This window comes from Betta splendens, chromosome 13 (genome assembly GCF_900634795.4).
Source record: "Betta splendens chromosome 13, fBetSpl5.4, whole genome shotgun sequence".
In the NCBI taxonomy this organism is placed as follows: Eukaryota; Metazoa; Chordata; class Actinopteri; order Anabantiformes; family Osphronemidae; genus Betta; species Betta splendens.
The window spans coordinates 1-71,378 of record NC_040893.2 but is presented as its reverse complement, the minus strand read 5'-3'; the positions used below and the strand labels follow the sequence as shown (position 1 = coordinate 71,378).

Below are 71,378 nucleotides of genomic sequence, written 5' to 3'. Positions count from 1 at the left end.
TAGGCTTTTTAAGGAGCTGTTAGGACATCCTATGAGTAAGGAGTTACAGTAGTCCAGCCTAGAGGTAACAAATGCATGGATCAGTTTCTCTGCATCGCTCTGAGAGAGGATGCTTCTGATTTTAACTATATTTCTAAGGTGGAAGTAGGCGGTTCTGGAGATTTGTTTAATGTATGATGTAAAAGAGAGATCCTGGTCAAACATGACACCAAGGTTCCTCACAGTAGAATCTGAAGCTAATGTTATGCCATCCAGGGTGGCTATCTGACTCAATAGTGTCTCTCTCAGGCTTTTTGGCCCAACAATAAGAATCTCGGTTTTATCTGAGTTTAGTTGAAGGAAGTTTTGGGACATCCAGGATTTGATGTCTTTTAAACAACCCTGAATTTTGACTAGTTGATCTGTTTCATTTGGTCCCAAGGACATATATAGCTGAGTATCATCTGCGTAAAAATGAAAATTAATAGAATGCTTTCTAATAATCTCACCTAGAGGAGACATGTATAGGCTAAACAGAATTGGACTCAGCACAGAACCCTGTGGAACTCCATAGCTAATCCTTGTTCGTGTGGAGAATTTATCATTAACATGAACAAACTGGAATCTGTTCAACAAATAGGATTTAAACCATCCCAATGCTGTTCCATTAATCCCGATTCTATGTTCTAGTGTCTGTAATAGAATGTTATGATCAATTGTATCAAATGCAGCACTAAGATCTAACAGGACAAGGACAGAAACTAGACCATTGTCCGAAGCTAATAGAAGATCATTAGTGACTCTAACCAGAGCTGTTTCTGTGCTATGATGTTTTCTAAATCCTGACTGAAAATCTTCATACAGGTTATTCCCACTAAGGTGGTCAGATAATTGTTTAGCCACGAGTTTTTCCAGAATCTTGGAAATAAAGGGTAAATTTGAAATGGGCCTATAGTTGGCTAGTTGTCCAGGGTCCAGGGTAGGTTTTTTCAATAGAGGTTTGACCACAGCCACCTTAAAAGCCTGTGGTACATAGCCTAGTTGTAAAGATTGGTTGATTTGATTTAATATGGATGAGCTGATTAAAGGTAGAACTTCTTTGAGCAATCTGGTTGGGATTGGATCTAAAAGACAAGTGGACGACTTGGAAGAGTTAATTATTGAGGTTAACTCCATATGAGTTATGGGGGAGAAGCTGTCTAGGTAAGACAGAGGATTTAATAAATTTAAAGTTGATGGATCTAGACAGTGCTTTCTGTCATTTGGAAGAAGTCCCCGCTGAATGTTTTTTCTAATGATGATAATTTTATTAGTAAAGTAGTTCATAAAGTCATTGCTGCTGAGATTTAAGGGGATAGTAGACTCAACACAGCTATGACTCTTAGTCAGCCTGGCTACAGTGCTGAAAAGAAACCTGGGGTTGTTTTTGTTTTCCTCAATTAGGGAGGAATAATTTGTTTTTCTAGCAGCACAAAGTGCTTTTTTATATTTCATTAGACTGTCCTTCCATGCAATGCAGTTTACATTTATTTTGTTGGAACGCCACTGTCTTTCTAGTTGTCTAGTCCTTTGCTTTAGGCTGCGGATCTCTGAGTTATACCACGGAGCTAACCTCCTCTGATTCACTGTCTTCTTCTTCAGAGGAGCCACTGTGTCTAACAATGTACGTAGAGAAGCTGCAGCATCATCTACAAGACAGTCAACCTGTTCATAAGGATTAAGGTGACTGTTCTCTGTGTATCTACAAGACATTGAGGCAAAAGATGATGGAATCATCTTGAATCTGGCAACAGCATTGTCAGATAAACATCTGCTATAGTAACATTTCTTTCCAGCTGTTATAGGGTCAGTTGTGCTAAATTCAAAAGTTAATAAGAAATGGTCAGATAACAGAGGGTTTTGGGGAAGAACTAATAAATTATCAATTTCAACCCCATATGTCAGGACAAGATCTAGGGTGTGGTTAAAACGATGAGTGGGTTCATTTACCTGCTGTGTAAAACCAATAGTGTCTATTAAGGAGTTAAAAGCAGTGCTGAGACAGTTGCTGTCAACATCTATATGAATGTTAAAGTCTCCCACTACAATGACTTTATCTGTGCTAAGAACTAAGTCAGATAAGAATTCAGAGAATTCAGTTAAGAACTCTGAATATGGAGCAGGAGGACGGTAAACAATACAAAACACAATTGGTTTCTGAGTTTTAGAGTCTGGGTGAGAAAGGCTCAGAGTGAGGCTCTCAAATGAGTTATAACTATGTTTAGGTGTAGGAGTAATTAATAAATCTGATTTATATTTATTTCATTTAAAGTAACATATTCATCCTGCTGCAGCCAGGTTTCAGTGAGACAGAACAGATCTATGTGATGGTCACTTATCAAGTCATTTATTAAAAAGGATTTAGATGAGAGAGATCTGATATTTAATAAACCACACTTTATTAGCTTACTGTTACTTTGTTCTGTAAGAGGAGCTGTTTTGATGTTTATTAAATTCTGGTAAGTGTCAGGAACTCGGGCGGGCGGCGGACCCACATGCACAGCACGGAGACGATATTATAATTAACAAAAGATTTATTCCTTAAGACACGGTCAGGCGGTCCAGGTCAACACAAAAAGGCTCGGCAAGAGTACAGGCAGGGAACAGGCAAAAACTCACGGTAAGTAGGTAATCCGGGGTCGGGCAGGATACACGATGCGAACAGGAACAAAACACGAGAAGCACGAACATTCAGGAAACACAGGAAACAAGGATACACTCATGGGACTCGAAACGACAATCTGGCAAGTGACTACGGGAACAGGAGGTGACTAAATACACGGGTGAGTGATTACTGATGCAGCGCAGGTGAGGATAACGACCGGGTGAAACAAGAACAGCTGTGACGTGACATGACTCGGGAGTGAAGCTAGAACACAAAACAGAGACCGGGGGACTACCAAAATAAAACAGGAAACGGAACCTGGAACCAAAATAAGACAAGGAATCAGCTAGAACAAAAACACAGATCATGACAAGAACAAAAACACAGATCATGACAGTACCCCCCCCCCCTATGGCGCCTTCCACGGCGCCTACGGAAGCCCCCCCCCCAAACCAGGGCGGGCGGAGGGTGGTCCCAGGCGGAGGGACCGAATCCCTACCCCTCAAGGTACATGAGCAGGGTGGGTGGAGGGAGGACCGGGGGAGGGCCAAAACAAGAGTCCACAACAAAGTCCGCGACCAGGGAAGACATGAAGTTCAGAGATTCCGTCACGGAGGGTGACGGCGTGGCGAGACCCTGCTCAGCAGCCGCTGAGCCAGGGTGGCACTCTTAGTGCCCTTGGGCTGGACCGATGTCCCCGGGAGCCACCCCGAATGGCAACGTCCTCCAGGCGGACGCTGATCCAATGGGCTGAGGAGTCGAGGCGGACGTCGCCGCAGGAGGCAGCGCCATCCGGGCAGCAGGAGGCGCCGAGGGCAAGACCACCAGTCCGGCGGCCGAGACGAGGACGAGGCAGGGACCAGCGGCGTCCTCCTTGGCCCACCGCGACGAGAGGCAGGAACCGATGCAGGCGCAGCCGGAACCGGGCCGCCAGGAACCGATGCCGGTGCGGCCGGAGCCGGGACGGGAGCGACCCCCTCCTGGAGGTCGGCAGGAACTACGACGGGAGCGACCCCCTCCTGGAGGTCGGCAGGAACTACGACGAGAGCGACCCCCTCCTGGAGGTCGGCAGGAACTACGACGGGAGCGACCCCCTCCTGGGGGTCCGCAGGAACTACGACGGGAGCGACCCCCTCCTGGAGGTCGGCAGGAACTACGACGGGAGCGACCCCCTCCTGGAGGTCGGCAGGAACTACGACGGGAGCGACCCCCTCCTGGAGGTCGGCAGGAACTACGACGGGAGCGACCCCCTCCTGGAGGTCGGCAGGAACTACGACGGGAGCGACCCCCTCCTGGAGGTCGGCAGGAACTACGACGGGAGCGACCCCCTCCTGGAGGTCGGCAGGAACTACGACGGGAGCGACCCCCTCCTGGAGGTCGGCAGGAACTACGGCGGGAGCGACCCCCTCCTGGAGGTCGGCAGGAACTACGGCGGGAGCGACCCCCTCCTGGAGGTCGGCAGGAACTACGACGGGAGCGACCCCCTCCTGGAGGTCGGCAGGAACTACGACGGGAGCGACCCCCTCCTGGAGGTCGGCAGGAACTACGACGGGAGCGACCCCCTCCTGGAGGTCGGCAGGAACTACGACGGGAGCGACCCCCTCCTGGAGGTCGGCAGGAACTACGACGGGAGCGACCCCCTCCTGGGGTTCGGCAGGAACTGCGACGGGCGCGACCCCCTCCTGGGGGTCCGCCGGGACTGCGACGGGCGCGACCCCCTCCTGGGGATCCGCCGGGACTGCGGCTGACGCGACCCCCTCCTGGGGATCCGCCGGGACTGCGGCTGGCGCGGCCTCCTCCTGGAGGCGCGCAGGAACTGCGGCTGGCGCGGCCTCCTCCTGGAGGCGCGCAGGAACTGCGGCTGGCGCGACCTCCTCCTGGAGGCGCGCAGGAGCTGCGGCTGGCGCGACCTCCTCCTGGAGGCGCGCAGGAACTGCGGCTGGCGCGACCTCCTCCTGGAGGCGCGCAGGAACTGCGGCTGGCGCGACCTCCTCCTGGAGGCGCGCAGGAACTGCGACTGGCGCGACCTCCTCCTGGAGGCGCGCAGGAACTGCGGCTGGCGCGGCCTCCTCCTGGAGGCGCGCAGGAACTGCGGCTGGCGCGGCCTCCTCCTGGAGGCGCGCAGGAACTGCGGCTGGCGCGACCTCCTCCTGGAGGCGCGCAGGAACTGCGGCTGGCGCGACCTCCTCCTGGAGGCGCGCAGGAGCTGCGGCTGGCGCGACCTCCTCCTGGAGGCGCGCAGGAACTGCGGCTGGCGCGACCTCCTCCTGGAGGCGCGCAGGAACTGCGGCTGGCGCGACCTCCTCCTGGAGGCGCGCAGGAACTGCGGCTGGCGCGACCTCCTCCTGGAGGCGCGCAGGAACTGCGGCTGGCGCGACCTCCTCCTGGAGGTGCGCAGGGGCTGTAGCTGGCGCGACCTCCTCCTGGAGGTGCGCAGGAACTGCGACTAGCGCGACCTCCTCCTGGGGGCCGGCGGGCGCTACGGCTCCACGGGTGACGGGGACTGGAACGACCGCTACAGGGCCGACAGGAACGGGGACTGGAACGACCGCTACAGGGCCGACAGGAACGGGGACTGGAACGACCGCTACAGGGTCGACAGGAACGGGGACTGGAACGACCGCTACAGGGTCGACAGGAACGGGGACTGGAACGACCGCTACAGGGTCGACAGGAACGGGGACTGGAACGACCGCTACAGGGCTGGCAGGAACGGGGACTGGAACGACCGCTACAGGGTCGGCAGGAACGGGGTCAGAGACAGGGGTGACCTCTACTTGGCCTACGGGAACGCCCTCTACTTGGCCTACGGGAACGCCCTCAACTTGGCCTACGGGAACGCCCTCAACTTGGCCTACGGGAACGCCCTCAACTTGGCCTACGGGAACGCCCTCAACTTGGCCTACGGGAACGCTCTCAACTTGGCCGACGGGAACGCTCTCAACTTGGCCGACAGGAACAGGAACTGGAACGACCTCAATTTGGTCGACAGGGACAGGAACTGGAACGACCTCGACATGGCCGACAGGGACAGGAACTGGAACGACCTCGACATGGCCGACAGGGACAGGAACTGGAACGACCTCAATTTGGTCGACAGGGACAGGAACGACCTCAACATGGCCGACAGGAACAGGAACTGGAACGACCTCAACATGGCCGACAGGAACTGGAACGACCTCAACATGGCCGACAGGAACTGGAACGACCTCAGCATGGCCGACAGGAACTGGAACGACCTCAACATGGCCGACAGGAACTGGAACGACCTCAACATGGCCGACAGGAACTAGAACGGCGTCCTCCTCTGAGGAGCCGACAGGAACTGGAACTAGAACGGCCTCAATATGGCCGACGGGAACAGGAACGGCGTCCTCCTCTGAGGAGCCGACAGGAACTAGAACGGCGTCCTCCTCTGAGGAGCCGACAGGAACTAGAACGGCCGCAACATGGCCGACAGGAGCTGGAACGGCCGCAACATGGCCGACAGGGACTGGAACGGCGTCAACTCCGGAGCTGGCATGACAGCTTACAGCTGCCGAGCTCGACGGGGAAGACGTCGGGCCTGATTGGGTGGGGTTAACAATCGTCAGACGGGCGGTGCCCTCTGACGGGGACAAGGACGGAACTGGGGTCTGGGCAACACACGACTGATCTGGGGTCTGGGCGACACACGGCTGATCTGGGGTCTGGGCGACACACGGCTGATCTGGGGTCTGGGCGACACACGGCTGATCTGGGGTCTGGGCGACACACGGCTGATCTGGGGTCTGGGCGACACACGGCTGATCTGGGGTCTGGGTGACACACGGCTGATCTGGGGTCTGGGCAACACACGGCTGATCTGGGGTCTGGACTAGGTTCGACTGGGCTGGGGCCTGGAGGCGACAGGGCTGCACCAGGGCATGAGCATGGCGAGGCTGACCTGACTGAGAGGTGGGACATGAAGCGGCCGCTGGCTGCAGGCCCGGGAGTTGCAGGGCCTCACGCAGGACAGGCTCCCTCAGGACGAGAGCGGCTGCTTCCTGGAACAGTTGTTCTCTCGCGCCCTGGTCTGCTGCCGAATCGGCGGTGTTCATGAGGTGGGCGAAGAGAAACGCCACCGGAGGAGAGCAGAGGAGGTGGACCCGTCGGGCGACGCTGTCTGGGATGCCCGCTATCAGAGAGACACAGTCAGTTAGAGAATCAAGGGGCTCCTCTGTCGGAGAAGGAGACTGCTCGGTCCCCATGACCGAGACCGCGGGACCCGGAATCCTGGAACCGCGCCGCCGCCGGCGCCGTCCGGAGCAGCTGCGACTGTCCGTCGTTTGGGGCGCTGGGAGCGGTGTGGACCGGACCTCTGTACCGGGACCCGCATGGTGAACCGGGACCGCGGCGTCTGGAGCTTGGGCTGGAGACTGGGGAAAACACGACTGAACTGGAGATTGAACCGCGCGCGGCTGAACTGGGGACTGAGCAGCGCGCGGCTGAACTGGAGACTGAGCAGCGCGCGGCTGACTTGGAGACTGAGCAGCGCGCGGCTGAACTGGAGACTGAGCAGCGCGCGGCTGACTTGGAGACTGAGCAGCGCGCGGCTGAACTGGCGACTGAGCAGCGCGCGGCTGAACTGGAGACTGAGGACCGCGTGAGAGCAGGAAATCCTCCCAGGGAAATAACCATGGAGCTGGGCAGGTTGGTGCAGGCACAACGATCCGACGAGGCGGAGAGGGGGAAACCGAAACCATACTTCCGCGGGAGAGTTATATTTGCCGAAAAAAAAAAAACAAGGGAAAAACAGTCACTGACCTGACCGGAGGCTAAGTGCTGGCTGGGTCCAAGAGTGGCCAGATTGTTCTGTCAGGAACTCGGGCGGGCGGCGGACCCACATGCACAGCACGGAGACGATATTATAATTAACAAAAGATTTATTCCTTAAGACACGGTCAGGCGGTCCAGGTCAACACAAAAAGGCTCGGCAAGAGTACAGGCAGGGAACAGGCAAAAACTCACGGTAAGTAGGTAATCCGGGGTCGGGCAGGATACACGATGCGAACAGGAACAAAACACGAGAAGCACGAACATTCAGGAAACACAGGAAACAAGGATACACTCATGGGACTCGAAACGACAATCTGGCAAGTGACTACGGGAACAGGAGGTGACTAAATACACGGGTGAGTGATTACTGATGCAGCGCAGGTGAGGATAACGACCGGGTGAAACAAGAACAGCTGTGACGTGACATGACTCGGGAGTGAAGCTAGAACACAAAACAGAGACCGGGGGACTACCAAAATAAAACAGGAAACGGAACCTGGAACCAAAATAAGACAAGGAATCAGCTAGAACAAAAACACAGATCATGACAAGAACAAAAACACAGATCATGACAGTAAGTCACTCCTCTTTGATTTGTGTGTGACTTGTATAGTTTAGGTGGTCGAGAAGCAGACACAGTCTCTATGCGATAACTAAGACGAAGAGTGGGTGGCGGCTGTAGAGAACATGCAGAGAGGCGTGTAAGACTGCGACTCTGCGTCCTGGGCTCCACTCTGAGTTGTCAAGCTGTGGGGGGACTAAGCAACATGGCCATGTTACTAGAGAGCAGAGAGGCTCCGTTCAACGTGGGATGGACGCCGTCTCTTCTAATCAGCCCAGGTTTTCCCCAAAAAGTGCTCCAATAAGCCACAAAGCCCACACCGTTTGCAGGACACCACCTAAACAACCAGCGGTGGAGCAATGACAGCTGGCTATACATGTCATCGCTGGTCACATTGGCAGTAGTGGAAAGGTATATGGGAGAGGGAGGCATCACACAACAGCGATGCACAGTGGCTGGTGGATCTGAGGGAATACCACAGCAACCTCCCTGAACAGAACCCAGTGACTATCACAGTGGCAGACATCCAACAAAGAGTCTCAGGTATGAAAAACTGGACAGCACCCGGCCCTGACATGATCCATGCCTACTGGCTAAAGAAGCTCACTGCAATCCATGAGCGCCTGGCAGCACAAATGAACCAGCTGCTAAGAGATGGGACCCTGAATGGCTAACCGAAGGGCGTATGATCCTCATAATGAAGGATCCCTCATAGGGTACAGTCCCATCCAACTACCGGCCAATAACCTGCTTCTCCACAACATGGAAGCTCATGTCAGGCATCATCGCAGCTAAGATAAGTGGGCACATGGGTCAATACATGAGTGAAGCACACAAGACCATTGGTATGGATACCAGAGGAGCCAAACACCAACTCCTGGTAGACAGAACAGTCGCCCAAGACTGCAGAGTGCGACACACCAACCTGTGCACAGCCTGGATCGACTACAAGAAAGCCTATGACTCAATGCCACACACATGGATCACTGAATGCTTGGAGCTGTATAACATCAATAGAACTCTACAGTCCTTCATTGCAAACTCGATGAGGTTGTGGAGAACCACCCGTGAAGCCAATGGGAAGCCACTTGCCCAAGTATCCATCAAATGTGGCATATACCAAGGAGATGCACTGTCCCCACTGGTGTTCTGCATAGGTCTGAACCCCCTCAGCCAAATAATAAACAAGACTGGCTACGGATAACGACTCCGGAATGAGGCCACCATAAGTCACAGGATGACAACAAGCAGTACGCCAAGAGTAAGCGAGACATCGACTCGCTGATCCACACCACCAGGATCTACAGCTCGGACAGTGGGACGTCATTCGGGCTCGAGAGATGTGGGAGGATGGTGACAAAGAGAGGCAAGATAATCCACATAGAAGGGGTCTCACTTCCAGAAGGAACAATAGCAGACATTGAGGACAGTTACAAGTACCTTGGAATACCACAGGCGAACGGCAACCTTGAACCGGCAACAAGGAAAGCGGCAACAGCCAAATACCTCCAACAAGTAAGGCAAGTCCTAAGAAGCCAGCTCAACGGCAAAAACAAATCCCGGGCAATAAACAGCTAAGCCCTGCCAGCTCAACGGCAAGAACAAATCCCGGGCAATAAACAGCTAAGCCCTGCCAATGTTTAGATACCCTGTGGGAATAATACGGTGGCCAAAGGAAGATATACTGTACAGACCATAGATGTTAAGACACGACAGATGACGTGCTGAGTGAATATCTCAGGCAGTGGAGAACAGAGGATAAGATGCTAGAAGAGTGACCATCATGGGAGGACAAGCCCTTGCACGGGATGTACCACCGGAACATAACTGAAGTGGCTGATCTCAACAAATCCTACCAATGGCTTGAAAGGGCTGGGCTGAAGGACAGCACAGAGGCACTCATCCTGGCTGCACAGGAGCAGGCCCTGAGCACCAGAGACATAGAAGCCCAGATTTACCACACCAGACAAGACCCAAGGTGTAGACTGTGCAAAGAGGCCCCTGAGACGGTCCAGCACATAACCGCAGGATGTAAGATGCTGGCAAGGAAAGCATACATGGTGCACCATAACCAAGTGGCTGGCATAATATCCAGGAACTTCTGCAAGGGAAACACCTCCCAAGGTGGTAGAGAACGAGCGAGCCAAGATCCTGTGGGACAGAATGGTAATGGCGAACCAACCAGACATTGTGGTGGTGGACAAAGAACAGAGAAAAGCCGTAGTGGTGGATGTGGCAATACCAAGCGATGGCAACATAAGGAGAAAGGATCATGAGAAACTAGAGAAATACCAGTGGCTTAGAGAAGAACTGAAGAAGGCTTGGAAAGTGAAGGCCACAGTGGTGCCTGTGGTGATTGGAGCACTGGGGGCAGTGACCCCCAAACTGGAGGAGTGGCTACGACAGATCCCTGGGAAAAACATCTGACATTTCAGTCCAGAAAAGTGCAGTCCTAGGAACAGCAAGGATACTGCGCAGAACCCTCAAGCTTCCTGGCCTCTAGTGGAGGACCCGAGCTTGGAAGGCGGATGAGACGACCCGCGTAGGGTGAGAAGGGAGTTTTTTTATATATAGTACACAAACCTCATGCACTTCCAGTCTACCTGTGGGCCTGGATTACACATCACTGTTCCAGCACCAAGCACCAATTTAAATATTCAGCTTTAATAGCACAGTTTTTGCTTTAAAATGGTTAATCATGACTACCTAAAAAAATCTTAGTACTTAGTAATTTAGTAATATCAAAAACCTTTACTGTATAGTTTTGGAGAAATCCATTAATCAAGTATCATACTGTGCATTGAATGGACATCAATATCTGAACTTTGACCTTCAATAACTCCTGTTCCTCAAATTGGTACATCACCGTTCCTTCACAGTTCTTCTTAGTCCTTCACCAACTACTATTACAGCAAATATCAAATACTTTTACTGTATAGTTTTGGAGAAATCAATCAATAAAATATCATACAGTAATTTCAATTGACATGAATAGCTGAACCTGAAACTATATAGTCATGTCATTAGAAGTCATGTTATTCAAATCCAAGTTTTAGAATAGAGGCCAATTCCGTTTTTATATCTTCCATCAGTTAATACTTTTTTTTGTAAATTCCACAATTTCTTAAATTTGTTTCGTCTTCTTACGACATTAATCCTAATATCAACTCAGTTGCTCATAAGAGTGTGTCTCCGCTCGTCTCGGTGATCTCAACACGTTTACCGTAAGTATCGCACGAATTGCGCACCTCAAATATAGCGACGGCTCATTTGACCGCGGGAAAGCAAACAGCGGCTCATTTGACCGTTTAATACGCGTCTGGCATCGTCCCGGCAGCAGATCAGCTCTCCGAAATAATTTTTCTGAGAAATTGCTTTTTCTAGTAACCTAAAATAACTGTTTGGGAAAATGTACGTTTTAGTGATGAGGACAAAAGTGAAGCTACATATACATAAGTTTGTAAAAATGAGGCGCGTCCGCTGAACACGCGGTCAGTTCATTTTGCAGAGGACCGTGAATGCCTCAAGTGACAACCTGTGATGTCTCTTGTTACTGCAAAAACAAGCAACGGAGACTTTTGTAGTGGATGAGATTAACCACCTTCAACCTTTAGTCTTTTCAAGGCGGAACAGTGTTCAAGGATTTGTCTAAAAGTCTGCGACGTGTCTGAGCTATTGGTGGAAAGACTAAAACTAAACTTGTTTGTTAGGCTGAAATCGCGAGGACTATGATCGATGCATTTACCCGAAGCGAGGTGAGTGGCGGAAGTAAGAACAAGCAACTTCACAATAAAGCAACTACACGTCTTTTCGGGGCGGCCGAGGAGAAAGTAGTCTCAGATGCGTTGCTTTGTCGCTTATCCAGATGCTTTTGTGTCGCCGATTCACAGACATGACAGTGACCGTGACCTAGAAATACAAGGCGCATTCAATATTTCCAAGACATTCTGCGTGTATGTAACATTTGATTAAGGCCGCAACTTATGTTGAAGGCGGAGGAATCGGCGTCCGTCGCTGCAGCCAGCTTGACCCTGCTCTCCTACACTCCCATCAGCTTCTCTGAAGAAGACTTCCGGTGGTGTGTCATGGCGGTGGCATGGTGACTCCTACAGAGAGGAAAAAATACTCGCCTTTGTGGTCGTCTCCCATCTGCTCAGGGCAGATTTTCATGCAGAAATAAGCGTGTCGGCTCCGGTCTCACCCCCAGGATTAACCAGCACATCGCTGCGGTGTCCCTCCGCCCCGCCATGGCGGCTCATAAACCCGTGGAGTGGGTCCAGGCCGTGATTACTAGATTTGATGAGCAGGTAAGATGGACTGATTAAGGGTTGGGTGTAGCGAGCTGTGCTGGTCTTTCCGGCCAGTAGCTGACGATATGCGTCTTAGGTCCGATTTGGAAATGCACCATGTCGGAAAGGAGTGTTTTCCTATCTGCAGCGGTTCTTGCGTTAAATGTCTGCACTGTTTGTCCCAGCTCTGGAGCATCGCGGACGGCTCCGCGGCTAGCACGTCTCCAGCCCAAACTACCACATCTGTCCCACATCTGTCCTGAGCATAAAACAGAAGGAGACGCACAACTGTAAAATTAGATTAAGAGAAGCATGCCACGGGCGTTCGGACGCGCGCTCAAGCGTCTGTCCAGCAGTCGATGTGTCGCTAGCTAGTGATAGCCAGCTAACGTTAGCAGGCCTAGCCGTCTAATGTAAACAAATAAAATGTGACAGGGTTAGCGGCGTGCTCGGTTCGTCTCCGACCCCCTAACCACAGCCTCTGCATAAAGTGGGGCTAATTTTGAGTTACATTCTCAAAACTTCGAACAAAGACAACAAGCGATCACTAAAATGACATGAATGGAGCAGAAACGACGCGTCCTGGAGTCTTGTCTGTGTGACTGCCGGCTTGTCACTAGTGGTATCGGCCTCTCCTTTGGAAAAATATTCAAAACACTAATAGTAGTGGAGACCTATGTTTCCTTCTAAGTAAAGGTTTAGAAAGTCTTTGATGTCAGTCTGTTTTAACATAATGATTGTCTTCCTAAAAATTAAGTCCCACAACCAGTTTATGTTGAGAGAAACAAAGCTGTTTACACTTAAAGTAACTTGGCTTTGTTCACTAAGTACTTGCTCTTTTAGATCAGGCCTTGTAGTCAGGGTTTAGCTGCTTAGTGTGGATTACTGCAGCCAGATCCAAGTGGATTTAGGTGCTACTCGTTTGTGCCCTAAGTTTCTCTCCTGCTTACCTTGTATAAATGGCACCAGTCATGCCTTTCTTAACAAACTGAACATCATTTCATGTTATTAATACACGAAGGCATGTGGGCTTCACCTATAACATAGCTTGTACAAAGTTCCATTGTCCTTAGGTGTGGGATCACTGACTGGTTATTTGATAGGTCTGCCATGGTCCTATGTCCGGCCGTTGTGGTTTGTTGTGTCTTTGCTTATAAGTCGTACTGTTGGATGAAATTTAGATGGGACTCCCATTTATAATAATAATTTTCCATCTTGAGCTTTCTTTGTGGCCTCAAGTGTGAAACCATAAGATTCAGTAAATTCTTCCCAGAGTATGTAAAATATTTCCAATATTTCACTTGGGTTCAGCTTTTAATTTTGCATATCAGACCATTTATTGCAGATAAATAGAGATATCCTACAGTATGTGACTGATTCTTGCTTTATGTCACAATGCCTTTATCTTGACACACCTTTTTACTTTATTAAAAGATAAAGATTAAAATAAACCACTAACATGTTTATATTTGTGTTTGCTGTGCAGACAGAAATATTATGCTTCAATCCAAATTAATTTAGTGTAGTTAACATTAATAAGTGTTATTAAACCATTTCCATCTAGTGCAGGGTGAGTTGCACAGGTCAAAGCAAAAATCTGACACAATGGGCAGGGCTCATATGGTTCCATAGCAGCCTCTAGGAACTTAGCCAGTCAAGCCACTAGGAATGTTCGTGAGATGTGATTAAATAGGTCACGAGCATCATAGATCTCAGTCAAATCCCGTAAAAGCAACTGTCTTTCTATATTATGAGCTTATTATAAGGCAGTAAATGTGGCAAGTCATTTGAGAGACAGTCATGTCTTATTTTTATCTAATCCACCAGATGGAGGCTCTAGCGTCAGCCTCATTAATTTATGTGATCTAACGCAACCAGAGACATTCAGGGAACAGCTCCACCACCAGTAACCGACTTCTCAAGGAAAAAAATGGAGCCATAGACTGAGCTAGTTGTGATGGATATGAAGGTTTAAAGGTTTTGGATGTTCCATTTTGAGGTGAAATGACTCTTCAGACCAGCACTTTAGTTCACATCGTTGTTCAGGCTGTTTTGATGAAACCTGGGACTTGTACCTCACTTCTGACTCTGGGTTATGGTACTCACAGCATTGGTGACCTCTGTGGTGCCCTGAACTCATGCACTGTATCAGTTACAGATTGCCAGCTGACTGCTCCTTTGTATATGCCTATGTATCGTCTACAACAGTCATGGTTATTTGTTTAACACTTACACTGGACTAAATAAATTCTGTTTGGGGATTCCTCGACCAGTGATAACCCTTAGGGGCTGATTCTAGACTGGGACAGTCACTTTGCTGGTCTTAAACCAAGAACATTGGTTTGAGGTTTTTGAGGTTCTGTCGTTTTCTTGTACACTGGAGGTAGGTCAGTCAAGCATTGTTACTGTAATGTTCTCCTTCTGTGTGGGCTGTGTTTTATGCATTTAACATGATGAGATGCTTCAGATCATACATACCCATCATTCTGCATCCACTAGAAATACTGCAAGACAATTTTGAAACTTTTCATTGTCACTTGAAGTCAGTGAATATAGTCAACATGCTGGGCATGGCCATGTTCTCACAACAACCACTGGTGTAACAGCAGACGGTGGAGTTTCATAAAGTGCTCAGGACTGTCGCACTATTTTTGTTTTTGACTCAGAGCATTAGGTGGTTGAACAATCATCCCGCTACATGATGAATGATAACATGAATAGAACATGATCCTGGTGGCCTCATTTATGTTCTTTACCTGTCAGGAATCACATCTATGTTCTCTACCTGGGTGTTCTCCCTCAGCTTGAGTGTAGCTGCTGCAGATCTTACAACTGAACAAAACATTATTGTTCAGAACCTGGACAAACATTTGTTTTATTTAAGGTCTAAAGAGTCAAAATGAAATATGGTTCAACTCAGTATGTGACTTTTGCCTTTTTAAAGTACACTAAACCGTTTGTAATTGATTCTGGGTTTTATACAGAAAAGACAAACATTAGAATAGAATAATTGAAAAAACAGTGTTCCGTTTCATTGATTCCCAACGTAATGGTTGTTATTGTGATCCCTTGATCAGTGGTTTGATTCCTGGCTCCTGGTCATGTGTCCTTGGGCAGGACACTGAAGCCTACTTTGCCCTTGGTGTGTGAATGTGTGTGTGTTTCAGTCCCAGCGAATAACAGCAGCTTAATAAACAAGAGGCTTTTCATTTGATTATCTGCATAATATATGTACAAACTATGGACATTAGCAATGAATGAGGCTGTCTCTGGTTTTAGTGATGTGAATATAGTGAAGTAACAGTTCTGTGGCCATGAGGTTGGTGTTGACTTCATCCTGCTCCTCTGATCCCTCAGCTTCCCATCAAGGTTGGACACCAGAACACCCACACCAAAGTCAGCACAGAGCACAACAAGGAATGTCTGATCAACATCTCCAAATATAAGTTCTCCCTGGTCATCAGTGGCCTCACCAACATATTGAAAAATGTCAACAACATGGTGAGTGGGCTCCATTGTGCTCTGGGAGTAAAGTGGTGGTCTTCTCAGTTCTAGTAGTCGTGTAAACGCCACAGACAACTACCAACACATAATGAGTAAATGCTATGTTTGACTCTTGTTTGCAGCGGATATTTGGAGAAGCTTCTGAGAAGAACCTCTACCTCTCCCAGCTCATCATCCTGGACACACTGGAGAAGTGCCTCGCGGGGGTGATTCACATTCTCATCACATGGCTGTGATAGACTTGTGTTAGGGTTGTGATGTAAACCATTTTAAAAGCAACGATCCTTTCTATCACGCATCTCCTTCTTTTGTACTAGGAAATCGGAGCAATCCTTTCTTATCTCAGAGAATCAAGTCTTTGCTATAGTTCTTCGTTCCATCGATTACTGTAGTAGTTTCTGGGAGTTGATGTGTGAAGCATAGGCCTGAATTACATGTACAGGGGTGCCCTGGCTTCAGCAGCTGCTCTCTGCTTCCTAGGTTTGGTCAATACAGTGTTACCTGTGAGATCAGAGCAGCTGCCTTTGTGGGTTTTAATTGGCTGTATTTCATGTTGGGCTAAGAACTAATGGTCCTGTCGCCTTCCACCTTTTTCTAGCTTGTCCACCGTTTTCTGAAGATAAAATCTGTCTGTACTTTGTATAAAAGTACAGGCAGCTTAATTTGTAGGATATGACAACTAAAAAGCCTGGATGTCTGTCTGTGCAGAGGAGCACTGGCCAGGTTCCCTTCCTCATAGCTTTCCTTGACTGTCCTACTTGTCTGTGCTCTCCACAGCAATCGAAGGACTGCTTGCGTCTAGATGAGACCATGCTTGTTAAACAGTTGCTGCCGGAGATCTGCCACTTTATCCATACATATCGCGAGGGCCACCAGCATGCTGCAGATCTCCGGGCCTCAGCTTCAGCTGTTCTCTTCTCCCTGAGCTGCAACAACTTTAACGCAGTCTTCAGCCGCATCTCCACCAGGTGTGTACCCGCTAACAGGACGTAGTTCTTTCTGTCTTATTAGTTTATACACTACACTGAAACCTTTGATTCAACAAGGTCCTGATGTGGCAGTTGATTATCATTATTAATAGGATTACTGCAGTCAGGTTGCAGTTATAAAAGCATCTTTATACCAGTTTCAAATTTCAATTCCATTTATTTCCTGATTAGCTCACACAAATTCTATGATACGATGATAATGAAATAACACTTTTTTTTTATCTATTTTTATTTGAACCAGGGAGAAATGGAAATTAACTATTATCAATTACTTTAAGCACAAATTGTTTATTGAGATGAGGATGACTTTTTAGAACACCGTGCTCATGTATGTAGTAAAATACTTTCCTACATAGAAGTCGTCATTCGCAATTTACCACAACTTTCATGTGACTTCTTCACATGCAGCTAAACTCTAAGCTCATGTTTTGAAGCTGTTTGCGTGTCTTCAGGCTTCAGGAACTGACCGTATGCTCTGAGGATAACGTGGATGTTCACGACATAGAACTGATGCAGTACATCAGTGTGGATTGTTCCAAGCTGAAAAGGCTGTTACAAGGTTGGTTTCTTTTACATGAACAAAGGCCCCATAATGGTCGTGGTGTCAGTCATACAGGACAATATTCTAATGAAAGCTGCCAGACCTTCTTGTCTTAGCTTACGATCAGTGCTGTGTAAACTTATCCATACCTGGCATGTTTGTGCATTATTTATGTTTGCCTTTCTTACAGAAACTGTCCTGAAGTTTAGAGCCCTTAAAAAGCCTGCCCAGCTGGCCGTCATAAACAGTTTAGAGAAGGTACTAGTTGCTGCCATTTTGACGGCTCCTACATATAAACAGTAGTGTCATGATAGTTTGATTTGCACATGGTTTTGTTACACTTCTACTGTTCTTGTTTGCAGGCTTTTTGGAACTGGGTGGAGAATTACCCAGATGAGTTTACCATGCTTTACCAGCGACCACAGGCAGATATGGCAGGTATAAAGCCAGTCATTGAAACAATAGGCAGTAGATGCATGGTCTGCGCCTGCTTTCCTTCCTGAAGCTCTTGAATATCTTCAATTGAATCACTGATCCTTGGATTGGTGGGCGACTGGTCTACCTCTTGAGACACTGCTGCCCCCAGATAGATATGACATCTAGTGCAAAGCACAGCTTTTGTTACATAACATTTCTGACTAAACCTGCAAAAATGGATAATTTATTATTGGATTTTAGGGTTTTAGCACCTAAATAAAATTCTGCATTGCAAGAAGTCAGAAATACTCCTCCATAACCAAAAAGTAGCTCAGACGCTCACACCATGACTCCACCACTCTCTGTGACGTAAGTAATAAAATATGTAGTATTATTATTGGTTTGGCTGCAACAAACACTAAAAAACATAAACTTGTTATAATTCAGTGGTTGGAGAAATGATTTATCTGACTTCATGTGATTGTACAAGTAGGTGTAATAACATGTTTGGTGGTCAAGCCATAGAACATAGTTGTGAGCTTCTTTCCCTCAGACTATTATCTGCTTTACCTACTTGATAGTCATTTTGCTACATGGACATTAAAGACCAGTTGTTTTTGACTGCTGTAGTATATGTGTGTTGTGGTGCAATCAGAAGCAGCAGAGAAGCTGTTTGACCTGGTGGACAGCTTTGCAGAGAGTGCCAAAAGGAAGGCAGCTGTGTGGCCGCTGCAGATCATCCTCCTCATCCTGTGTCCAGAAATTCTACATACTATCTCCAAAGACACTGTAGAAGAAAGCAAGGCCAACAAGGTGGGAGAGAGGAGCATGCCACCCCACACATACACTTAACTCATGCTTGTTCTCACACATGCATTCTTTCCTGTCTGTATCTGTAGAAACTGTTTTTGGACAACTTACGCAAAGCCTTAGCCGGCCAGGGTGGCAGCAAGCAGCTGATGGAGAGTGCTGCCATAGCCTGCGTCAAATTGTGTAAAGCCTCCACCTACATTAACTGGGAGGACCACTCCACCATCTTCCTCCTGGTCCAGTCTATTGTTATGGATCTCAAGGTTTGACTTCTTGTATTATGATTTGCATACAAGCAGCGTTCAAAAAGTAGGGTTAAGCTGTTCTGCTTAAACAAATGTCAATTTTAGGAGAGAGCAAATGATAAGAAGCAACAAATGCTGTAGATTTTAGCAAGTTAGCTGACCAACACCTTCCTGCAGTATTACACGAGTACAGAGACAACGAGTACATAGGGAGGTGTTCCCTCATGTATTTAACATGACAAATGCTAAACCAGACAGTGTGTAACTGTTTGAAGCGCCATGTTGTTCATCATAACCCTAGCAGCATGAAGTCAGGGTTCCCATCACACTTACTGATATAGTCACAGGTGTTGGTTCTTAGAACCAGCTCACATTGTGTTTTTTGTGTTTTTATTTTCTAAACGGAGCATTGTATGTGACAGCATTAGACAACCACTGTTAGTATAATGCTAATGTTCACTATTTATTCTGGTAAGGTACAGTAACCAGATGGTGAATATGTATTAAATTTAACAAGTGTGATAACATGATGTAAGCAACATGATGCTTTAGGGTTTACTTGTTGAACTCCATCTATCTCCCTCCTTTTTTTCCTTAATGACATCATGTAGACATTCTATCCCAAAACAAAGATTTTGTTGCAGTTTAAAAGGTCCACAGTTGTGAAGCTGCTACTACTACTGCTGTGACTGAGCAGACTGACCTCCCTGTCTTATCAGGCTCTGCTGTTCAACCCTGCAAAATCCTTCTGGAGGGGCACAGGAAGTCAAAATGCAGACGTGGAGCTCATGATGGACTGCTTCGTCTCCTGTTTCCGCATCAATCCACACAACAACCAACACTTTAAGGTAAAGTGACAATGAACCATTTGTCCAGTATTTTATCAGTTATCAGTCCATTATTATCTTATTTTAATAGTTGGATGAGAAATCTTTTTACTTCGAGTATGAAGCCACAAGTGTTTGTTACAAAAACTATGACTCAGACTATCACAAAGTTTATAAAGTATTTAATGTCAAGTATTAATATTATTTTATATAATTAACATAGATGTACATAAGCAAAGCTGCTTGTTGGTGAGAGTTGAGGCCTAACAACATGCAGGTGGTCTGAACTGACTGGGCGCTACATTAACTATGTTAGCCACTAATTGTTTTATAGCTTTTCTCTCTGTTCACTCAGCTCATTCAATATATAAAGGGACATCAGATTCATTTTCCCTACTCAGGCTGCACACACAGCAAACCCAGTGTGGTGTTTAGTCTTGGGTCAAATCAACTTGCCTGACATTACATTACATGCTTAACATGCACACGAGAGTCCAGGTTTCAGGGTTTGACGCAGCCAAAGTTCAGCCATTTGATGCCAAGGCTAACATGTTCAATATAGTAAATGTTTATCTTCCAGTGTGCTGATTCCCAATCTCTGTTGTCATGATGGACTGTTTGTGGCTTGGAGTGAAATGGTATGATGTCAGATCAGAGTCCTACAGGGATCAATCTGCACATGCAAAGCTCTGTATACACATCACTGCTCTGACTTTAAAAGGCTTCGTTTTTTTTTTGCTTTAATAATCATCTGTGAGAGTCAGGACTTTTCTGAAGTGTTTGTTTTAAATGTTGCTCTGGTTTAGTGATTTAGATTCAGTTTTTTTCTACTAGTCCCATTGTTGCTAGCATAGACAAATTGTGTCCTGTCTCTGAGTTGTTCTCACCAGTGTCTTCTTTTGTCCTCTAGGTCTGCTTGGCCTCATCCTCCCCTTCTACCTTTCACTTTGTCCTCGTCAATTCTTTGCACAGAATAATCACCAATGTAAGTGGTCAGCATTCCTGAAGCACTAATAGAACATTGTAACTGTTCTTTCCAATGATGTTTGTCTTTTGGTGTCTTAACTTACAGTCTGATCTGGACTGGTGGCCTAAGATTGATGCAGTGTACTGCTACTCTGGCGAGCTTCGCTTCATGTTCTCTGACACCCTCAACCGGGTGGTTCAGGGTGCTGGCACCCACCCTCCGATACGGATGACACCTGTAAGACACTGTCCACATTCCTACATGTAAACCACTATGTCAAATTCATGTAAAGTTGGAAGCTGGGATTGACTGAATATCCTGGAGTTACCTATAGTAGCATCTCACGTCCTTTTGAGTTCGGAGAACAAATTAAATGTGTTTTATGACTCAGATTAAAACACTTTAACAAACACAAAGATATTAAACAAGCATAACTTTCTGCAAGCAGTCCCTGAAACCACACTGTGTTGACTAATTAACGTTACAGTATTATATTAATGATAATATGATCCTTTAGTAGGAACAGAATGTCACCCACATACACCAAGGAAGGACATAAATAACAGTGATGTGAAATGGGGTCATGTTTTATCATAATGGATCTCAGATCCTGATGCAGCCTGAATGTAACCTCTGTTTTCTGTTGTCTTCCCACAGAGTTTGACATTCAAAGGAAAGATGAGCACCAGCCTTAAATTTAAAGAAAAAACGACAGACCTGGACACTCGAAGCTATAAGTGCCTCCTTCTTGCTCTAGTCAAACTAATCCATGCTGACCCCAAACTAATGTTGCATGTGAGTTTGGGCTTTGACCCATTACACATTAGGATTAGTCTCTGGTGCTTTTGTTCCACATACCTGTACTTCTTATATTTTGTAACTAACAAATGACAACCTTGGTTTCCTTTATTGACGTGTGTCTTCGTGTGTTAGAACCCAGTGAAGCAAGCTCCAGATATGCAGAGCAGTACAGCAGAACTCATCACCGGCCTGGTGCAGCTAGTGCCTCTCAACAACACCACCCAACTCTCCCAAGAAGCCATGGAGGTCAGACAACAAACCCAACAATCAGTCCACCACTTGTACTTTAAAGTTTCTGAGTTTGTCAGATTTTGGTAAATTGTCCAAGGTTGGACATATTAGTCTGACATGACATGTTGTTGATAGGAATCAACACAACACTATTCTAGTGTCTGTGTTAATATAACAAATGGAGGCTGTGCCCAGATGTCTCTCTCTAGCCAGGAGGTAGCTGCTGAAGCCTGGCTGCCATTAAAACTATAGGACATGCTGTAAAACGTAATTATTTGCAGTTACCTGGAAAAGACACTTGTCCATGGTGTGTACACATACACTTACCCAGACTCTAGGCGGCGTCTACTTCAGGGGCATTTTTAGTGCCATGTGGGTGGATTGATTAAAGAAGCAACATTTTGGGATTGATGTTGCTAATTTCAGAGAATAAGCATCCAGCAAGTTTTGTATGTTATATTATCATCGCTAATGCAAATAATCATCTAGCCCCTGTTTGGCCGCAATTTTTCCGTCAGCGTTTTAAATTAATTTGCCTTGATTTCTAAGGTGACCAATGGTAAAATCACTGTTTATTAAATAGCCATGTTTCATACTGACCTTAAATGGTTTTGAGGTAATGCTGATTCCCTGTTGACTTGGATTCAGATCAAGCAGATAGAGCATCTGAAGCGGTTCTTTTAATCCCCACTAACCCCCTGTTTTTGGTTCCTAGGCTCTGTTAGTTCTGCATCAGCCTGAGACCATAGAGCTGTGGAATCCTGACACCCCCATAGAGACATTCTGGGACATCAGGTACTCACCAGATGTCTCATCTTTGCATGAAGAAGCAACTTGGTCTAAACGTTGAACATGTTAAGGACAAATGTGCTGTTTCCTGTTCTTGTGTCTGCTTTGATTTGATATAATTTGAATGAATGCTGGTGGTCTGTGGGGTGGGCTTTGTGTTTACCTGGTTGCTGGGTCTGAACCAGATTCAGATGACGCTATGTCCCACTCTTGATACTTGGGCCAGAATCACTGGTGGCATTGGTTTAGTAATGAAATGGTGGGGTGTGGATGGACTATGTTTGCCTGTTGGTATCATTATTGCTGGTTGTTACTGCTCTGATGGTAACATAACCCCCCCCACTGTACTTGTAGAAGCTGGTCTTTCCAGCATATGAAGGTGTCCACTACAGCTAAGCTGTTAGACAGGAGAAAAGGATGGGATCTACTGGGGTGAAGTTAACTACTATGTTGGGTCTGATCTTCTTAGAGCTATAGATAGTTTATTAACATAGTGTATATTTGTTTATTACCAGCAAATGATTTATTTGTGGTCGGTCACTGATCCCTTATCCCCAATGCTGCGCTTAGTTCATTTATGTTGACAGACAAATGACACATGATGCTTTTCGTTTCACCTTTTCTTTCAGTTCACAGGTGCTCTTCCTCATCTGCCGTAAGCTGATTAGCCAACAGATGGTTAATGGGACTGAAGTCCTCAAGTGGCTGAGGGAGATTCTCATATGCAGGAACAAGTTCCTCCTCAAGAACAAGGTGTGGTACCATAAGCCAGCTGCAGCAAGCTGCCTTGGAATGCACAGTCAGGATTAGGATCTCTTGTCTTCCACCCAGGAGTGTGCCACTATGGGCGGAGGGATCCCCATCTGCCGGCAGGCACAGACCAAGTTGGAGGTGTGTCTCTACATGTTCCTGTGGAGTCCAGACACCGAAGCAGTGCTTGTGGCCATGTCATGTTTCCGTCATCTCTGTGAAGAAGCAGACATCCGCAGCGCTGCTGACGAGGTCCCTGTCCAGAACATTTTGCCCAACTATGCCACATTCAGCGAACTAGCTTCTGTCAGCAACATAATGGGGACAGGTCAGTAATCCAGTCTTACCTCTTGCACTGCACCCACGTTCAGCCGTAACACTGCTAATGGTTCCTCTTCAAGCCAATGGTGGCTTGGTGGCTCAGTTGGTAGAGCGTTGACTTGGGGAGCTAAAGATCCCATGTTCAAGCTAGTTAAGTCAAGTTAATTTCGCCAATGTGGGATCAATAAAGTTCAGTTATTATAAAATTCCTACTGTAGTGTAAATGGATGTAAGAAAGGACACAAGCTATGCAAACATTATCATTCAAGCTGACAATGCTTGTCTTCATTTCCCAGGTCGCTCTACCTTACAGAAGAGGGTGATGGCCTTGTTAAGGAGAATAGAGCACCCCACGCCTGGAAATATTGAGGTTAGGTTTAATTTATTTCAATTCATGGGCAATTGTCATGTGAAGCCGTAGATGAGTCAGGCTTGGTATCAGCAGTGGACCTCTACAAAGTTTTATTACCACTGCTGTCTCAACCTGTAGGCATGGGAGGACACATACACTAAATGGGACCAGGTCACCAAGCAGATTCTTAACTTCCCCAAAAGCAAAGCTGATGACGGGCAGGTATGCTAAAAGCTGTTTCCTCTTTCTTTATGAGTGAAGGGAATGTGAGAATGTTGTCTTTATTGCAACCCTAACTGTTTAGTTACTTTTGAATCTTCACTTTATTGTGGAGGAATTGTAAATTAAATGAAACAAAGTCTAAAAATCTTGTTTGTTCAACCAATTGCATTTTATTTGCCTTTTCGAAGGTTGGAAACTCCATGCTAAAACTACCTTCACTGTAATCATCTCGTGGTGAATAAAGGTGTTCTAGTGCAAACCTCTCTATTTTATTACATCATGGAACGGGAAACAGAAAGAGGGACTCTTATACTGGGAGCACATCCACTTGCTTTTATGAACCCAGGTTTTGCTTCAAATACAGGTTTAAATCAGGTTTTGCACAGAAAATTGCTTAGCTTTAAAATGTATTTATGGCAATGTTCTTTAAGGTGAGAACTAAATGCTAACCTGTGTATAGCCAGAGAATCTTTGTTGAATGATAAATCCATGTGTTCCCTGTGTCCCCACAGCAGGAGTGGATAAACATGACGGGATTCCTTTGTGCTCTGGGCGGTGTGTGTCTTCAACAACGAGGCACACCTGGCCCGGCCACGTACAGCCCGCCCATGGGCCAAGTTAATGAGCGCAAGCCCTCCATGATTTCTATGGGTCCTTGTGAGGTGCCCAACCCTGTGGCTTCGGCCACCGCCTGCTCCTATTCTGCCTCCAGCGAATCACCCGTCAGCCGCTTCCTGGATCGACTGCTAGCTCTGCTGGTGTGTGGCCATGACAGGGTAGGCCTCCATGTCCGTACAAACGTTAAGGACCTCCTGGGACTTGAGCTTAGTCCTGCCCTCTACCCCATGCTCTTCAACAAGTTGAGAAACAGCATTGGCAAGTTTTTTGACACGCAGGGTCCGGTAGGTACCACTGTGGAACTGATCATCATGGAATCTACGCATGACATGTCCAAGACTAAACTGAAGTTGCTATTGTGGGAGAGAGGTTAATCTTTTCTGTTTCCAGGTTCCCATCAATGACACTAACACCCAGTTTGTGGAGCAAACCATTGCCATCATGAAGAACCTGTTGGACAACCACACAGAGGGCAGCTCTGAACATCTGGGACAGGCCAGCATTGAGACCATGATGCTCAACCTGGTCAGGTCTGTGTTTGCCCAGAGCTTGTGGTTGCGGGGGGGGTTGTGCAAAGTCTTCATCAAAATTTGTTCATGACCGCTAAATATTAACAATATGATGAGTATTCAGCTGGCATTTATGCCACACAAGAAGGATGAGTGAAGCTCCTTTTGTCCTGGCTGGAGAGTTGGCCTTCTGCAGTCTAGCACCACGTTCATTTGGGTTGCTATCTATCCAAAATATGCTTACTATCACCAGCTGTATTAGCTGATCAGCTTTGTTAGGCCAGGTTTTGGTGTCAGTTTCACACAATGCCTCCATGATGAGCATGGCATGTCTGTGTGCCACCTGTTAGGTACGTGCGTATCCTAGGCAACGTGGTCCATGCAATCCAGGTCAAAACGAAGCTGTGCCAGCTGGTGGAGGTGATGATGGAGAGACGAGATGACCTCTCCTTCTGTCAAGAGATGAAGTTCAGGTCAAAGAAGTTGCACACTCATCAGTTAACAGACCAGTCACCTGTGCTGCTTGTGTCTGCTAGCACTTCAGTAGAGATTAGCACATTCACATGATGCTGCTTGTCAAGACATTAAGGCTCGTTACAGAGCATAAACAATAATTTCTACTGCTGTATGTAGGAACAAGATGGTAGAGTACCTGACTGACTGGGTGATGGGAACATCCAACCAAGCTGCTGATGATGACATCAAATGCCTAACAAGGTTCAACTCTGCAATTTGTGCTCAGCTTAACTAATGCTTTGCATTAAACCAGTGAGCCCCTTCTAATCATTCCTCTATTATGTGTTTGCGCCGTGCAGGGATCTGGACCAGGCCAGTATGGAGGCAGTAGTATCTCTGTTAGCTGGTCTTCCTTTACAGCCAGAGGAGGGGGATGGAGTAGAACTTATGGAGGCCAAATCTCAGCTCTTCCTCAAGTAAGAGGCCAAAAGAAGATGATGAAAAAATCTCAATTTGTTCTCAATGTTAAGTTACTTATACATACATGCATACACATATTTAGAAATGTCCTTTTTCACAATCACCAAAGACATACTTTCCCGTAGTCCTTTATTAATTACTTTCTAAATCTTCTAGATGGTACTGTGATTTTAATAAATGCTGTGCTCATGTTTGTGGTGGCTTTTAGGTACTTCACTCTCTTCATGAACTTGCTAAATGATTGCAGTGAAGTGGAGGATGAGGGTCAGGCAGTGGGAGGAAGAAAGAGAGGAATGTCCCGCCGCCTGGCCTCACTCCGCCACTGCACTGTCCTTGCAATGTCCAATCTGCTCAATGCTAATGTGGACAGCGGCCTCATGCACTCCATCGGTCAGTCAGCTACTTGCTCCCGCCAATTTGTTGGTAGATTGCTAGATTCTTCCCCTAAACACAATGCTGGTTTTATCTTCTCCAGGTCTGGGCTACCACAAGGACCTGCAGACCCGGGCAACCTTCATGGAAGTCCTGACCAAGATCCTGCAGCAGGGGACGGAGTTTGACACACTGGCGGAGACTGTGCTGGCTGACCGCTTTGAGAGACTTGTGGAGCTTGTCACTATGATGGGAGACCAGGGAGAGCTGCCAATTGCTATGGCACTGGCTAATGTGGTCCCAGGGTCTCAGTGGGTGTGTTCCGGTTCACTTATTATTTTGGCAATAGAAACAATCGGTAGCTTATTATTATACTTACAGCATAGAACTACCGTCTTGTGTTCCCAGGACGAGCTGGCCCGTGTCCTGGTGACCCTGTTTGACTCTCGCCACCTACTCTACCAGCTGCTATGGAACATGTTCTCGAAGGAGGTAGAACTGGCTGACTCCATGCAGACTCTGTTCAGAGGAAACAGCCTGGCCAGCAAGATAATGACCTTCTGTTTCAAGGTGGAAAACCAAGCACGTCTTCTGTCATGGTTAGAGAGGTTTAACTTTCAGCGTGCTGTGTTAATAATGTGTTTGATGTCATGGCAGGTATATGGAGCAGCTTATTTGCAGAAGCTCCTGGAGCCTTTATTAAGAGGGGTCATCACCACCCCTGAACACATCAGCTTTGAGGTGGACCCCACCAGGTTAGAATCTGCTTCTCAGCTCTGATAACATCTAAAACTCATTGTTATAAAGAAAATGTAAATAAGATTAGCAAAATTAAAGGCTTATGGCCATGATGCCAAACAGTGACCATGCGTCATTTAACTAACCAGGCTTGAACAAGGTGAGAACCTGGAGGAGAACCAGAGGAACCTGCTACAAATCACTGAGCGGTTCTTTCTGGCCATCATTGGCTCCTCCAGCGAGTTCCCGCCACAGCTCCGCAGTGTTTGCCACTGTCTGTATCAGGTAGAGTACTCCACTTAACTTAACTTCACTTCACTTCACTTCACTTCACTTCACTTCACTTCACTTCACTCACTCACTCACTCACTCACTCACTCAGTTCTCGCACTTCACTCACTCTCTCTCTCACTATCTCACTCACTATTTCTCTCTCACACACACACACACACACACACACACACACACACACACACACACACACACACACACACACACACACACACACACACACAACCTAACAGTCCTTAGCTGCTCACCCAGCATCTCTGCCCTGTTTGTGTAGCCACTTTCACATTTCAAGCTAACGCCTCTGCCACTCTGCGGTCTCCAGCTCCTGCTCTACTCACTGCTCATCACTTGCGTGTAAACATGTGTATAAATGCTTAAGTTGTACACATTTGTAGATAGTTTATATGCTTTCTGTTTGTTTCTTTTAATGTGTCATACATGATTGATCCGTCTTTAAAAACACCTTAGTTGAAAGTGCTGCTTTTAGGCAGTGGTACTACTACACATTATCCAGCTGCAATCCAACATCCCTTTAATATAGTCTCTAGTGATTTGATGACCATAGTATTATATTCATATAATGTAAATCAACATTTTACGAATTGTAGTATTTATTATTTTATCTGTTCGTTAGTTTACGACCAAGGACAGAGAATCCTATTAAGCAACAATTGAACCTGAACATAAAGGTCATCATCTGTCCTGAACAGAACACTGGTGATGGATAAATTAGTCAAATGAAGAAACCAAATGGTCCGCTGGGCCAGCTACCACAGTGATACCTGGCGCATGTGTAATGGATTAAACGCCTGAACTGCGATCTCATCTAATCCTTCATTAGGCCTCAGTCTGTGCTGTTATAGTCAGCTACAGTCTAATAGATCTATGTGCCTCTGGGATCAGCTCGGTGAAGAATGTGTTTGGTCTACAGTAGCAGATCTGATATCTGCCTAGCAGACAAAGAGGTGACATGAAGAGTTGCAGAGATCTAACTCTAACACAGATGACACTCTAATGATGATACACTGTCAGGCTTTATTAAGAAATCAGGGTGCACATTAAATGTGATTATGTCCACCTTTGACAGCACTGATAAGGCTTAGATATGATCACAGAACAGAAGGATGATTAGCCTGGCTATCGGCCACTTCACATCTTACACATTCATGTTTCCTGAAGTTAGGAACTGCCTTTCCACAGACCTCCACTCTGGAAGTCTGTGCACAACTTCACAGCTGCTAAACCTGTAATGTTGTTGTCTTGTTAAAAGGCTAGTGTTAGTGTTTGTTGTAACAGTTGTTGCTGTCCAGGGTCATGTTTTTTACAGAGCATGTGTGGAACTCATCTGTTGTTGTGACATGATGATACACACAGTGCTGTCTCTGAGCACCTTAGCTAGACCTCTCACCAACACTGCTCTTACTGCTAGCTTTGCTACCGCTGCCATGCCCTCACTTTACTGAGAAGGAGCTTCACAGCTCTGCCCCAAACTTAACAACTAATTTAAGACGTTAAGGTCTTCCACTTATTACTAATGCAGACGTCTTTGCACACACATTGGTATCAAGCTCTGGGTTTTGGGGGTTTTCCATGAGGTGACATCTTAGGTTTCTCCTTCTCTGTTCTGGATTTCTGTTCCCCAGTGTGCTGCCACGCACACACGCACTAATTCAAAGCACATCAGCTCATGCATGGACATGCTTCCAATCCCCTGAGCAGCTATGAAGACTAAACTGTCTGCAGTTTTAATGTTGCTGTGTTTGACTAGATGTGAATGTATTTCCATCTGGAGTAATTAGGGCTGTGTGTGTAGCTGCTGCTGTGACCATGATTGTGCTCATCTCTGTTCTGTAGGCTACTTGCCACTCTCTACTGAATAAAGCAACAGTAAAAGAAAAAAAGGAAAACAAAAAAGCAGTAAGTTTGGAGAATCTATTTTACCTCAGACACTTTTCCCTGAAGCAAAAAAGCCTTTTTTTGCATTTTATTCATTTAAATTTTATTTCTTCATTTTAAAAATTGTGTTTTAATTTGGTGTTTCTCTTAAAATGTTTGATTATTTTCTCCATATTCAACTTTGTGTACAATCCTCTCTTAAAATCATTGTACTAATATGGGCACCATTTGATGTGTTTTTTCAATTAACCGCTCCCAGGAAACAGTGGCATTCTCTCTGTCTGCACTCCAGGAGATGTTTTTAGAATATTTCATCTGGCCTTAAATCCTTTCTCCCCAGCGAATGACTCATTTGAAAAAAATTAGCTGTGACACACCCCTACACCTGCTCCAGTATACAGTACATGGATATGGGGAAGGGTAGATTGGTTTGAAGATAAGGTATTCTGATAAACTGGCCTCCCTCAGTCTGTCACGGGTTTATTCCTTTGCTGAAAGATCGAGTCTTACCTTTCCCACATTCCTGAAAAGTGTGGTATGTCAACACAATCAGTCTTGAGTTAGTAATAATCTGAGCATCAGGACACATTGAAGGACAGAACATGATGATAAAAATATGTTTCTTGGGACTGTATGGATTTAGGAAACATTGTCAGTTTAAAACCTTCTAATATCTGGTTCTCACAAAACGTTGGTGTCTGTGTGGAAAGGTTTATCTTTTAGCTTCTAGCATTGGTGTGTGTTGCAGTCACTGAATTCGAGAAAACAGAGGCTTTGCCTGCATGTGCATTGTGTCTGACAGCAGCTTGAATAATATGTGTAGTCTATTCTGTGGAGAAAGCAGATCCTCAACTAGCCTGGAACAACTCATTCACAGTGGATTGTCATCGTATTAAGCCTTTTTTCAGTATGTTTATTACACTTTCTTCATAGCTTCACAAAATTGGCTCCTAATAGCCTGAGTTTTGTAGTGATGTCAATACTTTTTGTTGATGCTATTACATTAGAAGCTCCTTGAAAACAATGCATTAATCTAAAATGGAATTCAACACTTATAATAAATATAATATATATAAATATAATATAATTGCAACAGAGAGTGAATAAAAAGATTACATGCTTCACTGAGTAATCTGATTCACACCTCTGAATGTCCTCCCTTTTTGAACACTTTACTGTTATTTATATATTATATTATAATTTGAGATAGATAGAATTGTCTTTGCTGCCTCCAACGATAAAGAGAAAATATAGTTTTTCATCCATCTGATGCCCAATGTGGGATCACTAAAGTTCAGTAGTTGTTGTTGTTGTTGTTGTTGTTGATATCTGTTTTATACGGTAGTCTGTAGGAACGTTGAAAAAAAAAATAGAAAAATAAGTCACGTGAATGGAGCAATACCCTAAATTTAAAGGCTCACTTAATTGAATTGAATTAAAAGTTTGCACAAAAATAGAAAACCGCTTTAAAATTAAATGCTTCTAGGAAAAGAAATGTCTCACTCCAAAGTACAAGTGGCAGTGCTGTAAAATAACAGGGCTGGGAAGGTAACACTGTCACTTCTGTCTGTCTGTGCAGAGTTTGTTTGGCTGTTTGTAGTGAAACTGACAATATTTGACGTGTTTGGATTTGTAACATGTTTTGTTGTGATCACGGATGTTTTTGCATCTTTTATGGTGGATATCAAAATTTAGAATTGTGCTATGAGAGATTGCTACAGCTTAATGAGTTGCCCTTTTTGATAAGTTTGATAAGCCATCGTTCCCTTAAGCATAAACTGCAGAGGCTCTGGTTGTAAAAACACTTTAAGCCTTTATTAGTCCCACATTGTGCATGTTTCCCACATGCACAATGTGGGAGGGGGGCTAGTGTGGCACCAGGCCACCTTACATGGTGCCTGCAGGAAGACAGGACCAACAACTCACCATCTTACTCTCTAGACATAGCTTCATTCACGATTCGTGCCGTGCTATAAAGCCTCTGTGCTTTCGGCTACAACTCTGTTACATGATTGCATTGGCTACGTTAGTTTCCAGCCTGTATAATTTGAGACAAGGCTTTATTTTCAGGTGGACACCATTGCCCTTTGTAATTTGCCATCATTTCGCCTTTGAGCTTTTCAATTTAAAGCTGTTTTTTGTTGCACTAACTCTATTTATTTAGGAAGAATTTATTTTGTCATTTAAAGCAAGAGATAATTCTTGTGTCTAAAGCAGTTAATCCTATTTAGATGTGTATTCATACTTTAATGTCATCCTAAAGTTGGGTCAACCGCACGTGTCTGCCTTCCTACGGTAGATAGCTGATCATCACAGACCTTGTTCTGGAGACAAAGGTGGAGTCACATGTGGTGACTTCACACCTATTCTTCCTACTTTCTTCTGCATAAAGAGGTTTTTCATGTGGTGGTAAGTGAATGTGGGGCTGTTTTTTGCTCATACATGCACTTATTTCACAAACAAACACTCCACCTACTACTCTAAAGGAAGAACTTGTGTTCAACTTCATGTTGTGAACATATACAGACGTGGACAAAATTGTTGGTACCCTTCGATCAATGAAAGAAAAACTCACAATGGTCACAGAAATAACTTTAATCTGATAAAAGTAATAATAAATAAAAATTCTATAAATGTTAACCAATGAAAGTCAGACATAGTTGTTCAACCATGCTTCAACAGAATTATTTTAAAAAATAATCTCATGAAACAGGCATGGACGAAAATGATGGTACCCCTAGAAAACACTGAAAATAATGTGACCAAAGGGACATGTTAATTCAAGGTGTGTCCACTAATTAGCATCACAGGTGTCTACAACCTTGTAATCAGTCAGTGGGCCTATATATATGGCTCCAGGTAGTCACTGTGTTGTTTGGTGATATGGTGTGTACCACACTCAACATGGACCAGAGGAAGCAAAGGAAAGAGTTGTCTCAAGAGATCAGAAAGAAAATTATAGACGAGCATGTTAAAGGTAAAGGCTATAAGACCATCTCCAAGCAACTACATGTTCCTGTGATTACAGTTGCACATATTATTCAGAAGTTTAAGATCCATGGCACTATAGCCCGAGGAAAATTTATGACAAATCTAAGAGACGGATAATTCGAATGGTAACAAAAGAGCCTAGAAAGACTTCTAAAGAGATTCAAGGTGAACTTCATGCTCAAGGAACATCAGTGTCAGATCGCACCATCCGTCGTTGTTTGAGCCAAAGTGGACTACATGGGAGACGACCAAGGAGGACACCATTGTTGAAAACTAATCATAAAAAAGCAAGACTGGAATATGCCAAACTACATGTTGACAAGCCACAAAGCTTCTTGTCTCATCTGTCCTATGGACAGATGAGACAAAAATCTAACTTTTTGCCAAGGCACATCAGCTGTATGTTCACAGACGAAAAAATGAAGCATATCAAGAAAAGAACACTGTCCCTACTGTGAAACATGGATGAGGCTCCGTTATGTTTTGGGGCTGCTTTGCTGCGTCTGGCACAGGGTGTCTTGAATCTGTGCAGGGTACAATGAAATCTCAAGACTATCAAGGGATTCTAGAGAGAAATGTACTGGCCAGTGTCAGAAAGCTTGGTCTCAGTCGCAGGTCATGGGTCTTGCAACAGGACAATGACCCAAAACACACTGCTAAAAACACCCAAGAATGGCTAAGAGGAAAAAATTGGACTATTCTAAAGTGGCCTTCTATGAGCCCTGACCTCAATCCTATTGAGCATCTTTGGAAGGCGCTGAAACATGCAGTCTGGTAAAGGCACCCTTCAAACCGGACACAACTGGAGCAGGTTGCTCATGAGGAGTGGGCCAAAATACCTGCTGAGAGGTGCAGAAGTCTCATTGACAGTTACAGGAAGCGTTTGATTGCAGTGATTGCCTCAAAAGGTTGTGCAACAAAATATTAAGTTAGGGGTACCATCATTTTTGTCCATGCCTGTTTCATGAGTTTATTTTTTTAAATAATTCTGTTGAAGCATGGTTGAACAACAATGTCTGACTTTCATTGGTTAACATTTAAAGAATTTTTATTTATTATTACTTTTGTCAGATTAAAGTTATTTTTTGTGTCCATTGTGAGTTTTTCTTTCATTGATCGAAGGGTACCAACAATTTTGTCCACGTCTGTAATTGTATAAACATGCTGACATCTGACAGTTGGAGTTGTTTGGACAAGTGTAAATCGAGCTGAACATAGCTGCTGAACTTATCGATAGGGCCAAAGATGCTCAGTCTGGAAATTGGCTCCTTTGGATCTCCTATTTCCTATTGCCCATTTTGCTTCTCCCTTATGTGTGTTGGACGTTCCCTTAAATTGTATACAGGTTGTGACAAATAACTACATTAGGGCAATATTGACTGCATTATAAAAGTAATGCAGAAACAAATAAAGGATCATTGGTGCCAAACTGGAGCTTCTAAAAACAAATGCAGAGCGTGACTTTGTGTGTTACTGTTCAAATCACCTTTTAGGTTGTCTCACAGAGACAAGTGGTTTTTGTTTGAGAGATCAGAGAATGTCCACCCGCAGCAGCATCTCTAGAACAGACTATAAAACTGTTGGAACTATGGAACCTGCTGCAGGTCCTGATGGTTGATGAGGGTTTGACATTTCTGCTGATGAGGTAGATTACATGTCTTCATTTGTGGTGTTTGTTGGAATCTTGGTGGGGGATCTGCATTGTCCAATTCTGGCCAGCTTTGCCTCTAACCGACATGTGATGTGGGTTTGTTTGGTATTTTTAAATGGAACTATTCATCCACTGCTTTGCTGCACAGCTCATGACTATGTTCCAGTTGTCCATGTCCAATTTGTTAGGTGATGTCCACTGTTCATTCTTCATGGTTGGGTTTCTAGTTCTGCTAATTCTCTCTGGTCGTCTTGGGCCATAACTTGAGTCAGAACCCTTTTTGCTTTGGTTGCAGTGATTAATTCACCTCATGTCATTCTGCACTGTTTTTTCCTTCTCATTCCTGCATCACCACTTCACTCTGCTCTTTTACATATAATATATGTATTTTGTTATTCTCAACATTTCCTTGTTTGCTATTTACCTAAATACAATTTCAATATTTTCTTCTTTCCTTTGCTCATACCTGTTCCCCTACTCAACCCATTTGCTTTGGTTCTTTCTATTCTACATTTCCTGTCTTCCCTTCTACTGTCTTCACCTTCTTCTCAGGTGGTAAGTCAGCGCTTCCCACAGAACAGCATTGGTGCGGTGGGCAGTGCCATGTTCCTGCGCTTTGTCAACCCAGCCATTGTATCCCCCTACGAGGCTGGAATCTTGGACAAGAAACCTCAGCCCAGGATAGAACGGGGACTTAAGCTTATGTCCAAGGTAAGGCGGGTTTACTTGGTGGCTCCTGTGGTGCTAGTTTGTTTGTAGGGTTCAGTATTTCCATTCCACCTATCTATAATCCCTGTGCTAGTTGGATTAAAAGAATATTGGAGTTCACACTGCTATCAAATTACATGACAATATTGTAACAGAAACTGTTATAGAAGGTAGTATCAAATTTAATACGCTCTATTTGTATTGTTTCCCTCAGATTTTGCAGAGCATTGCAAATCATGTCTTGTTTACAAAAGAAGAACACATGAGGCCTTTTAATGACTTTGTGAAGAGCAACTTTGACTCAGCTCGGAGGTAAGACCTGTACCATGTCATGCAGAATACTCATCAGTCAAGTATGGCTATAAACCAAGCTTGACATCAACACATGGCTTAGAGCAGTGGTCAATAAGACTAAGAGATTTTTTCTGACAACAAGCTGATGTGTTAAGCAGGAACACTACTTACAAATGATGCAGAACAGCTGGTACGATTGGATACACACAGTGAAGTGTCTGTTGGCAGAGCAGACATTCACCCACATTACTGCACACCCACGTGTGCAGTAATGTGTGCAGTACTGTACCATAAGCTGATCATCAAGCACTGTCAACAGTCAGTGAGTTAAAGAAAACTGATCAGCTTTTTTCATTAGTGTGTATTGTGTGAGGGCATTTTTTTTAAGCCAGGAATTCTCTTTTTAACTCGTCACAACAGCCTCAATTTTCACATAAACATATTTTTTTTTCACTAAGCCGCAGTTGTACTTTGTTCTTTCTAATGATGTACGGGAGAAACGCAGAAGGACTGACATGTTTAAAATTGCGACTGTGGCCACAATTATTACTCCTCAAACACAAAAATAACACCAGTTGCTAAATACAGCCTTGGCATTCAAAAAGTTGATTTTTTGTCACAACCTTTATGGTTTAGCTGTAACAAGCCTGTTAAGCAGGGGTGCAAATCAGCTTTACTACAACTCACTGAGCTGATCTGTGGAGTTTCCCTTATTTGGAGAACCGTCTATAGCTATACTATACTGTACTTCTATTTTATCAACCACTTTCAGAAATTTTCAGAGGGAGGGAGAGAGAGAGGACTAACAATTATTGCCAGTGACCTGAACCATCTCAAGTTTTATCAAATTGGAAGGTTTTAGGACGGATCTTAAAGATGGGAGAGTGTGTCATCTTATCAACCCTGGACAGGAAGCTGGTTCCACGGCAGAGGAGCTTGGTAGCTAAAAGCTCTGTTTCCCATTCTACATTTAAAGACTCTAGGAACCACAAGTTGCCCAGTGTTCTGCTGGGAGCACAAGGAACTATGATGTCTTTAAGCTAAGAAGGAGCTTTATCATTGAGTCCTTTGTATGTGAGTAGGAGAATTTCAAATTTCTACTTTTTTTTGGACTCTAGGAACTTGTGGTTCCTAGAGTCCAACAGCGTTGCCAGATAAACATCTGTTATAGTAGGATTTCTTTCCAGCTGCTGTAAGGTCAATTATGCTAAATTCAGAAGTTAATAAGAAATTATCAGATAAGAGGGTTTTGAGGAAGAGCTATTAAATTATAAATTTCAACCCCATAGGTCATGACAAGATCGAGGGTATGATTAAAACAATGAGTGGGTTCATTTACATGCTGAGTAAAACCAATAGTGTCTAGTAAGGAGTTAAAAGCAGTGCTGAGACAGTTACTGTCAACATCTACATGAATGTTAAAGTCTCCCACTACAATGACTTTATCTGTGCTAAGAACTAAGTTAGATAAGAATTCAGTTAAGAACTCTGAATATAGAGCAGGAGGACGGTAAACAATACAAAACACAACTGGCTTCTGGGTTTTAGAGTCTAGGTGAGAAAGGCTCAGAGTGAGGCTCTCAAATGAGTCTAGGAGTAATTAATAAATCTGTGTTATAAATTGCTGCTACTCTGCCACCTCTACCTGTACTTCTAGGAACATGATAGTTGATGTGACTCATTGAAGTCGACTTATTTAAAGTAACATATTCATCCTGCTGCAGTCAGGTTTCAGTGAGACAGAACAGATCTATGTGATGGTCACTTATCATGTCATGTATTAACAAGGATTTAGATGAGAGAGATCTGATATTTAATAAACCACACTTTATTAACTTACTGTTACTTTGTTCTGTAAGAGTACCTGTTTTGATATTTATTAAATTCTGGTAAGTCACACCTCTTTGATTTGTGTGTAACTTGTATAGTTTAGGTGGTCGGGGAGCAGACACATTCTCTATGCGATAACTAAGACTAGGAGTGGGTGGCGGCTGTAGAGAACATGCAGAGAGGCGTGTAAGACTGCAACTCTGCGTTCTGGGTTCCACTCTGAGTTGTCACGGAGAGGGGAGGCTAAGCAACATGGCCATGTTACTAGAGAGCAGAGAGTCTCCGTTCAACATGGGATGGATGCCGTCTCTTATAATCAGCCCAGGTTTTCCCCCAAAAGTGCTACAATTAGCCACAAAGCCCACACAGTTTGCAGGACATCACCTAGACAACCAGCGGTGGAGCGATGACAGCTGGCTATACATGTCATCGCTGGTCACATTGGGGAGGGGTCCAGAGAAAACTACGGAGTCTGACATTGTTTTGGCGAATGAACACACCGACTCAATGTTAGTTTTAGTGACTTCCGATTGGCGTAACTGACAGTCATTAGCTCCTGTGTGTATTACGATCTTAGCGTACTTACGCTTATCCTTAGACAGGAGCTTAAGATAAGACTCAATGTCGCCCGCTTTGGCCCCAGGCAAACACTTAACTATGACCGCTGGATTCTCTAACTTTACGTTTCGGACTACGGAGTCACCAATGATCAGAGTGGGTTTCTCAGCGGGTGTATCGCTAAGTGGGGAAAATCTGGTTGAACATGAACTGGTTGGTTGTGAACTGTGGGCGCCTCCCTAAAGCTACGTTTCTTACGAGCACTGACCCAGTCAATACCCAGCTGTCTGGGACCTGCCGTGGGACTGGTAGCAGCTAAGCTAGGAGGCTCCACAACGGCTAAAGGGACCTGGCTAGCTGGCCTGTTTTCTAAGGTGCGAAGCCGTGACTCTTAACTCTAACAACCTCGCCTCCAAACCTGCAACTAGCGTACACTTATTACAGATACCATTACCATCACTAAAGGAGGCAGAGGATAAGCTAAACATAAGACACACAGCACCGAACAGAGCGAGAAGGAGAGGAAAAGGGGGAAGACATGGCAGGAAAGTAAGCTAGGAGCTACGCTAGCGGAGAAAACACTTAGATAACAGTGAAAATTAGCAGGACGTTTAATGAAAGGAAAGGATGCTTGAGTGTTACAAGCTTGTTTTGCAACTCTTAGCAGTCACTACCAGATATAAAACGATAGTATTTAGAAAAGAGCGGAGAGTAACGCCGTACACACAGCGGCTGCCAACCTCAGTAACCGGAAGTGACGCGATACGTTTACCCTCAGTCAGCCAATATGCCTTAACAATCACAGTGATCAGATTGTGTGTTCAGCAACAAAGAAAGAAAACAACACAACAATAAAACAATTATTGATCCCCTAAGAGTTCTACTCTGCTCAGACTTAAAGAATGCCTATGCCTTACTCCAGCATTGTGTGCGTACGCGCGCTGTTGCTGTCCGGTCCAGATGTGCGTTGCGGTTATCGCGTCGTGATCAGCAGAGGCAGCAGCGGGTGAGACGATTAAGCTGGCCGTTTCCTGCCAGGTGACTGGAAGTAGATGGGTGATCAGGCCCGTTGGTTCAGCTGCTGGCTGCGGTGGATTCTCCAGGCGTGCCGGGGGCAGAGGGAAGCTCCAGGTGGACGGAGGCGACGGAGAGAGGGAGGAGAGGAAGGGTGGATAGAACAAGGGGAAGGGACAGCAAGGGCTGGAGAGAACAAGGGACAGAAAGAACACGGGACGAGTCTTTGGTTACGGCAGCTTTTTATAACCATGTTTTCGGTCACGCCTGTCCCATTGTGTGGTCCAAACAGGATGGCTGATTTCCGCGTTCCTCCGCCGTTTGTCGCTTGTATCAACGGGGAGTTCGGACGTCTCAGCGGGGTTGCCAAGTATGGTACCCCGGCCTGGCGCCTGGTTTAGGTGCTCAAATATAAAATCTCTTTGTTTCAACTCACTACAATCAGGATGAAGACATTACATGCAGGCCCTCAGTATTTCCTTTGTTTGGGGAATGTATGTGGGACCTTAATAATGATTCTGTTAATAACAGTTTATACACGAGGTCCCCCAACACTCTTACCGTTCTCCGTCGTCCTGTCCACTCCCATCAGTTGAATTCCGTCCAGGACCACGGCCGTGTCCGGTGTTAGCGCTGTTAGCCATGTCTCTATAAACACCATGACGCTAGCTTGCCGTAATTCCCTCTGATGAGAGCACTTAGCTTGTCCATCTTGTAAGGATTTAAACTCACGTTCCCCATGACGATAGGCGGCAGGGTGGGTTGGTACCGTCTCCTTTTAGCCCGACAAAGAGCCCGGGTTCCCCCTCTTCTCCGCTTAAGCTCGCGAGGAACCTCAGGCCTTTTTCTGTGTAGCATCGGCGCGTTGGGCATGCAGCTGGTCCCTGGTGTAAACAATGGGACTGTGGCTTTGTGCAGAGTTCCTAGACGCGAGAGCGAAAAATGTAGAAAAAATTTAAAAGAGCACAGCAAACTCCACAGGTTTGATCTCCATAGTGCAGTACCTACATTCACACACTCATACACGCAAGAATGAAAAAGTGCGGAAAAATATAAGAAACAAAGTAAATGGTTACAACGTAACCGGGGGCTGCCGCTCGGGGGCGGTGCTAATCTACCAATTAAAATCTTCTGTTGCCTAAGGAATTACCTTACAGATGGTAAATCTACATATATTCACTCCTGAGCTCAGCAGATGTTCGTGTACCAACAGTCTGCAGTGATTTTTGGTTGACAACCTCCTTGCCCTCCTTGGGTTGTGCCCTCCTGCAGTATAGAAAAAGGCAATGCTACCTTTATTGTAAATTGTATTATTGTAATGGTCCTACAAATATAATGGCTATGTTACACAAGCTATAGGTAACTGACTAGATAAGCAACACTTACTGTAGAGATGTGACTAATTAGCAACTAGGTTTGAGGCAAAGTACCACACAATTGCAACAGACCCAGACTGCTCGGGCGGATCAGGCAACCGATCTCTGGTTCTAGCTGACAACAAGCCGACACCACTGGTGTTCCGCGCACGTGTGTTGGGTTATAGCAACTCAAGGCAGCACATTTCATTTCTCGACAAAGGTATTTGATTGCAGCAGCCTACAGCAGCGCATTTCAAGGGGACAAATGCCCTTTTGACTGGCTGTAGCCGTTAGCATAGCTAGGTTTTAGCTTGCCTCACACATATGGGTTACTACATTTTAAACAGACAAACTGATATATTAAGACATCATAAGTTTCAAGCATGTACTTACAACAGCGAGTGGATGTTGGATTGTAGGAACAGATCCTTTCTTCACCAGGAGCCAAGAAGCAAACCCAGCATTGTAGCCCCCTCGTTCTCAAAGCAGTCTGAGGTGAAATGAAGTCCACATACTAATGCTGAGGCAGTGTTGCAGTCGCAGGTCTGTTAAAAATAAAAGTAATCCACAAAGTCCTCAATTGCTGACCTGTTGGTAGGTTGAATAGGTTTTGGTGGCGGCAAAAACGGTGCAGTTGCCGCCATGTTCGTCTGTTCACGGTGAGTGAGAGGGGATAATGACGTGAGTTCAGTTTTGGTTCGGTATCATCATAGGGGTGGTGGTCGACTTGCTTTGATCACATTGGAGAAAAGTACAAATTGTGGAAAAAAAGGAGTAAATACACTTCTACCGTGCTCAGTGTGTGTGTGTAAACGTGACCAATCGAGTCATAGGAATGCTCCAGAATGTCTAAAAAGTGGATTTTGCATGATCTGTCCCCTTTAAACAACTCCTAATTTTCTTCAGATACATTCATCTATGCTTTACATGCTTCAGCTATTCAACTTTTTAAATTATAAGATACTTTCTGCAATTCTTCAGGAATACATTCAGCATGGAAGCATTTACTATGCATTTTCCTATGGCAATGCTTTATCTAGTTATAGTTTGTTTCTTTCGTACGTTTTTTGTAAGTTAACATAGCATACTTTCAGCTACAGAAACCGTTAAAATATCAAAATATTTAGCTTTTAAAGGAGAAGTGTGCTTTCATGTACCTTTTTCATTACATTTCATATTTTTTAAGTTATTAAGCTTTTTTCAACAATTTCTCCCCATTGAAAGCCACAGTTTTTAATCTATGAACATAATTTTTTACTCGTTTCTAGCCATACTTCTGTAGCTGCCTTAAAGCGCTGAGAGTTCCAGAATTCCTCTTATAGACCCTATGTGTATCTCTGAAAAAGTCTCAGACAAATGCAGAGGTACAACATTTTAAAATCTCAAGTGTTGCCACAATTTTTAGTTTTCAAACATAAAACTTACATCAGTTGCTCATTAAACCTCTGCTTTAAAAAAGTTGAGTTATTTTTGTGAAAGGTATTATGGTTTTGCTGTAACAAGCCTGTATAATAGCAGTGCAACTCAGCGTTCACAGAGCAGAATAAACCTGATTTTCCCGGTTTTCGTCTCCATGGCAACGGCGCAGCTGCAGCTTTGACTGACAGCTCAAACTTGCTCAGTGTAGCAGCTCTATGCATACTACTGATTAGTTCATTGAACTGTTGAATTGTTTAGTAATTAATCAGACTTACTCTGAATCTATTCAAAATAAAAGCACCAATCCATGTTTTTTAGCTTAAATAGCACAATTTTTGCTGTTAAATGTGTGTGGCTAGTTAATGAGACATTTGCACTTTAGGTATTAATAACACACACACACCTCTTCCATGTCCTTTAAAAATAAAAACACCAATTGAATGTTTTGGCTTTAAGTGTTGGGGATATGCGAGGCGCACAAATTATAATAATTGGATTTATGGCTCCTGACTGGAGATAACTGGAGATGTGAATCTAGATTATGTTTATAATTTAGATTCACAAAATTTGGTTATTAGCTTAAATATTATAACTATATATGATGATTGTCTATAGTTTTGTAAGTGAAACACTTGGTTATGATTAATTAATATTAATTACATTGAGAATTAATTAATTTACGGGGCACCACCCTGTTACTAGTGACCGAATACCAATTTGGAATAGCCAATACAGTCTCAATTGTATTTAAGTTAGTTGAAGGGGGAACTCCGTACCACAGCCGACTCAATTTACCATTGCTGCAAAACCATATACAAATAATCACAGACAACGACCAATTAAATTATGAACGCTTTATTAAACAACTAATATTAACGCCAGTATCAACAATATCTTGAAAAACTCAGCAAATCACAATCGCCGTTTGTCGCTTGTATCAGCAGAGAGTCCGGACGTCTCAGCGAGGGAGCCAGGTATTGTTCCCCAGCCTGGCGCCTGGTTTAGATGCTCAAATCTGAAATCTTTTTGTTTTAACTCACTACAATAAGCATGAAGACATTAGATGCAGGCTCGCAGTATTTCCTTTGTTTGGGGAATGCATGTGGGACCCTAATAATAATTCTGTTAATAACAGTTTATACACATGAGGTCTCTTAACAGCCTTTATGTCCGTATGATTAAAATCCCCAGCCACACTTTGCACAGTGTCATAGTACATTGTACATTGGATTGTTGCTAATGCCAGCGTGCAAAAGTCGAATAGCTGAGTTAGCATCATCGTACAGACGGTAAAAGGGTCTGCATTTGACAGTCAGATATTGCCTTACTGATTGTACACAAAACAAAACAAAAAAAGACACGTACAAATACATCCAAACATAGCACCAACTGTTTTGACACTTGGCTGCAACTATGTGCGATATGTGCCTTTCTTCTTACTTCCTCTTTATCCTTTTTCTTTTTTACTTTTAATTTGGTGGTGCCATGTGGATGAGTGGACACATGTTCATGTTCGAACATGGTATTTGTTATGGCCAAACTTTCCCTAGCACAGAAGTGCAATAACATAACATAATTTGGGGTTAGATCAGGGAGGCTGTTCCTCCCAATCACGCTTCTCCAGGTATCACTTTTGACTAGTTAAATATGACTACTTAATGAGACTACTTTATAGTTTAGTAATTACCTGCATGTTTCCTCTGTATCATTTCAAAATAAGAGCACTGATCCAAATCCATTCCAAAATTTGCTAAAAACTATAAAAATAGTTGAAAGCAGAAATATTGTAGTTTTTAGCTAAAGATTTGGATAGTAGCTCCAACTTTAACTATTCAACAAATTCAACTAGTTCCTCTGCAGCTACTTTCAGCTTTATTAAATATTTCCACAACTTTAAGCTTTTCTTTAATCTCTTGAACTACAACAACTTAGCTATATTTTTAGCAGTTCTTCAATTTCAGTAAATCTTTTTGAAATTTAAAATTATATGGCCAATTTGAAATTGAATAGCTTCACCTTCTTTTGCAAAATTTCAGCTCTGTTTAAACAACTCATAATTCTCTTCAGATACATTCACCTATGCTTTACATGCTTCAGCTATTTTTAGCAGTTTTAAATGTTCCAGCTACTTTGAGCAATACTTCAGAAATACATTCAGCATGGAAGCATTCACTGCATTTTCCTATGTAAATGCTTTATCTATTTCTTTCGTGTCTTGTCTCAGACTGCGAGTTGTCACAAAAAGGATCATAGGGAGGCCTGGTGTAGTTTCAGTTCTGTCTTCTGTCCACAGGTTTTTCTTAGACATTGCGTCTGACTCTCCACCAAGTGACTCAGTCAACCACAGTCTGTCCTTCATCAGTGATGGTAATGTGCTGGCCCTTCATCGCTTGCTGTGGAACAACCAGGAGAGGATTGGCCAGTACCTCTCCAGTAACAGGTCAGGGTGCAGGAAGACACAGCTCATACATTTTCTCATGTAGATGCTTTACATTTAATTTTTCCAGTCATTTTGTGGGGTCTCAAATATGGTATTTTTTTAAGGGACCACAAGGCTGTAGGCAGACGACCTTTTGATAAGATGGCAACCCTGCTGGCCTATCTGGGACCTCCTGAACACAAGCCTGTGGCCGACACCCACTGGTCCAGTCTCAATTTGACCAGTTCTAAGTTTGAAGAGTTCATGACCAGGTGTGTTTCCTTTTAGCTTATAATTTGATGTTGTAGCTGTAACTGTGTTCAGGACTTAGCACACTGTACATGATACACTTATTATGTACCATGTATGTGTTTGGGATCAGAGTCGCTCTTTATTTACTTCATTATTGTACTCACACATGAGGAGTATCTGCTGTGGTTTGATATAATCTGATAATTCAATAATATATAATAAAAATAATGTTAATTAGTTGCTGACAATTTAAAGGCTGTATTTAATGTCTAATATGTTTTCACAAGTTTTGTATAACTGAGACAAAGTGGCTTCATTAGCAAATGGAAGTTTCCCTTAACTTTCCTCTTTACACTTAAATTGCAGGTTGGAACTGGATGCTAGCTGTGCTAGTCTCTAGTGTATCGTGTTTCCATTTACCTTGAACATATGAGAGACGTTCTCATCATTTAGTTCTACTGAGCTGCCTGTATGAGCACCGCTGACGAACACGACTTCCACCCAACCCACTTCCCAATTATTTAAAAGGTTGCTTATTAAATTATTAAATTTGACAGTCATATCATTGAGAGCTGGACAACAAGGACTGACAACAACCATAGCATTAACAAATGGGTCAACTGCTGGTTGAGACTTGCAGCATAAAATTAGTTATTTGTGCTTTTCTTTGACTTTATATATCCTCATGGCCAATAAGTCAATTCCAAACATTAAGTTGCAAATGGAAATAAAAACTATTTGAACTAAAAGCTGAAAGGACTTGTATTGAATTGGCGTATGAGGCGGGACTAACGCAGAGGACCTATCTAATCATTATATGGCCATGCTGCCTTTTAGCAACTGTGGGAGGTTTAACTATTTAACCACTTATAAATTGTGTGTCACAATTAAAGCCAATAATACTCAAGCTTTTAGTTTCAAATAGTTTTTATTTGGTTTGTATCTTTATTGAACTGACAAGTCACAAAACCTATGGCCCCAACTTGGCTCCACATGGCTTCACCCCTCACGCTTTTCGGCGTGTTTCTGCAGCTGCGTCATTCATTCTTCGTATCTTGGCAGCTGTTGGTGCTCAGCTCTGAAGTGATTGTCTTATTTTAACTGTGATGTGACCAGCATTAAGAGCTCATTAAGGTAGGTTTTCTAAGGTAGTTTGCAGCTGACTTGATGGTAAGGTGGTAACAATAGCAGCTAAGTTAATTGACCGTGGTGTTGGCTCACTAACAGCAGTTGAGCGTCCAGCAGGGGGCAGGTGGACTTGTGCTCAGACCAAAAGCTGAGGAAAACATGCAGTCTCTAACAAACACATGTTTCATTGAAATCAGAGAGAAATAAGACTTGTCCGATCTCATTTAACAGAAGTGCAAACAAAACCTAGATCCTACTCAGTTTTCTACAGTAGTTCGCTTAAAAATTTAAATTTTCTAAATTTAGTTTAATCCATTTTTACACCCCAGAAATGACACTTACACCCCTATCATGACATAACAAAGATAGTCATGCATGATTAAATGAATGTGATTTAATAAGTCTAAAATTAATTTAATAATGAGCCACAGACACAATAGTTAATATATAAGTTGTGAAACTTATAAGGAATTTTAATGATTATCATGGTTTAGCTTGTACCTGATCAGAAGTAATGATTCACAGGTCAACTCCCTCAACTGCATAAGATTAGATAAAGCTTTATTTGTCCATGTTGCAGAAGCAGAATGTGTCAAAAAATGTGGCAAATGTGGCAAAAAGGGGAAATGAGACAAATAAAAAAAAAATGAGACTTTTACATTGTGACCAGTGAACCCTGTCACCAATTTACCACACACTTTATACAATATTATTTTTTTAGACATCTGCTGCTTGTATTCTTTTGTGGGACATCTGCTCTTTGGGTTTATCACAACATACCAATATTTCAAAAGCCTCAAAAAGAGGAAAGCCCCAGAAACCTGCAATTTTCAAGTGGTGATATATTAGCTCATTAGATTTTATTTTCTTAATTCTTATCCAAACACTTACTCCTCTTCTTAAATTGTTTTTAAACCTTTCTAAATGTTTTTGCCGTATTTTCTGGTTTGTGTTTCAGGCACCAGGTTCATGAGAAGGAAGAGTTCAAAGCCTTGAAGACACTTAACATCTTCTACCAGGCAGGAACCTCCAAGAGTGGGAACCCAGTCTTCTACTACGTGGCTCGCAGGTAGGCCCTTCCACTGTGCAAACATGAGGACAACTCTGTCACACCCCATTAGGACCAGTGACTTAAGGATTTTTCCCTTCTTGCCTCCTCATTATTCTTGCAGCTTTGGATAACTTCCCACCTTGCATCATGCGTGTAGCATAACCACCGTTTTGTTTCATTTTGAACCTTGTTTTTGAGGGGTTTTCTGACACCTCCTCTGTGTTGAATCTACTCGCACTGTCTCTAAATTTAGACCTATTGACTTTGTTCGATAAGCTCATGCTAATTTGAAATGACAATGAGGATTGAATAACAATGAATGCAAATGAATTGGAAAAGGTTTGTGATTTTTTTTTTCCTACCTCCCTTGTTTACAAATGTAACAATAAATTATTTGCTTTTTATTTATTTATTTTATTTTATTAATTTTTACAGCCATAGATTTTTGTTTTTAGACTTTAGAGAAAGGAGCAAAAAGGAATGAAACACACAAAGCTTTGACAGGCTAATATGGCCAAAGGTGCCAAATGTTCTATACGTTCAATTGTATCCCATGTTCTTCACCAGGTATTAGGTTAGTTGTCATGTCATGATGATGATGATGATGATGATGATGATGATGATAAGAGGAGCAGACCATGACTAGGATTTAGTTTGTAATGTGGTTGTTACTGATAAACTAATGGTGCAATGTTTGTAATAGTGACAGCATGTAGTTACTCCATGGTTTGTGTAATTCTGCCTTCATGCAACACCCTGTAAACACATAAACACATTGGTTCCGTTTATCTTTACATGCGTCTGGTACCTTATGCACAGGCAGTAGCACCACTACTGTAGTCCAACTCAAAGAGTTTGGTACGTGCTAATTCTGTCTGTTTATTATATGCTGCCGTATGTTTGAAGTGAAAAGTTGAACTACTGTATTGTGTTTATACCTGGGAACGACCTCGGCTGAGGTCAAAACAGCTCAACAGTCACTAACTATGTGCAGTGATATTAAACAGAAATTAAAAAGGAGTTGCTATGACTGTGGCTGCACAAGATGCTGCTCATTATCTGGGTGGTGTGCACTGACTGGTGGCATCACCTGCTCACCTTTCAGCAAGGACAGAAAGCAGCCATTCTGTTTTACTACGTGTGGGACTCTCTGTAAACAGCAGAAAAAACAGTATTTTTCCTTTTTTTGTTTTGTTTTTCACCTTGGCTAAAAAGAAGTTTTCATAATTATTTGACTGTAGTTTGTTCAAAGTGTTGCTGGAATGTGATATTATAAAATTCTTTGATTTCAACCAAGCATCAGTGTAATGAACATAGATTACAGTATTACAATAATGTAGAACCATATATTGAGACAGTTTTTTGTACAGTAGATTTTTTTGTTCATTCAGTTTGTGGAATATCTGACAGGCCGCTCTCCTCTTCTCCTAGGATTCAGTCCTTTAATCTCAATGTCAGTACTAGAATAGCCAGGGTCACAGTTTTTGGACTCTGTAATGTTGGACTTTTGTTTCGGGTCTTTGCCACTTTGAACTGTGTAGTTGCAGACAGCGGGTCTCCTGTTGTGCTTGTTTGTTTGGAGAAACCTGTAAAGCGTGTGGATGTCCAGACAAACGCCTCATGTTCCCCAGGCTCATTCAATCCTGTTTTGTCTGGATACATTCCAGTTTGGGAATGTGAAGATCTGAGCTGGTAGTTAGACGTAACATCTGGAGTTCTTGCAGGTAATTTGCCTTCATTGCTGTTAACCCAGTGTGGTGAGTGCCTCTCACTCCCAGGCACTGCCACACGGCTTTGTCCACAGACAGGTCTTGTATAACAGGGGCAACCTAAGACAGTAGCGTGGGTGTGCTCAGTCCATGTCAGCAGCCTTGTTATGTTTTCTTCTTCTTCACAAGCCCAAGGGTTACCCCCTAGTGTCATCACCTCCAGCCTTGTCAGCTTATCAAAGACACCCTCAGACAACCAGGAGAAGCGATTAGCATGCAAGTAGAAGTTGACCAACCGGGGCAGTCGATCCAGGGATCCAGGCAGGATCTGCACTAGAAAGTTATGAGACAAATCAATGCTCTCCAGGTTGTGTGGCATATTTGTGGGTACAGTCCAAAACCTGTTATGACTGAGATTCACAGCCTGGAGACTAGGCAGCGTGTTGTTGATGAAGACCACTTTCTCTAGCTCGTTGTCTGACAGGTCCAGTACTTTCAGGTTCCAGTGGTACGCAGTGTCATTTTTTTCTAGTGACCGTAAATGGTTTCCCACTACTCGAATGTCCCACAATGACCGGGGCAGGGCAGGTGGCAGGCTCTCCAGACGGTTGTAGGACAGGTCAAGGGTTCGCAGGTGTGCATATTGACTGAGCTGACTGTCCAGATCCTGCAAGCTGTCAGAAAAATATATAAATATATTCGTATGTGCAAGTCAAATGTGTTCAAAGGAAAAAAAAATAGCTTGGCCAATCAAACAAGTCAGCTCCTAATACAGCATTAGCTTCATAGATGCACCGTGGCCATAATATAAATAAATAATAAATGGTGTTAAGTAATTCAGACACGCACGTCAGTGAGGTTTGTGCTAATGTGCAGCCCTGGTTTTACCAAATTAGATGTGACCAGTTACACTACGCACATGAAGCTTTGCAGTCGTTCTACTATTATTGGTCATGTGTGAAAGTATTTGGTGAGATGATTTAAAGCCATTATGTGGGATAATTATGTGGGACCAGCTGTTCAGTCCAGGCCTTAATTCTTCGACCTTCAGCACCACTGTGTTGTTGGCCAACACAATCAGACACAGTAACTGCAATGATCTGTATCAGGATACCAGCAGAGCCTGGTATCCTACGACACCGCCAGACTTACCTGTTAAAAGAGAGATTGAGAAAGTGGATGTTGTGCTGCAGACCAGGCGGTAGCTTGGTCAGACCTCGTGAGGAACAGTCCACAACACGGTGTCCTTGGGTGCAAAAGCACACGGAGGGGCAAATGGACTGCACCCAGCCTCCCTGCAATCCACACAGCAGCAGCAGGAGGAGGCAGATCATGGAGACACAGGACATAGGCATGGTCTTGGCTCTTAAGCCCCACATCCTGGGTCAGGGTAGAAAAGGAAACAGCACAGTACAGTGTAGTGGATTTGTTGTTTGCGTACATTTAGGAGTGGTCTAGGTTTCTGAGGTGGAACCTGTCACTGTTCAACAGCTACAACAATCAAAAAAAGCTCATATGCCAAAACCTGCACCTCAACTATTCATTGTAAAAGGCCGTACAGGCCTTGTGAGATGATCTCTAATGACTTCACTAATTTAGTATCCAATGAACTTAGTGAAGTATATGCGGTCATATGTACAATATGTGGTCGTGCTGGATTTTATGTTTAAGTAACATCAGCAGCAACGTCAATATTTGGGTGTGAAATTATTGTGTAGTTTCTTTTTTACTGTTCAATCACAGACTGGACTCACTCAGATCTAACGGTGTCCTCCTTCAGACGTGCTTTTAAGTGGACCAAAATGGATTGAGTCCTGCAGTAGCTGATCTGTAACTATTACAGCGTCTTTGAAGTGTTTTTCCAGGTCATTGTGGCTGAACTAGCATAGAACGGGGAGCTGCTGCACTGCAAGTGCTACTCTAAGCTGGGATAGATGGGTTATGTTCTGCTCTCGATGTGTTTTCTAAGGCTACTCGTCATCCTGCCAACAGCCATGAAGCTCTGCCAGTGGAAATGAAGCACAGAGTGCTGCAGTGAGAGTTGGTTCCTACAGGATGTAATGCTGGATGCACCGCTGCATACAAACATGCTTTCTGCATGTATGTAAAATTTAACAGTTAGGGCTGTGGATGCTCAACTAAGTTCATCTGGATTTATTTCATAGCTTCTCCTATTGCCCAGTTAAAGAAGGAGAAATTTGCAGAGTCACAAATGAGTAAAATGTTCATCCTAAGCTGCTACAGCATTATTTGCTGAAACAATAGTCAGAATAAAGTCTGTGTCCTGGCCATCGGATCTATAGATCAGACATGACTTGAGTCACTCACCTCATCCTGTCATGCCTGCCTTTCCCCTGGGTCCTGCTCCACTCCTGATAAGTTTTATTCCTCTGTGCTCCATCGGGTATTTCAGAAGATGGTAGTCGCGTGCTGGTTTTCTGTTGGTCTCAGGTGTTGGAAAACTGGAGTAATCATGTTCGCTGATGCTGCTGTTGCAGCCATGCTCACTGCTTTGCAGACATTTGATGCAGCTAGGGTTCTGGCTTAGGAGAAGAGGAGGCATAGGGGGAGCGAGGGAGGGGGAGAGAGAGCTGCAGCAGCAAGTCGGCCCACTCTGCTGCTGAGGAAGCAAAAAATAGTGTCTGTGTGCACCTGCTTGCAGCAGCCGTCATTCTGTCAGATGTGATGTGTTCACCACATTGACTTAGTTTAATGAACATCTTCCCCATCTTTAAAGTTGGGGATTGAATACTGGTTTTGTTTGAAGTATTTCATATTTTTTAAGAATTCCACTTTTTAAACGCACTAAATGTTTACACCTGTGGAAATGTTGCTGTTATCCAAACCACACGACTAGAACCAGGTTCACTAAACCTTTTCATTGTTTAATGCTCATTTAAGATACAAAAAATAAAACCAGAACAAATAACATTTCCATTACCATTTTAATAAAAGCATCATAAGTAGACTTATTTACACCATCATTACATGCACGTGTGCGTTCTTAGAAAAGACGAGACTAGGCAGAGTAAAACTCAATGTTTTAATATTCGAAACCTGAAACATGGGAAACGCTAATCAAATTGAAATGTTGAACAAGACGAGTCATTCTGGAGACTGGACTATATATTGTAAATTTGATAGTGTGATGGTCTCTGATTACATCCCGGTATGAAGAAAACCATGTCCAGTAGACTCACTAGCAAACCCACCAGCAGACTCACCTAGTAAACTCTAGCAGACCAGTGTCTTCTCATCATTGTTAGGACAAACCTGTATTTAAGGTTCCAATGGCAGTGACGTACATGGAAACACCCCAGGAACAACCCACAGCTAAAAGGCACATCAGGACAACAGTAAAATAGCCTTTCTGTTAAACATGTCTTCATTTTATATGTTATTGTATGACCATAGAAACAGCTGGACAGAGTTTGGAGAAGATAGGAGCATATGTGACTAGTTTTTGTCCTGTTTTGCTTTTCTTAGATTTATTGCGCAAGTGTAGTTGACCATGACTAAATGCAGTCTATAAAGTCATGCTGGGTGAACTTCCTCGTCATGTCTAAGAAGAGAACCCAATGAAAGACAAAGGTCTGCTGGATTTATGAGGGGTTGTCAGGCCATCATTCAGTTGTTATACCAGAGCGTGGTTCTGACCAGGCCCTGCTGCCTCAGAGTCTGCATTTCTGGAGACCGCATTGTTAGATTGTGCAAAGGTCACTGAAACAGCGTCTTCTTTGTCATCCCCTGTGCTGTTACTTCCTGGAATGCCTGCTGCAGGCCCATTGCTTGCTTGTTCATCTTGACCAAAGATAATCCCTTCATATTTATCTGTGAATGTAGTGTCTCCTGTCATGTCTTGCCACTCGGACAGCCTTTTGGAAAGCCTCTGAGGCAGGACACCTCCTAGAGAAATTTGGTTAGAAGACATTTGGTTAATCACGGCATTTTCGGCCACACTGTCTAGAAACGGTGAAGGACCTGCCCAGTCTGTTGTGGTTATCTGTTGTTTCTGAAGCATCCTTTTCTTAAAGAAGATGACCAAGAACCCGATTATCATCACCATCAGGGCTCCTCCCATGAGTCCTGCAGCTATCCTACCATGGTTTGGTCTCTCTTTCTGCTGCAGGACTTTCCCTGTCTTTTTGATCTCTCGGAATGGATTCTTTTTCACGGTTGTGGAGCTACTTGTCACGGTTGTTTGTATTGGTACTGGGCTGGCAAGCTTGGTACCCGTGATTGTAGTAGAGGTGCGGTGTGTGGATAATGCAGGCCTTGTAGACGCTTGCCTCTTGGTATGACTGGGGAGCTGTGAGCTTGTGGTTTTGCTTGTGTTTTGTTCTTGCATTGAATTGTTTAGTATGGGAGGAACTATTGTGCCTGTGGTTGGTTTAATGGTAAGATTGGTTACAGCTCCTGTTGCTGTTCTTCTTCTGCTTTGAGTTGGCTCTTGTGTTATGGTCTTCATGGTCCCTTCTTTAACCGAGGGCTTTAACTGAGGTAATGTTGAATTGGTTGGACCTGTTACTGTTTGATCATTGCGTGAGTTGGTCTTTGCTGTGATGGATGGCATGACGCTATACAAATCCTTTGGAAAAGAACTGGATGCATTCCTTGTTTTCATCTGACCATCTGTTGGGGTCCCTGTTACTGTGCCTGCCATCTCAGCAGGGCTGCTGTGATCCAGGATGGTTGCCTCTGCATTGTTTGCTGTCACTTGCAGGAGCCACATTAAAAGCAGTGGTGTAGAACACACAGTCATTCTTCTCTCTTCCCTCATTGTCTGTGCAGCTAGAACAGAGGACGTTAGGCTGTCAAATGTGCACAGCATATAATCTGACTAATAAGGAAATGGTTGAAGGGACGGTGAGAAAAGTAATGCTTTAAACTGCATAATTTCCTAAACATATTTCAGGAAAATACATCCTTAGCATTTATGGTTCAGTTTAACTCAGCAGAGACATGTTTATTTTGACAGGCTGCAGTTTTAATATGCTTTGAGGCAATGCTTCCCATTATTGGTTCCTGGGCCAACACAAAATATACAAAGCAAGTGGTACAGTGCTTGTAAGTCTAGTGAAGTGAATAATAATTTAAACATACTCACCAATGGCTTTACACGGGTAACGGTGGTTACAGTAGCTGTGTTGTTGCAGAATACAGCTAGTGAAAAGCACCAGGACTTGAATTCTTCAGCCACACTTGTCTTAAGTCAGGACGTAAAGACACGAAGAGCTGCTCTTGACTGAAAGACGAATTGTAGCCTGGCTTACAGGAAGTGTGGCTTTTGAAACCGATGACGGCGCTGCTTTGCGGTCTGCTTTGCTAAATATAGTGTTCAATGTATTAAAATGTTTAACAAAGCACAAGGTTTGATCTCTAACCATTGTCTATCAAACAAACAAACAAACAAACAAAAAATCCCCATCCACAATTGTGACTTTAATAAGCTTATGCATGTTTGAGAACAATAACAAGATTGATTAACTTTCTGATTACGACACCTTCAGTGATAGAAAGATTATCTATTCTGTATATTGAAATAATACATGAAACAATGAAACAGTGCAAAAACTCTTATTAAAAATGTTTATTTTTAACTGCATCCTTTTTATTGACACAAACAAGAAGTTAGAATTCACATTAGGAGTCCTTCAGTAATTGCGTGGTTCACAGATGTGCATTAAATTCACTGTACCAAGCTTCACTTCAGCATTTAGCTTTAGCTGTACACGCTCCTAGGCTCTCATATGGAAAATGTATGTTTCCACGCATTATCAGCTCTGTTATGCAAAAAAAATGAGATTCAAAGCAAGCAGTAGATGCTGAACCTGCTGAGCTAGAATGTAAAAATGTGTGTTAGACATTTAATGATTATGGATAATTTCACCTGAAACATAGATAAAGACGCTCGTTCAACATTGGCCTTGATGTCAGCTCACCTGTCAAATACGATGTGTGTAATTCGAAATAATTATTATCACGTATTAAATGTTGTAGGTCTGGGTTTGAGCCTCATTACTTAGCTGGCTTTGGGTGCATTCTCACATGTGTAATTTTGTTCACTTATTTCATTCACATGTTTTAATGTGTTCTGTACCACCGAGGCTCTAATGTGGCTCCATGAGCTTCTTTCTAAGAGTAATGGTTTGATTACCTCTTTAAACAACAAGCGGCATGTCCTCTAGGTCCTTAGGAACCACAAGACAAGAGTCGCTGGGCATGGAGCTGTGCATTTGAATGTCCATGTCTTCCTCAAGGCCCGTTCCAACTGGTGTGATTAGCTCTCTGAGTTCAGCCTGCCTTCCTTCATCCATAGTGCTCTCTTCTCTCACCTCCTCGAGCATCACACTGGCATCACAAGGTCCAACCAGTCCTCTGACCTCTGCCTGTTCAATTCCCCAGTAGCCGGTACTGCTGACCAAGTCCATGTTGGACCTGGAGGTTCGTGGTGCAGAAACCCGCTGCTGAATGTGATAAACCTGCCTTGCCAGCACCACAATAACAACCAGCAGGCAGACTATCAGGCCTCCTGCTGTACCAACCGCAATGAGACCCATCTGAGTGTCAATCAAGCAGTTGCCATATGCGTCATTAAGGGAAGAGCCTATGTGGTCAGTAGTGTTGGGGCCCTGCTCCGTGGCAGGGACTGCGTTTCCAGCTTTACTTCCTGTTTTGCTCCGTACAGTTGAAAAGCCTTCAGAACGACTGAGTGGCAGTTGGCTCAACAGAAGGAACAGCCAAAAGGCAGCTCCTGTAACTTCCATCGTGCTCTGAAATGGAAAAAACAAAAAAACAAAACTTTAGTCCTAATGAAGTAGCTACAAGTTGTCAATAATAAATAAATGTGTTCACCAGTAATAAATTATAAAACAATGATGATGATGCTTACTTCAGCTGGCCTTGCCGAGAGATCGAGTAAGGCACCTGCAGCAGTTGGTCTAGAAATGTTCTAAGCTGACTTCCTGCCCTGTATGTGTGCGTTGTTTTTTAGGGGTCTGGTCACCTGGTTAAAAAGCTCTTACAAGAAATGACAGTTAAAAAAAGAAACGTCACTTATCAGAAATCAGCGTAGCTTTCATTAGCTTCACATTCTATCGTGAACCGTTCTCTTGTATGAAACACATCCCAATGCGAACTCTTCCTCTTCCTCTTGATGAGGCCTGAGTTGTGATTTGTCCTTTCTCCCTTTTCTTCTAGGTTTAAAACCGGTCAGATCAACGGGGATCTCCTCATCTACCACGTCCTTCTGACTCTCAAACCATACTATGCTAAACCCTATGAGATAGTGGTAGATTTGACACATGTAGGACCCAGCAATCGTTTCAAGACTGACTTCTTATCCAAGTGGTTTGTGGTCTTTCCTGGCTTTGCTTATGAGAATGTTGCAGCAGTTTATGTCTATAACTGCAACACCTGGGTTAGGGAGTATACAAAGTATCATGAGCGGCTACTGACGGGCCTAAAGGGCAGCAAGAGGCTCCAGTTCATTGACTCGCCAGCTAAATTGGCTGAGCACATTGAACAAGACCAACAGAAGCTCCCTGCAGCCACACTGAGCCTGGAGGAAGACCTTAAAGTGTTCCACAATGCTCTGAAGCTGGCTCACAAAGACACCAAGGTTTCAATCAAGGTATGCACGCCGCTATGGCACCTGTTCTGAAACGTTATTATAAATGTTAGCAATTCAACCTTGATTCCTGTTTCTTTGGTGATTAGGTGGGTTCCACAGCGGTACAGGTGACCTCAGCTGAGCGCACCCGGGTCCTTGGCCAGCCCGTCTTCCTCAACGATGTCTACTACGCCTCAGAGATAGAGGAGATTTGCCTGGTGGATGAGAGCCAGTTCACGCTCACCATGGCCAATCAGGGCACGCCGCTCACATTCATGCACCAGGAGTGCGACACCATCGTGCAGTCCATCATCCACATCCGGACACGTTGGGAGCTCTCACAGCCGGACTCCATTCCACAGCACACCAAGATCCGACCGAAGGATGTTCCCGGAACACTTCTGAATATTGCTCTTCTAAACCTGGGGAGTTCAGACCCCAGCCTCAGGTCAGTTTCAGTGTTTTATACTACTGGTGGTTTTGGCTATATTTAAACGCTTTACTGTGAAACCTCTGACCTGTTTTTCCACTTTCAGGTCTGCAGCTTACAATCTGTTGTGTGCTCTGACCTGCACCTTCAACCTAAAGATAGAGGGACAGCTGCTCGAGACATCAGGACTATGCATCCCAGCTAACAACACCCTCTTCATAGTTTCCATCAGCAAGACTCTGGCAGCCAATGAGCCCCATCTGACTCTAGAGTTCCTGGAGGAGTGCATCTCAGGCTTCAGCAAGTCCAGTAAGTCCATTTAACATAGCAGCTACAGATACGTGTGGTTTGACAGAGCTGCGTGGCAATAAATTAGAATCTCATCCCAACCTTTTATTTATTTTTGTGATTTGATTTGTATTGTTTATGAATTCATTGCAGACAGTGATAGATTTATTTATCACTTCTTAGAATTAGATGTAATACAAAACTAATAAAAATGAGTGTTAATGCGGAAAAGATCTGCATCTGGGAAAACACCAGATTATCAATAATCATGGAAACGTCACACTGGACTTCAACCTCTGTGCTCCACTCCTCCAGACTCCGAGACCCATGTCACCATGAAAGGGTTAAATGTTAAAGTGAGAACCTCCAGACAATGTCTGTGGTTCAGCAGAGGCTTGAGACAACGATTATGAGCATTTCTGCGTACGTCTGTGTGGTGTGTTTTACACACCACACAGACGTACGCAGGAATGTTCACACAGACGTACAGACAGGTGTGTTTTTGTGGTGTGAACCAAGTATTAGCTCCGTCAAGCTCCCCTCGACTAATGAATGGGCTTTACAGTACTTCACCTCCTGAACCACCCCGAGACTTTTAAAATTTTAGAATTTTTAAAGCAGGAAGTACTTGCAGGTGTTTAGAATCAAGTAGCTGAGGAACATGTGTGCACAACATTGAACTTTGTCATAATATTCCAGTTTTCTGGGATAGTGAAGTTTAATTAATATAATTAATAGGTGTGTGTGTGTGTGTGTGTGTGTGTGTGTGTGTGTGTGTGTGTGTGTGTGTGTGTGTGTGTGTGTGTGTGTGTGTGTGTGTGTGTGTGTGTGTGTGTGTGTGTGTGTGTGTGTGTGTCACTAGGTTGAATTACAGAAATAAATACTCTGATTTCTTGACAAGCACCTGTATCTGTATTTATTTACACATTAGCTTCCACATCTCCACTATCCAGTAAAGCATACACAAATACAGTTACTGTACTCAGCTTGAACATTCTGAGAGCTGCTATGCCTTCAGCAACTACTGATTGCAAAATTAATTTCAATTGTGAAAGATTCTTCAGTTTAGAGGCTAGTCACTATTAATCAAATCATTGTCCTCCCCATTTAATCATAGGTTATCTACAAAATAAAAAAGCTTAGCGTAATGAATCTAAGCCTCAAATAATAAAATGCATGCCACCTGTTTAGTCTTACGACGTGAACCAGGTGCTTTAATGAGTCCTTGGTCTGTTGCAGGTATTGAGCTGAAGCATCTGTGTTTGGAGTACATGACACCCTGGCTGCTCAACCTCGTTCGCTTCTGTAAGCACAACGATGATGCCAAACGCCAGCGGGTCACTGCCATTTTGGACAAACTCATCACAATGACAATCAATGAAAAGCAGATGTATCCCTCCATTCAAGCAAAGATCTGGGGCAGCCTGGGCCAGGTGAGAGCATCAGAGCAACGGTCTGCTAGCAAAGATGTGAGCTGCTTGACTCTTATTGTCATCCCTGTGTGTGCAGATAACAGACCTGCTGGATGTGGTGCTGGACAGCTTCATTAAGACCAGTGCTACAGGAGGCTTGGGCTCTATAAAGGCGGAGGTTATGGCTGATACTGCAGTGGCTCTAGCTTCCGGCAATGTCAAACTGGTGTCCAGCAAGGTGAGAGCCTGGTCCTGGTCCAGTGAAATCGACTTTGTTTCCACTAACAAGTAGAGTGAAGCTGTCATCCTCAAATGTGACTGCTGCTTAGAGTTTTGAACTTGACTCAACCTCAAAATACCCTCTTGACCTTGTAACATTTAACAGCACACACTGTTTGTGTGTGTCACACACACAAACAGTGTCACACACAAACAGTGTCACCACTGCCATTTGTAATATACAAGAGATGTGAAAGTCAGATATAGCAACAGCCACTTGATGCACGGTGCTGCTTGCATGTATTTTATTAAACACTACAGCTTTTGTTTATATTTTCAGTTCAGTGCTGTGTAATAAAATGAGTTTTAGCTTTGCCTCTAAGCAACTTGGTAGGATTGAAAAAAATAATTTACTTTTGTGAGCTGCTCTGAAACATACTAGTAAGTTGAAAAGAGTTTTTTCTTATTGTGTAGGTTTAGTTCAGGAAAGATGCATCACAGCAACCATAGCTTCACTGATCATAGCTAAACTTCACAAAGGGATTTAGTAGTTATCATGTTAGTAGCTGTCATGTGAGACCTTAGCATAAGGTAGTTTAACTTACTTTATAAAGGAGAAATCCAAAGCTGCAAATTCCTACTGACTGAGATGATGGCTGGTGAGTGGATGACATAGTCTCTGTGGATTCTCTGTGTGCTCTGGGTCCAAGTTCAGATAAACAAACACAACATACACAAGCAGACACAAAGAGGAGCCAGGCCCTGGCTCCTATTATGGCACTGAATGGTTGCCATTGTAAAGACTGTTGATTAAATCACAGTGGGAGCTGTAGCTGAGGTGCTGGTCCCCCGTTATTTAGTGTAGTTTAACCAATTATTCTACTTTTGTTTTTGAATGCTCATATTAACAAGTGTACACATATTTGTTGGAGCATAGATGAGCATTTGTGCTGGTGTTTTCTACAGGGTCACTGTCTGATGTCACAGCAGGACACACAATGGTGACTTGTCTGCCTTGAGTTGAATGAGTGTTCTAACGGTTATAACTACGTCTGTACTGACCAATGCATCAGCCTAATGTCCAGAAAAATGTGTAGTATTAAAGAGGCTCCTTACTGTAGAGAGCTTCTTCTATCTTTAATTAATTTAACAATCCTAACACAATATGGGTGCAGTCAGTGTCTTTCTCACAGCTTCACAGACCTCCTTACACTGATTCTTCTTATCATATTATATTATTGCATATTAGAATCTAATGACCGGCAGCTGAAAAGGGTCAGATGCTGGTGGTCCATAATTTCCAGTCTCAGCAGTTTTATTCTTGTCTCCTTACATGTGATGAGACAGCCTAGCTGCAATGGTCGTGTTTTCCTCTAAGCCAGTAAATGTTTTAGCTTCTAGGTCATTGTTTACTGTCCTCTTGTTCCTCATGTCTGTGTAGAAGTAAAAGGAGTGTATAGGTTTAACATTGTCCCTACTTTAAAGTTGATTGAAATGTGAACCTGCTGTATAGCGACATGCTTTCGTTCATCTTTTTCCTCCTGTAGGTAGTGTGGTTGGCGCGTGCCAGCATAAAAACCTCACTGATCTCTTCATTTTGCTAACCAGTCTAACTAACCAAGTTAACACAATAAACACGGTAAATGCAGTAAACATGCTGAATACAGCAATGTGGTTCAGGCCACAGGTCCAACAAACACAACTGGGTTCCTTTACTGTATGTTAAAGTGTTGTTTCTTTGGTCTCTTATCACTTAGCCAGGAATCTAAAATGAACCTTTTTAGGTTTCCTCATCATCTATAATATTTAGAATTTATTGTTGCTTGTCTCTTCTGCTGCAGGTTATTGGTCGGATGTGTAAGATCATAGATAAGACGTGTCTGTCACCAACACCCACGCTGGAGCAGCACCTGATGTGGGATGACATTGCCATTCTGGCGCGGTATATGCTCATGCTCTCCTTCAACAACTCCCTGGATGTTGCCGCCCACCTGCCCTACCTGTTCCATGTTGTGACTCTGCTGGTGGCCACAGGCCCCCTGTCCCTCAGGGCCTCCACCCATGGTTTGGTCATCAACATCATCCACTCCCTCTGCACCTGCTCCCAGCTCAACTTCAGTGGTGAGCACCTTCTTTGTGTTCTGACCTGTTTCCGTAGCGAAGGTCAGCTGGTCATATATAGAGCACGCATAAGAACATGTCATCATCATACATTTTGTTTGTTGAATGATTGCAGAGGAGACAAAGCAGGTCCTGAGGCTGAGCCTGACCGAGTTCTCCCTTCCAAAGTTTTACCTGCTATTTGGCATCAGCAAAGTAAAATCGGCTGCCGTCATTGCCTTTCGCTCCAGCTACAGAGACCGTTCGTTCTCTCCGGGGTCCTACGAGAGGGAGACCTTCGCGCTGTCGTCCCTGGAGACCGTCACTGAGGCCTTACTGGAGATCATGGAGGTCAGCGGATAAGCCTGCTAGAAATTCCCATCTGTGTACACAGGGCATTCATCTGATAGCTTAGACTGACCGATGCTCTCATGTATTGTGAACTGTACATTTTCTTTCCTTAGGCCTGCATGAGGGATATCCCAGCCTGCAAGTGGTTGGATCAGTGGACAGAACTGGCTCAAAAGTATGACCCCACCCGCCCCCGCATCCAATCCTATTTCAATGAATCTTATGAATGAATAGATGTGTATGTGTTTGGCCTCCAGGTTTGCATTCCAGTACAACCCATCTCTGCAGCCCAGAGCCCTCGTAGTGTTTGGCTGCATCAGTAAAAGAGTGAGCCATGGCCAGATCAAGCAGATTATCCGAATCCTTAGCAAAGCCAGTCCTCTGCTCAGCATAGATCGGGTGAGAGTCTGTGGCGGTAGCGTCAGCTGGTTTTTGGTCTTTGATCTGTAGGGTCTAATGCCTCCTCCTTTTCTCTTTGGTCGTCCTACAGGGTCTGGAGAGCTGTCTTAAGGGGCCGGACAATTACAACAGCCAAGTATTAATAGAGTCTACAGTGATTGCTTTGACTAAGCTGCAGCCTCTGCTCAGCAAGGTACATGCAGCCAACAAACATTCTAATGATGTTAGGGCTTGAGCCCTTTTGACGTTTTCTGTAGAACGTTCATGTTCTTCTCATTCTCACTCCTCTTCACTGCTGTTGATGGTCCAATATTAGGCAAACTCCACATTTATTTCCACTAGGATGCATGTAGACACACACTTCCTTCTATTTTCACACAAAACAATTTACAGAATTCTTCACCTTGTTGATGGTCTGTCGTCACATTCTAAGTGACTCACCCAGAAAATGGCTTGCCCTAGCAGGGAGGTGATTTACAGTAGTGGTTGCCTACCCACAGGCAGCAGACCGGTGGTCAATTGGTACCAAGCCAAGAAAAAATACTTATCTTAAATTATTTCAGTTTTATTTGTTGTGCAACTCTTTTTGTTCAAACTTTTTTTTATTTTAACATGTCAAGAGACTTGCCTCGGTCACGTGTATTACCTACAACCGCTACCTTCGTAAACGGACTGCACATTATACGTTACCACTAAACTGAAACCTAGCTGAAGCTAGCAAACAAACGTCTTTGGAACGTTTTTTTACGCAGCATAAAAGAGCCGGTGAGGAGACAGAAGAAGGAAAGCTGCATTTAACAGACAATACAAGGAGTCCTATTTGAAACATGGACTTATTGCTGCCATTTGTTCCCACACACTAAGCCCGCTCTGCAGAATATGCAGTGACCGTCTCTCTAACCAGGCAATGAAGCCTTGAAGCTGCTTCACCACTTAGAGACAAAGCATTCTGCATGTTAGGATCTTGTGAGGACACTGCTAATAAAGTTGCATACACAGTCATTTCACGTTTGCAAAACAGCAATTTTTATGCCGACCGTATTATTTTATTTTGTTGTTTATATCCGCCACACCCTGAAGAAGGGTCTGTGGTGCAAAGAAGGTTGTGGACCGCTGATCTACAGGGTTTTTCAGCAGCCTTATTAGGACATCCAATGCTCTAACCCTGTGTGTTTACAGGACTCTCCCATGCACAAAGCCCTGTTCTGGGTGGCGGTAGCTGTTTTGCAGCTTGATGAAGTCAACCTGTACTCTGCCGGAACAGCCCTGTTGGAGCAGAATCTCCACACGCTTGACTCAATGCGTGTTTTCAATGATAAGGTAAAAGGCACACACCATTCAGCATACAATCTATTAAGATGTAATGTACTGTGGGCTGGCTGGGCTGACACCACTTTGGGGAGTGTGACTTGAGTTTATCCTTTTAAAAGTAGCTCCGCTCCATTTTTAAATACACAGAAACATGTAAAAGCTGGACTATACCTGTGTTTTCCACCCTAATGTCACTGATCTCATCCAGTTCTTCTTGTCCTTTGCCTCAGAGTCCAGAAGAAGTATTCATGGAAATAAGGCGTCCTTTAGAGTGGCACTGTAAGCAGATGGACCATTTTGTGGGTCTCAACTTCAGTGCCAACTTTAACTTTGCACTGGTTGGCCACCTACTGAAAGGTACAGGTGCTGATAAAAATCAACAGAGCTTTTATTTCAGTGAGTGTGTGTGTGTGTGTGGTCTCTGACTGTGTTCCTGGTACTTGTGTCCAGGTTACAGACACCCGTCCCCCACAACAGTAGCAAGGACAGTGAGGATCCTGCATACACTCCTAGCCCTCATCAGCAAGCATCTGAAATGTGACAAGTTTGAGGTGAACACTCAGAGCGTGGCCTACCTGGCTGGTACGTAACACGTTGCTCTTGCATGGACACAGTGAGCTGTTCTTTGCTCTGGTTCACCTCCATCTCCATGCTTTTATAACAGCTCTGCTCACTGTGTCTGAGGAGGTCCGAAGCCGCTGCAGCCTCAAACACAGGAAGTCACTGCTGATTTCGGACCTCTCCATTGACCCGGTACCTATGGACACTTACTCCAGTCACATCACTGATCCTAGCTGCAGGTGAGTGGGGGATCAGAAGGGAAAACAGGTTCCAGTGGTTCCCTGAACATTATGATTTAACTACGATGGTTTTCAGTTGAGGATCAGCAGCACTTCCATCTGTGGATAAACTGAAACACAACAGTTGGTGGTGCTGCCTTAAGGTGTAACACACGGGTGAATCTTCACCTAAGCAGTGTCACTCCCATTTTTATAGATCTGGATAATCAAATTATTATTATTATTATTATTATTATTATTATTATTATTATTATTATTATTATTATTATTATTATTATTATTATCATTATTATCATTATTATTATTATTATTATTATTATTATTATTATCATTATTATTATTATTATTATTATTATTAATAAATTTCATTCACCTTCCTCTTAGGACTCTGCGGGAGACTCAACCATGGGTGTCCCCTCAGGTTTCAGAACGCTATCTGTCAGCCCATCACTACCCTACAGTTGGCCAGATCAGCCCACGTACACGCAAATCCATGAGCCTGGACATGGGCCAGCCCTCACAGGCCAACACCAAGAAGCTCTTAGGTCATATTCATGACCAAGTCCTACACTCTACATGTTGATATATCCTCAGGGAAATGCTGACTATTCCTCTTTTTGTTACCTAGGCACCAGGAAGAGCTTTGATCACCTCATATCAGATTCCAAAGCACCAAAGAGGCCAGAGATGGAGTCGGGTATGACCACTCCCCCAAAAATGAGACGAGTAGCAGAGAATGATTACGAAATAGGTGAGTGCAGTCCTGTAATTCCCTTCTCCTTCATCGTAGATATTTATTGTTATGTTTCCATGCCATGTTAATCACAGAGACGCAAAGAATTGGAAACTCTCACCTTCGTAAAGTGTCAGTATCAGAGTCCAATGTTCTGTTGGATGAGGAAGTTCTCACTGACCCAAAGATCCAAGCTCTGCTGCTCACTGTCCTGGTGAGGATACCCACTAGTTCAGAGATATTACTAATAAACCATGTTATGTTCTAGTTCCTGCTTCTCTTCTTCAACACTGCTTTTCACAGGCCACTCAAGTTAAATACACCACTGACGACTTTGATCAGCGCATCCTCTACGAGTACCTGGCTGAAGCTAGCGTTGTCTTCCCAAAGGTTTTCCCAGTTGTGTAAGTAGCCGTTATCTGTGCTTTTCTGAACTCATCCAGATGTGTTCTGTGGGGTTTGGTACGTAAGTGGAGGCAAGTGACGTAAGTCAGCAATAAGCACACGCCTCACTAGGTTGAGCTTTATACTATATAATGGGTGAGTTTAGCGTCTTCTGTTCTGTCACAGAGCACTTATCAACCTGCAACACTGGAAAAGAACCAAAAGACATTTGCATTTTTTTCATTGCCCAACTAAATGAATGACGGGGCCCAGGAATCACCTAATGCTTGTAATTGCTTTAATTGCCTGGAGACATTAATTATCCTCCCGTCAAACCTGTAATAAATAGGTTGTAACAGTGAGAAGCCGTGAAACTCTCTGCTCCCTTCCTCCTCCACCATTACAGGGTGTAGCGTGTCCTTCGTCGAGAACAGATCAAAGGGCAGCAGGATAAGTGGAGGCAGGCCATGTCTCAGGCCTCCACCTCTGTTGAAGGAGGAAATGCTTTTGGAGGTGCACTGCTGGACCAAACATGTTTCCATTCACGATGATACCCTGTCACCATCTTTGTTACACAAATAGTGTCATGTAAAGCTTCGGAGTATCTAAAACTTTAATGTTTTTATTGTCCAGATCTAATTGAAGCCCATGTTTCAGTTTAAGCATCTGTCAGGTACATTAGGTACTTGAGGGCTGTTATCATCCCCACATGTTGTTCACTACATGCAGACAGACTGAATAATGGGTGTGTGTTGTCCTCAGCCACAACCTGCTGGACTCCAAGATCAACACTGTCCTGTCCATGTGCCAGGACACCAACCTTCTGAACCCGGTCCATGGCATTGTGCAGAGTGTGGTGTACCATGAGGAATCCCCCCCCCAGTACCAGCCCTCCTATTTGCAAAGTAACAGCCACCTTTGTCATTCTGTGCAGTGTAATGGTGTGTTTCTGGTCATCTCTCATCCCCTGCTCCACTCCTGATTTCACAGGTTTTGGCTTTAATGGACTTTGGAGGTTTGCTGGACCCTTTTCCAAGGTATGAATTATTTGTTCTGTCATTTCTTCCTTCTCTCGTGGGCACACTTGCCTGCCACACAGTAGAAATCAGTCTACTAAGTAGACAGCTGCCAATTGCTTTGGTAATATATGAAGCAGTGGGCAAACACAAAGTGCAGCACAAACTCTACCAGCTCGGTGAAAGTAGGACAACATTTGAAATTAAATTTACCTCATAATTATTATATTAACATGCCACTGTTTATTATACATGCTCTATATATAATGCACTATACATTATTATTTTATTATTATTATCATTATCATTATTATTATTATTATTATAATATATTAACAATTATATTTTATTATATTAACAACTTAGAGAAAGCTGGAAATATGTTTACAGCAGCTAATGAAAATCTTAACTTTGAATGAAGTCTGTGGTTTTAATCAGGTGGATAGTTTACAAATGGTTTTACACCTGGAAACTGTTTAGATGGTTCCTGTTCTCTGGAAGCTTGACCCATCAGTGCAGGTTGGGTTTTCCACTTACCAACTGCTTCTTATCAAATGCTATTATTAAGTGTGGTCAACATTTTCACACTTGATGAGAACAAAAGCCTTTAATAAAAATTAGTAAAATTAAACATTTGTTTGTTCATCATTAGATGAACTGGATATGGTGTTAGGTATGAATGTGTTTACACTCATTCATACTGTACTATGAATAGTATATCTGAGCTACGCGTCTGCATTCATCATACACGTCCTACTCTGCTTTTGTGGAGATGCACTAACCTAAGATCATCAGTGTTATCTTGTGAATTTCTTACTTTGTATTTACGTCTTTGTTTCTACTATGTGATACTCTGTCGCATGCTTTACTATACTGTTGGATTTTACTGACCACACTTTCTAACTTTGCAGCAAACCCAGATACCAGACTACGCTGAGCTGATCGTCAAGTTTCTAGAGGCATTGATTGACAGCTACCTGCCCACAGCTGACGAGGAACATGGAGAGGAGCAGCTGAGGACACCAACATCCCCCTATCCCCCCACCAGCCAGAGCCAGCTCAGCATCACTGCTAATCTTAACCTTTCTAACTCCATGACGTCCCTGGCCACCTCGCAGCACTCCCCAGGTCTCACACAAACACGCCTCTGCACAGTTATATACTCTAGGAAGTGGTTCCCACCAGTACAACCAACCCTGTTGAGCGTGACAGAACATACTTGTGTTCCGTCTATTAGGTGGCAGCGTAAGCTACTGAATAAGCCTTGATCCCAAACAGTTTCCTAAGGAATCACGTTCCTGTTGAGGAAAGCTGATGCAGCGTCACTGTCTTTGTACTGAATGTCTTTTACTATATCACAATTCACCACAGAGCTGTAAGTGAGCAAACCTGTAGGTAAACGTTATTGCAATGCACGTCATCCAACAACATCCAACATCCTCTGGCTCAGCTGCCAGAACAATTTTGTTGTCTCAATTGCAGTTTTATTAGCAATTTAGACTAGTTCTAGATGCATGTGATGACTAATGCTCTCCTTAATGGTCCCATACAGGTGGATATAGTCAAGAATGCAGAGGTAGTGTGTGTAGTGGCTTACATTCAGTACCGTGAGTCAGGTACAAGCAGAGCAACAGCCACAGATGTCAGTGATTTCTAACTTTAACTTTGTGACTTTTTTTGCATCAAAGCATGACGGAAAAAAGCTTAATGGCTTTGATTAAACAAATGACTTTTCCAAGTGGCCCCCATGCATTTGTGACGTGGTTGGCTTAGATAGCCTTGGTGTTCCTGCAGAGGAACAACAAAGACTGAATCCTGCATCCTCACTCATGAGTCTTAGTGTGTCCACACAAAGCAAATGTCTGATGGTGACTTCCTGTGCTTCCATTATCTCCCCAACATTAGAAGAACATTGTGTTGTTGGGACTATAGATAGCAATGGAGCGTCCATGTTGTGGTGCTACGCTTTGTATCCATCAGGCAACATTAGCAATTTGACTTCCAGCAGCTTTTTTATTTTCTGCTTATTCACTTAGTTTGTGTATCAGCTCAGGACCAACCTCTGGTCACAGTGAGGTGCAGGCAGCTTGTACTGTAAGAACCATCACTGTTGGCAAAGTTAATGACTAAGCAAAGTCAGGAGCCAGCTCTACACCATGTTCCAAATTATAATGCTCAAGTTTTTCTCGGTATAATTTTCACGTCATCAACCATTAGGGTATAACATACTAATGATAACAATATTTATTTTAAAAATAACAAACTGAAAATGCACTGTTCCAAATTATTATGCACAAGTTTTTCTCTAATGTTTTTCGGTATAATTTTCAAGTCATCAACCATTAGAGTATAACGCCCTAATGATAACAATATTTATTTTAAAAATAACAAACTGAAAATGCACTGTTCCAATTATTATACACAAGAGTTAAGAAATTGAATAGGTTGTAAAGAACTGAAATGGGCTTCTGTCGAATTTGCAGCATTATGTGGTCATATGTTACATCTTAATATAGGACCCCTTCTTTGATATCACCATCACAATTCTTCAGTTTCTGCTATAATTTCTTTGCAGGATGTCAGAATAGCCTCCCAGTGTTTCTGTTTTGATGTGAACTGCCTCCCACCCTCATAGATCTTTTGCTTGAGAATGCTCCAATGGTTCTCAATTGGGTTGAGGTCAGAGGAGGATGGTGGCCACACCATGAGTTTCTCATCTTTTATACCCAGCAGCCAGTGACTCATAGGTATTCTTTGCAGCATGAGATGGTGCATTGTCATGCATGAAGATGATTTTGCTACAGAAGGCATGGTTCTTCTTTTTGTACCATGGAAGAAAGTTGTCAGCTCTACATACTTTTCTGAGGTCATTTTCACACCTTCAGGGACCCTAAAAGGGCCTACCAGCTCTCTGCCCAAAATTCCGGCCCAAAACATGACTCCTCCAACTCCTTGTTGACGTTGCAGCCTTGTTGGGACCTGGTGAACATCCACCAACCATCCACTACTCCATCCATCTGGGCCATCCAGGGTTGCACGACACTTATCAGTAAACAAAACTGCTTGAAAATTAGTCGTCATGTATGTTTTGGCCCACTGCAACCGTTTCTGCTTGTGAAAAATGGTTAGGGGTGGCCGAATAGAAGGTTTTTGCACAAGTGCAAGCCTTTAAAGGATCGTACAGTCCTTCGCAGGACTACAGAGCCACCAGCAGCTTCAAATACCTGTTTGCTGCTTTATAAGGATGGCATTTTTGCAGCTGCTCTCTTAATGTGATGGATTTGCCTGGCAGAAACCTTCCTCAGTCTGACTTTATCTGCACGAACCCATCAGTGCTCTGAATCAGCCACAAATTTCTTCACAGTACAATGATCACGCCTAGGTTTTCGTAAAATATCTAATGTTTTCATACCTTGTTCAAGGCATTGCACTATTTGACGCTTTTTGGCAGCAGAGAGATCCTTTTTCTTTCCCATATTGCTTGAAACCTGTAGCCTGCTTAATAATGTGAAACAACCTCCTTCAGTACTTTTCCTTTAATTGGGCTCACCAGACAGACTAATTATCACAGGTGACTGAAATTCGTTTCAGTGATCCAAAGAGCCCTGAGATGCAATACCATCCATGAGTTTACTTTGAAAACTAAACATTTAATGTTTCTGACACTCATATTCAATTTGCATAATAATTTGGAATGCGGTGTAGACTGGGCCGTGCCATTAGCAACACATTCAGTTTTTAAAACCATGTCTCCTCTTCCCCCTCCTCCAGGTGTTGACAAGGAGAACGTCCAGCTGTCCCCCAGCTCTGCTCTGTCCAGTGGGGGTCGTACCCGCCACGGCTCAGCCAGTCAGGTCCAGAAGCAGCGCAGCGCCGGCAGCTTCAAGAGACCCAGCATCAAGAAGATCGTGTGAGGAGCTGCTGAACGCTACCCTGCCTGCTCCCCAACCTCCTTACATCCTCTGCACTCACCTTCAGCCTGTCCAGTGTCATGCTGCAATCGTTTTAGATTTCCTCTTTATCCATGCTTGTTGCTTTGGCGGGAGAAAGTGTTTGTGTCTTGTGCATGGAGGAGGAACGTTAGCAGGGACAGAGTGAGTATCCAGGAGGTCACATTTCCATACCTTCGTACATGTGCACTGTCAGACGTCACACATGGAACTAGATGTCACAGTTGACACAGTGAGGATCCACAGAAAAGTTGACCATTATTTGTTCAGGGTTGATCTGTCACATGCCTTGGCGAAGGGTAAGCAAGATAGACCAAATGAGCAACCATACTGGTTGGAGGAGGGTTGGATGTACGAGGCAGGACCTGTCTCTGAATCCCCGTCCTGCTTGTATATATTTTACATAGATAGATGATGTATACTGAGTCTTTAGTGTTGATGTGTTCTCCATGGTGTGCCTTTGTCAGGGGTTTCAGTATGTACAGTATGTAAACTAAAAGTCAGACCTTCTGGCGACAACGAACAGCTACTAATTATGGAGGTGAGCATCTATATCACCATAGAAGTCAACAACCAGCCTCTAACGATCGTCACTTATACAATCATTCATATACCCTGTTGCCTGAAAGTATTTATCCTGTACAGCTAGATAACGCTACACAAATCTTCTTTTCCAACACTGTATCTACATAAAGACTGAAAAACACTAGGGGAAATGTAAACATGTAAAAAAAAACCTTGAGGCTTTGTGTTCTGTTACTTTGTGCATTCGGCTTTCCTTTTAGTACAAACTGTGATTCTAGCAGGGTAATGTTTCACTCTGTTTACACAGTAATAAGGAAAATTGGCAATAATCCTCAACTCTTACATTTCTTTGTCAAGCATCGGTTTTCTTTGCAAACACCAGGTTAAGCTACATCCTGAGGTTTGACGAGCATTTGATTAGAAAAGGAGCAGTGGAAACAGACACACCTCAACACAACCAAAGAACACTTTACATTTGGCTCCTTCCCTGCAAGTCTAAGGGTCTGACACCCAGTCATCAGAGTGTTGTATGATCTGTGAGCATGATGCCAGCTGCCACTCAGTTAGTAGTCCGTAGTCACACAGAATCTGCTCTGCACTGGGTTTGATGCTTCACACCTGTGTACTGGCCATTGCAACAGTCAGAGTCACTGAGGCCAGTGATCTAGAAGCAGCAGGGCAGCTTTGCTAAAATGCAAATCCCAACTGTTGAACCCTGTTGAAACTAAACCACAACCGATATTGATCTCACAGACACAGTGTGGTGTCCAGGACTGAATCCAGAGCTCTAAGGCCAACAGACAGGAAACGTAAGTGCAGAGCAGCTCCTCCCCGCCTTAACGTCTATGCATGGCAAGAGTTGAGTATTGTTGTCAGCTCTTACTCGGTCACTCTTCGAATGCTCTCCCTACTTGTCTTCTGCTTGCGTTGCAGGCGTGTGAGAGAACATGTTGTTTTCTGTTTGCTCAGTCAACACTGCATCAGCAGGTGGAGGAGGGGGCATGGAGTCTGCTCAGGAAGCAGGGTTTCAATGGATGCCGGTTCCTGCTTTTATGTCTTTAAGTGGGTCCAATCATTTTCTTCCACTGTGGATAATTGCTTCAGATAAAAGCTCATTATTATCATTCACTTCAGAGTAACTGGTGACGCACCTGAAGGAGACAGAGTTTTACTCATCAATAACACTAAGCCTCTCGTCCAAAAGCAGTATTGAGTTTTACCAAAGGGAATAAGGACGCGTACTGTCCAACAGCATCTCCTGGAATGTCCTGGGGAGGACCCCAAGTCCTAGTTCTAGTTCAAGCACCCAGTATGTTTGCACCAGCTGCTGCAGGATGGACGCTTAATTCTGTCTGTGTAATTCCTCCCCTTTTTTCTGCCCAATTTTGATTTATGTGATCTTAGTTTCATGTCCCAGAGGCGAAGTGTATGTTCCGGACTGTCGCCAGGAGTGATAGAGAGAATGGAAACATGAGGATTATCTATCAATAACCTCTTTAACAACTGGTTGACTTGCACTAATTAAAATACAGTCATGGGTCAGATTAAAAAACTCAATGTGGCATGTTTTATTTGATATTATGCAAAATCTAATGTCTGTAATGTTCAAGTTTTGTTTAATGCAGTATGTATGACTACTGTAAATACTTTGTGTACAATTTGAGACGGTATATTTACTACACTGTACATACATGTGATATTGTATCATTTTGTTTTTGTAAAGCAGTTAGTTTCTGTATAATATACAAATTTAACTATTCCGGTGTTAGTAATAAAATGTTTTTCTCTCTAAACGGTGTGTGTGGCATCATAAAGACGAGCGTACAGGTCTGACTGTTGTTTAAAAATTTTATCAAGCATAAATGTTTTGAATGGGCTTATGTTGTAAACGTCAGATTTCGTCAGTGTAAATGGTTCCATTGTGTGACCTTTCCCCTAACCCTAACCCTAACCCCTAACAACCTAACCCTAACCAACCTAACCCTAAACCTAACCCTAACCCTAACCTAACCTAACCCTAACCCTACCCTAACCCCCTAACCCTAACCCTAACCCCTAACCCTAACCCC

At 43.8% G+C, this 71,378-nt stretch overlaps 3 protein-coding genes across 7 annotated transcripts; 1 reads left to right on the top strand and 2 right to left on the bottom strand.

Annotated features, from left to right (window-relative positions):
* Nucleotides 1-12,026: 12,026 nt before the first annotated feature.
* nf1a (neurofibromin 1a) lies at nt 12,027-71,102 on the top strand. Of its 3 annotated transcripts, none has more exons than XM_029170131.3 (57): nt 12,027-12,289; nt 15,629-15,772; nt 15,898-15,981; nt 16,553-16,743; nt 17,217-17,323; nt 17,496-17,563; nt 17,668-17,743; nt 18,378-18,535; nt 18,622-18,795; nt 19,497-19,625; nt 20,515-20,589; nt 20,677-20,808; nt 21,229-21,366; nt 21,505-21,618; nt 22,319-22,398; nt 23,022-23,145; nt 23,227-23,470; nt 23,760-23,833; nt 23,954-24,037; nt 24,550-24,939; nt 25,046-25,185; nt 25,515-25,637; nt 25,798-25,881; nt 25,980-26,096; nt 26,309-26,490; nt 26,576-26,787; nt 26,881-27,042; nt 27,130-27,227; nt 27,360-27,495; nt 29,356-29,418; nt 34,592-34,750; nt 34,962-35,059; nt 43,514-43,660; nt 43,765-43,911; nt 45,978-46,088; nt 54,980-55,412; nt 55,499-55,839; nt 55,928-56,130; nt 57,349-57,542; nt 57,619-57,759; nt 59,582-59,861; nt 59,977-60,191; nt 60,305-60,366; nt 60,449-60,590; nt 60,682-60,783; nt 61,770-61,910; nt 62,132-62,258; nt 62,352-62,483; nt 62,566-62,701; nt 63,086-63,246; nt 63,330-63,452; nt 63,530-63,648; nt 63,738-63,838; nt 64,581-64,723; nt 64,809-64,855; nt 65,746-65,962; nt 68,606-71,102. In XM_029170131.3, exons 1-57 carry the CDS (start codon nt 12,230-12,232, stop codon nt 68,746-68,748), a joined length of 8,328 nt encoding a protein of 2,775 aa, XP_029025964.1. In that variant the 5' UTR covers nt 12,027-12,229; the 3' UTR covers nt 68,749-71,102. The 3 variants fall into 3 exon arrangements, with proteins under 3 accessions (XP_029025964.1, XP_055369731.1, XP_029025963.1); XM_055513756.1 differs by having other exon boundaries at nt 23,224-23,470; nt 24,553-24,939; XM_029170130.3 differs by having other exon boundaries at nt 23,224-23,470.
* Nucleotides 46,084-50,372, bottom strand: omgb (oligodendrocyte myelin glycoprotein b). The gene is made up of 3 exons (XM_055513757.1): nt 50,108-50,372; nt 48,932-49,159; nt 46,084-48,453 (listed from the first exon to the last, which is right to left on the bottom strand). The coding sequence occupies exons 1-3, from the start codon at nt 50,110-50,112 to the stop codon at nt 47,505-47,507; spliced, it is 1,182 nt and encodes a 393-aa protein (XP_055369732.1). The 5' UTR covers nt 50,113-50,372; the 3' UTR covers nt 46,084-47,504.
* LOC114867469 (protein EVI2B) lies at nt 50,534-58,484 on the bottom strand. 3 transcript variants are annotated; one of them, XM_029170133.3, is made up of 4 exons: nt 58,346-58,484; nt 54,672-54,799; nt 52,887-54,552; nt 50,534-52,570 (listed from the first exon to the last, which is right to left on the bottom strand). In XM_029170133.3, exon 4 carries the CDS (start codon nt 52,557-52,559, stop codon nt 51,414-51,416), a length of 1,146 nt encoding a protein of 381 aa, XP_029025966.3. In that variant the 5' UTR covers nt 52,560-52,570; nt 52,887-54,552; nt 54,672-54,799; nt 58,346-58,484; the 3' UTR covers nt 50,534-51,413. The 3 variants fall into 3 exon arrangements, with proteins under 3 accessions (XP_029025966.3, XP_029025965.1, XP_040929215.1); XM_029170132.3 differs by having other exon boundaries at nt 50,534-54,552; XM_041073281.2 differs by lacking the exon at nt 58,346-58,484 and adding an exon at nt 55,472-55,489 and having other exon boundaries at nt 50,582-54,552.
* Nucleotides 71,103-71,378: the final 276 nt, after the last annotated feature.

Excerpts from the sequence above, each read along its gene's own strand:
- nf1a (XM_029170130.3), top strand. The coding sequence starts at position 12,230 with ATGGCGGCTCATAAACCCGTGGAGTGGGTCCAGGCCGTGATTACTAGA. Across the intron at positions 55,840-55,927 it reads AGTTCAGACCCCAGCCTCAG|GTCTGCAGCTTACAATCTGT; the intron begins GTCAGTTTCAGT and ends TTCCACTTTCAG. Across the intron at positions 62,484-62,565 it reads GAGCGTGGCCTACCTGGCTG|CTCTGCTCACTGTGTCTGAG; the intron begins GTACGTAACACG and ends CTTTTATAACAG.
- omgb (XM_055513757.1), bottom strand. Across the intron at positions 48,454-48,931 it reads CTCAATCTCTCTTTTAACAG|CTTGCAGGATCTGGACAGTC; the intron begins GTAAGTCTGGCG and ends TTTTTCTGACAG.
- LOC114867469 (XM_029170132.3), bottom strand. The coding sequence starts at position 52,610 with ATGCTGTGCACATTTGACAGCCTAACGTCCTCTGTTCTAGCTGCACAG.